Genomic DNA, 72,089 nt, shown 5'->3' on the forward strand with positions numbered 1-72,089 from the left:
CACCCATTCATCTATCATCATTTATCTATTACCTATGTATCATTTATCTATTATGTCTATACATCTAGCCATCCATCATCCATCATCATTATTTATCTATTATCTATCATTTATCTAATATCTGTCTTCCTGTCTATCTTCTTCTTCATCATCATCATCATCATCAATCTCTTATCTATTTATCATCTATCTCCATATATGTATGTATCTATGTATCTCTATATCTATCTATCATCTATTTATCACCTATCTATCTCTCCATCCTATCTATCATCTATCTGTCCATTCATCCTATCTCATCTATCATCTACCTATGTATCATCTATCATGCATCTACTGATCTATTTATCTATCCATTATCTATCTATTTATTTATCATCTATCTAAACAGTGGCTTACAGCCTAAGAATGATTCTGCCCCTGCTCCTACCAGGGGACACTGTGCAATGTTTGAGGTCAGTTTTAATTGTCACTACTGGAAAGTGTGCCAATGGCACCTGGCAGATGGAGCCCAGGGATGCTGCTCAGCACCCTACAGTGCACAGGATGGGCCCACCTCAGAGAATCCAGCCCTGAATGCCACAAACGCCTTGGTGAAAAACTCCAGTAGTAACTTCCATCTAACCTTGGGAAAGGGATCAGGTTGACAGTCACATCATTCTGAACAGTCCAGGAGGCAGGAGCTGTCTGAGTCATTTGTAAATGCACCTCTTGTTAGAACACTCATAAGACCCTTTCCCGTAGGAGGATCCTCCCTTACCCAGAGCAAGAGCACAGCACTCCACGGTTTCCCTGCTGGAGCAATGAGAAGCCAACACAGGCCCCATGGAACGAGTTGGCAGCACAAGGCTGTGCAGACATCTGGCGACTATTGGAGCCAACAAGGAGAAAGCATAGAAGCTGGGAGAGTCTCCCCTTCCTTGCACAAGAACTGAGACTTCCTTGGAGGTGCCAGCTTCATCCTGGCATTTCTCTTCTTTGGGGCTGGCATCCAGAGGATAGAAAACTGAGGTCGTACTGGCAAAGGGGGCTCCGCCGGGGCACTTCTTGGCTCCTAAGGATTTCCCCAATGCCTCAGGGGCTGGACGGATTTGAAAGTGGACCCCCTATGGAAAATGATACAGAGATTTCTCAAAGAACTAAAATTTTATCTACCGGTTGATCTAACAATTCCATTACAAGGAATTCGCCCAAAGGAAAACAAGTCATTATATCAAAAACACACCTGCACTCATATGTTTATTACAGCACCATTCACAATAGCAAAGATACGGAGTCAACCCAGGTGCTCATCGACAGGTGATTGGATACAGAAAATGTGATTTATGTGTACAATGGAATCATATTCAGCCATGCAAAAGAATGAAATTCTATCTTTTGCAGCAACATGGATGAAACTGGAGGCCATTATCTTAAGTCAAATAACTGAGAAAAAGAACGTCAATTACCACGTGTTCTCACTCATAAGTGGGAGCTAAATAATATGTCCACATGGACATAGAGAGTGGATTAATAGACACTGGAGATACAAAAGGGTGAGAGAGTGGGAGGTTGGTGGAGAATAAGAAATTACTTAATAGGTACCATGTACACTATTCAGGTGATGCTTACCCTGGAAACCCAGACTTCACCACAACTCAGTATATCTATGTAACAAAATTGCACTTTACCCCATAAATTTACACAAATAAAATAAAATAAATCAGTAAAATTGGATATGTCAACCTGTTTAAAACAAACAAATGCAGAAAAAAAACATGTTGTAATAACATATAAAAAATAAATAAAGATGCCTTCTTGATGCTTAATATGCCCTGCAGATATCTTACAAAGCCCCAGTAGTCATGAGTTAAATTCTTGCCTGTAGCCTGCTGGAGGTCAGAGATCGCCTCCACTGTTTATTTACAGCTCTGGCCCCATCTATGAAGTAGAGCTAAAAACACCACCGATACCTGTCCCCAAGGCTGAGCTGATGCAGGAACAGCCCTCAGTACAGTGCCTGGTATCCACAGACCATCGATCATCCTAGGTATTCATCTAGATCAGGAAGGCCTGACTGTAGCTTGTGTTGATTGCCATTGACAGTTTCGGCAAGAATCTGGGTTCCTTTGCTGTCTCTTTCGGATGGACACGTGAAGGCTCTTCTCCAAGTAAGTTCACTCATTCAACTCATGCACTCATACATGCATGCACTCACACCATCATCACTCATTCAACTCATACATGCATGCACTCACACAATCATCACTCATTCAACTCATACATGCATGCACTCACACAATCATCACTCATGCACTCATACATGCATGCACTCACACAATCATCACTCATTCAACTCATACATGCATGCACTCACACAATCATCACTCATGCACTCATACATGCATGCACTCACACAATCATCACTCATGCACTCATACATGCATGCACTCACACAATCATCACTCATTCAACTCATACATGCATGCACTCACACAATCATCACTCATTCAACTCATACATGCATGCACTCACACAATCATCACTCATGCACTCATACATGCATGCACTCACACAGTCATCACTCATTCAACTCATACATGCATGCACTCACACAATCATCACTCATTCAACTCATGCACTCATACATGCTTGCATTCACACATTCATTGATTCATTCACTTAATTCACTCATGCATGCATGCATGCATTCACACTTTCACTTATTCATTCATGCATCCATTAACTTGCCCATGCATTCAATTCATTCATTCACTCATACATAATACATTAATTCCTGAAGTGTATGCAGTCTTCACTCATTCACTCGTGTGTGTGCATTAACACACATGCTAGTTTGTTCAGCTCATTCCTGTACTCATACATATTTATTCACTCAGTCATTCGGCCACGTATTCACTTGTCATGTATTCTCTTCATTCACTTACACACACATTCATTCCTGTATAAATGCATGCCTTCACGTGCTCAATCAATCCTGCATGCATGAATTCACTCACTCATGCAGGCATGAACTCACTTGTTCACTCACTCATTCATGCACTCACTCATGCTTGTACGAATTCGCTTATTTACTCATTCCTACACTCACTCATGCAGGCATGAACTCACTTGTTCACTCATTCATGCACTCATGCATGCGTGAATTCACTTGTTTACTCACTCATACATGCGCTTATACATGCATGAATTCACTTCTTAAGTCATTCATGCACTCAATCATGTATGAATTCGCTTGTTCACTCATTCATGCACTCACTCATGCAGGCATGAATTCGCTTGTTTATTCACTCATGCAGTCACTCATGCATGCATAAGTTCACTTGTTCACTTATTCATGCACTCACTCATGTAGGCATGAATTCACCTTTCACCCATTCATGCACTATGCATGCATGAATTCACTTGTTCACTCAATCATTCATGCATTCAACTCATTCATTCACTCATTCATAGATTCATGCCTTCATGCATGCATGCATGCATTCACCTATATTTTCCACACAGTCACACCTCCATTCATGCATCTATCTCTAAATTCATTCATACATGCATTGGCTCATTCATGCCTTCAACTCATGCATTTATGTGTGAATGCATTCATTCCCTCCTTGGAGCAAACATTGATTCACTGTTTCATTCATTTCCTGGCCTGCTCATTCATGAGTAGTTGTTTGTTCATTCACGCCTCACATGCATTCACACATACATGCACTCACGCATACATGCACTCACCGCGTGCGTACAGCCACTCGCTCGTTATGCATTCAACAGCTGAAGCCTGAAACACTCATTTATTCTCTCTTTCGTGCACTCATTCATTCATTCATTTATGCGTGCAAGTATGCGCACGTGCATTTTTCATGCATTCGACAAGATCGCGTATAAGCCCTGCCTTCTCCCTCTGGGAGGCTTCCAGAGCGGCCTCCACTCTTGCTGCGCGCTGGCCTTGGGCCCAGGGCCTTAAGTCATCGCAAACGTTTACTTTGGAGCTGGCTGATTAAAGGTTAAATGTCCAAACCTAGAAACCGCCGACTGCCGAAGGGGCCGCGGCGGGCGAGGGGCGGGGCGCGGGCGTGGATCGCAGCCCCCGGCGGTTCACGGGTCTCTCTTCCCGGCAGCCGGGGCTGGGCACCAGGCGGCGCGCGGGCTTGCGGGCAGGGGCTGCAGGGAGGAGGAGAGGACCCGCGCCCGCCGGGGCTTGGCGGAGGCGGGGCCGGGCTTCCGGACAGAGGCCAATCGCTGCCCTCGGGGCCTCCAGCGCCGGCTCTGGGCCGAGGCAGCCAGAGCGCGGAAGAGGTGCGGGGGGCTGTAGGGGGCTGCAGGGGACCGTGGGCAGTGGAGGAGGCCTGGGCGCGGCGGGGGGCCGGGGGGCGCAGAGGCTGCCCGAACGCCTAGGAGGTCTCGAGGGTGGGTGGCGTACAGCGGGGCGGGGGCGCAACCCAGAGGCCGAGGCTGGGGGCTGGGGGAGGGGCGCCGGACTGGAGTGCAAAGGAGGGGCGAGGGGCGCAGGGGGCTGGAGGTCAGAGGTTGCCCAAGCGCGAAGGAGGGGAGGGGTGCGGGGCGCGGGAGTAGGCCAGGAGCGCTTAGGGGTGAGTGCGCCGAGCCAGGGCACCGAGTGCTGGGGAATACAGGCCGTCCAGGCGCGGCGGGGCGCGGGGAGACGGAGGCTGCCCCAGTACGGAGGACAGACGGGGCGGGGGCGTAGGGCTGGGAGGCTTGGGGAGGGGGGCGCGGGCCCAAGGCAGAGGCTGCGGGAGCGCGGGGCAAGGGAGAGGTGCAGAGCGTGGAGGGGGCTCGGGGGCGCTTGGGGAGGATGGGCGGCAGGCCGGGTCGGGGAGGAGGGGCGGCGAGAGGCGCACGGGAAGGCCGGGGGGCTGCACTGGAGTGACGGGGGAGGGGGCACCTGGCCGGGGGGCGCGGGCAGAGGCAGCCCAAGCTCGGAGGAGGTGCAGATACTGGCGTCCGGGAGCGCAGGGGTGGTCCAGGGAGTGGAGAGGGGTGACCGGGGGGCGCCAGCTGGGGTGGAGGAAGAGGATGCCCAGAACTCCAAGCAGGTGCGCGGGGCGGCGGGGCAGCTGCTGACACCGCTGAGGTCGGGTGGTGTCCCGGGGGCGTTGTCGTTGCTGGGCGCATGGGTGTTAAGACGCAGCGGGGTCGCAGGTGACTGTGGGGAGGACAGGGGGTCAAGGGGCCCCTGGCCAGAGGGCACGAGGCTGACCTGGAGCGCCAAGGAGGAAGTGCGGGGCGTGGAGGTCGCAGGGGCATCGGGGGAGGCAGGGGCCCCGTGGGGCGCAGGTGACATGGAGTGGGTAGGAGGCCGGGGGTGACACCGGCGGGGCCTGCAGCCGAGGGTGTCGAGACTGCCACGCTGTCGCCCCCAGGCCTGGAAACCCACGCGGATTCCCGGAGACGGCGCCTCTGCTCTGCGGGTTCGTGGCGAGGAAGTCCACCCACTGCTCCCGGGCGCAGGTCTGCAGGTCCGCGCCCACTGCCCGCGGCGCCACTGACCATGTCGGGTGAGTAGCTCAAGCTCCTTCAGTTCAGCCTGCCTGTTCCTACTGGCTTGGGTGAGAGATTGGTCTGCACTGGGGAGAACCCCACTTTGACCGCAGGATTGCCCCAAACCCCGAGTCTCCCCCTCACTGCCTCGCCCAGGTCTTTCTGGGGCTGGAGGGAATGGAGATACCAGCCTCAGCTGCTGGGAGGGGGTGATTTACAGCAAGTGAAGGGGGTCTTGGGATTTCACCAGTTTCCTTTTGTAAAATATAGTCCTGAAACTTTCAATGGGCTTGTTTCTTGGGAATAGCATTGAACTGCCTGAGACTGTCACTGCCTGGAAGGCGGATGGGAAGAAGTCTGTTCTCCTGAAATGGCCCTAAAGCTCTGGGAAGAGGCTGCCTTGAGTTCTTAGAACTCAGACCACGGTTTTAATTTCTGTTTCCAGTACAGATACACGGATGGCCCGGCTTGGTGGCTCAGGCCTGTAATCCCAGCACTTTGGGAAGCTGAGGCGGGAGGATTGCTTGAGGCCAGGAGTTTGAGACCATCCTGGGCAACATAGGGAGACCACATCTCTAGGAAAAAAATTTAAAAATCAGCTGGGCATTGCGGCACCTGCCTGTAGTCCCAGCTACTAGGGGAGCTGAGGTGGGAGGGTCCTGAGCCCAGGAGTTCCAGGCTGCAGTGAGCTATGATTGCACCACTGCACTCCAGCTTGGGTGACAGAGTGAGACCCTGTCTCTAAAAAACAACAACAAAATAAGAATCCAGGTTAATCCTCCTGCAGGCAGAGGGCTGGCTGGCAGGAATGGCAGGAAAGGCCTGCCCCCCGCAAGGACCGGTGAGCCCCATCTCCCTGCCCTTGGGTTTTGTGGACATCAGATAGACTGGTTGACTTAAGAGGCCTAGATATGTGAACAGAGCGTAACCTCCTCCCATAAGAAAGATGCTGGTTCTATTTTTTATGATTAAATCATTAAGACACCTCCGTCTTGTACCAGACCACACTGGATCATTCATGAGTGCATTTTATGTATTTATTTTTAAATGTATATTTTTTAAATTTTGTAGAGACAGGGTCTTGCTGTGTTGCCCAGGCTGGTCTTGAACTTCTAGGCTCAAGCAGTCCTCCTCCTTTGGCCTCTCAAAGTGCTGGGATTACAGGCACGAGCTACCACGCCTGGCCATGAGTGCAATTTAAAACACACAAACAGAACAGATGACTTTTTTATTCAGAGGAGAGATTTGGTAAATCACAGAGCTGCTTCTCTCCTGTTTTTTCCCACTCTGGACTTAGAGACGAAAATTGTCGGGGCAGGGATCTTAAGGGCTGTTTTCATGGGGTGTACTGGAAGAGTCTGTTCCAAGGAATGGCAGAAAAGATTCTCTGTTCTAGGGACGCGTTTGGAGCTCTCTAAAGTGAAAGCCACACATTTCCCCAAGCCTGCTAGGGTCTGTATAATAGCAGCATTCAAGACGGACATTCGCATACATCTTGGTCAGCCTCGTGCCAGAAGAGAAGACTCAACTCTTTGCAGAAAACAAAAACCACCTTTGAGTAGAAAAGGGCTGAGAAGGAAGCTGCTAAGGTTATTTTGAGGGGTGATCAGAAGATTCCTTGAGTGCAGGGGGCAGGCAAGGGGTAGAAGGAAACAGTTTTCACAGATTCATAAAATTCTCAGCCACTGTAATCTCCAGACTGGACTTGATTTTGTGACAATGTCTCCTTTTTGTGGGCTGTAGTGCAGTGACAGGTTTTCTTGCTGTTTTTCCACTCCATGCCGTTGCTGAAAGTGTCCGCCGCAGTGGCACGTGGAGTGGAAACTCCCTGTTTGAATGCAGTAGCATTGGATAATTGTGGATGTTCTCTGGCGCCGCACCAGGACTTGATCACCAGTTGTTTCTTCAAGGCAAGGCGATGTGGAAGCTAAGCCCTGTCAATCAACGTTTCATCTTCTGTTCTATTTCAATCTGCTGGTCTGTCTTTGCACTTTAGATGGGTTTTACAGTGTCCTGGATGGGAAGTGGCTAACCTTCAGGAGGTGCACATTTTTGTTCCAAAGCAAAAGTCTGAGTCTCGGATCCCTTGTTGCTGGAGAGAGCTCTTGTGCCAGCTGGTGTTGTCTTGTCATTGTGTGACTGTGGTCAGTATTCCCCCAACTCTAAACCAAAGAGAGAAACAGGGTGTCCAGTAGTTCCATAAAACTCTCACTCTAAATGCAGCCCTGTCTGCATTCTCTTTTGTGTTTGAGATCAAGGTAGGTGTGGGCAGGGCTGGTTCCTCCTGAGGCCTCTTTCCTGGGCTTGGTCCTCCCAGGGTCTTCCCTTTGTGTGTGTCTGTGTCCTAATCGCCTCTTTTTTTTTTTGAGATGGAATTTTGCTCTTGTCGCCCAGGCTGGAGTGCAATGGTGCAATCTCGGCTCACTGCAGCTTCTGCCTCTTGGGTTCAAGCGATTCTCCTGCCTCAGCCTCCTGAGTAGCTGGGATTACAGGTGCCCGCCCCCATGCCCGGCTCATTTTTGTATTTTTAGTACAGATGGGGTTTCTCCATGTTGGTCAGGCTGGTTTCGAACTCCTGACCTCAGGTGATCCACCTGCCTTGGCCTCCCAAAGTGTTGGGATTACAGGTGTGAGCCACCACGCTTGGCCTAATCTCCTTTCTTATAAGGACACCAATCCTATTGGATCAGAGCCCACCCTAGTGACTTAATTTTATCTTAATCTCTTCTTTAAAGACCCCATCTCCAAATACAGTCACATTCTGAGGTCCTGCAGGTTATGATATTCATATATGAATTTTGGAGGTGCACAATTCAGCCCATAATAGGATAACTCATTTATTTGAATACTACTGTGTTTTTCTGCTGGGGCTGCCATAACAAAGTCCCACAGACTGGGCGGCTTAAACAACAGACATTTACTCTCCCACAGTCCTGGAGGCTGGAAATCTGAGATCAGGGTGTGGGCAGGGCTGGTTCCTCCTGATGCCTCTCTCCTTGGCTTGTAGATGTGGTCTTTCTCTGTATCTCCACAAGGTCATCCCTCTGTGTGTGTCTGTGTCCTCATCTCCTCTTGTAATGAGGCCAGCAGTGCTACTGTATTAGGGCCCACCCTAGTGACCTCATTTTACCATAATCACCTCTTTAAAGACCCCATCTTCAAATACAGACACATTCAGAGGTTCTGTGGGTTAGGGTTTCATCCTAGGCGTTTCAGGATGGGTTATCATCCGTCTCTAACACCCATTAATCCTCATGTTTTCCCTGAGGTCCCCATGAAGAGCCATAAAGCCAGCACACGTGGTTATCAGTCAATGATCACTCTGCCATTTCTCTTAGTTGTCACTGAGATCCTCATGAAGAGATTAAAAAAAGCAGCGCACATCGTTATCAATCATTGATCACTTTGCCAGTTTGCATAGTTGTCACTCACGTCCTGATGAAGAGATAAAAAGGCCATGCACATGGTTATCAATCATTGATCACTCTGTCATTTCTTTCAGTTGTCACTGAGATCCTCATGAAGGGGTAAAAAACCAGAGCCTGTGGTTATCAGTCACTGATCGCTTTGCCATTTCTCTTAGTTGTCACTGATGCCCTCATGAAGAACTATAAAACCAGCACAGGTGGCGATCAATCACTGATCACTTTGCCATTCCTGTGTGTTGTCCTCTGCACCTTGCTTTGGGCCAATTCACTTGCATCATCCTTTTCTCTAGACAGCCAGAGGGCCCTCCCTGGCAATGGAGATGAGACCTTCTTACAGGTTTTGGAACCCTCAAATAGCTCCTCATAAGCCTCAGGATGATAGAAAAGGCTGCATATCACCTTTGTAATCCGGGCCCTCTGACCCCATCTCTTCCTGTGGGTCCTTATTCTCCAGCTGCTGTTGCTACACTGTGAGGAATGCAGGATGCAGCATGCAACCTATCATCTCCACCTCTGGCCTTGGCTCATGGACTTTTTCTGCCTCTTCCTTCTTTGCCTTATTATTTTTGGTTCAGTTTCTTATTGGAGGCAGGAGACGGTAGCTATTTTGAGGGCTTTTGTTGGTGTTGGAGTCAGAGGTGACCTCGGACATTTAATTACTCATTGAAGCCCCGGTTTACTTGTTTTTGAAGCACATGTCTGTGTTGGAAAGGGAATTAATGAGAGCGCAGAGGTATGCCCCATCTACACACTCCTGGAGGGATGGGAGCCATATTCATTCTTGTTTGTTGCTCCACTGATTTCTTGATGGATAAGTTCTTCCTGGCCATTTATCCCTGAGCTTGGATGGTGCCCTTTCAAAAACTGCTGCCAGCCATAGGACTTGCCTTGCGGTATTGAAACACCCATTTCTTAGGGCTAATGTTTCTCATGGAGCTGTGGGTGTCTGAGGACAGAGCTTGTACCTTGTCAGCTGCTGGGCCCAGCACCTAGCAGATTCTCGTGCCTGGGAATTGCCTGGGACGTGAACCCACAGTGAACGTGTAATGCACTGAGAGCACGTCATTAGGCCCACACAGACATCTTCTGCCCCTTCATCTTCTTTGTCTTCTGCCTCCAGCTTCAATCCTTCACTCTTTCTCTAAGCAGGTGCCATTGTGTGTGCAGCTTATGGCATAGCACTGTGGACTGGGATAAGCAGTGTCCCCCATAAAACTCATGTTCCCCCAGAAGCTGTGAATGGGACCTGTGAACCCAAAAGTATCTGAGACAGGTCTCAATCCATTTAGAAAGTTTATTTTGCCAAGGTTAAGGACATGCCCGTGATACAGCTTCAGGAGGTCCCGACAACATGGGCCAAAGGTGGTCGGGGTACAGCTTGCTTTTACACATTTCAGAGACATGAGACATCAGTCAATACATGTAAGATACACATTGCTTTGATCTGAAAGGGTGGGACTACTTGAAGCAAGGGGGTTGCGGGGGGTGGTGCCAGGTCATAGGTAGATTTTTAAATGTTCTGATTAGTCGAAAGAGTTATTATCAATAGAAGAGAATGTCTGGGTTATGATAAGAGGTTGTAGAGACCAAGGTTTTATCACGCAGATGAAACTTCCAGGTAGCAGGCTTCAGAGAGAATAGATTGTAAAGGTTTCTCATCAGACTTGAGGTCTGTGTGGATGTTTATGGTGGTCAGCTTTTCCTGAATTCCAAAATGGAGGAGGGTATGATGAGGCATGTCTGACCCTCTCCTCATTATGGCCTGAACTCGTTTTTCAGGTTAACTTTGGAATGCTCTTGGCCAATTAGGTAGTTGCGAGGCCTAGAATTTTAGTTTAGGTTTACAGACCTTATTGGGAAATAGGGTCTCTGCAGATGCAATTAGTTAAGCATCTCAAGATAAGATTATCCTGGAATATTTGGGTGGGCCCTAAATCCAATGGCAGGTGTCCTTCTAAGAGATAGAAGAAGAGACACAGACACAGAGGAGGCCATATGGAGATGGAGGCAGAGATTGGAGTGATGTGACCACAAGCCCAGGGACATCTGGAGCCACCAGGAGCTGGAAGAGGCAGGAAGGACCCTTCTCTAGAGTTTGGTTTTGCAATCCTGGCCTTCAGAACTGCAAGAGAGTAAATGTATGTTGTTTAAGTCTCCCAGTGTATGGTGCTTTCTCACAGCAGTCCCGGGAAACTTATTCATAGGTTTGCTAGGGGAAGGAGTCAGCGATGAGCCCACCAGTAAGCAAAGTGAGCACAGCAGGTAAGATGGCACAAGAGATGAAGGGTCCTGTGTCATGGGAGGTGAGGGACTGTGATGAGAAGGGTGGTCTTGGGGAGCAGGGTTTGCAGGAAGATCTCTGAGGGATGGGTGGTTTTTTCCATGGCCACCATGTGCTGGGAGGAGAGCGAGTTCCAGGTGAGTTAAGGGAGTGGTAGTAGCCCCATGGTAGTAGCACACATCATAGGATGTGCTTGAAGACCCAGAGGGGTGGAGCTGGATGTGGGGACTTAGTGTGGGGGATGAGATGACCAGCAGCCTGGACCCAGCTTACATTTGCAGACAATGAGAAAACCCTTGGCGTTGGGTTGGCTTTCAGGGCAGCTGATGGCTTTCACTCTATGTTGGGGGAGAAAATGTGGTTTTTAAGGACCGAGGAGACAGATAACAGGGACCAGAATCTACAGGGTGGAGCAGAGAATGCAAAGGAGGGAAGCTGTAGCTCAGGGTGATTGATGCAGAGACCCATTTTAAATGTTTTCTAGTCTGGTGCGGTGGCTGGCTCACACCTGTAATCCTAGCACTTTGGGAGGCCAGGACGGGAGGATTGCTTGAGGCCAGGAGTTTGAGACCAGCCTGGGTGACAGAGCAAGAGACCCCATCTCTACAGAAAAGTTAAAAATAAATTAGCCAGGTGTGGTGAGCATCTGTAGTCCCAGCTACTCAGGAGGCCAAGGCAGGAGGATAGCTTGAGCCCAGGAGTTCCGGGCTTCAGTGAGCTGTGATGCTGCTGCTGCACTCCAGCCCTGGTGGCAGACAGAGCAAAACCCTGTCAAAAAAAAAAAAAAAAAAAAAAAAAAAAAAGCCAGGCACAGAAGGACACCTGTAGTCCCAGCACTTTGGGAGGCTGAGGCGGGTAGATCGCCTGAGCCCAGGAGTTTGAGACCAGCTTGGGCAACATAACCTGTCTCTACCAAAAATATAAAAAATAGCTGGATGTAGTGGTGTGCACTTGTGATCCCAGCTACTCAGGAGGCTGAGGTGGGAGGATTGCTTGCTCTCAGGAAGTCGAGGCTGCAGTGAGCTGAAATCATATCACTGCACTCCAGCCTGGGCAACAGAGGGAGACCTTCTCTCAAAAACCACCACCACAACAACATAACCAAGAACCCCAACATTTTCTGTTGTCCCTCTCTGTTAAGATCTCAGGTTAGTTATGCAAGAGTAGAATGTGGGATTGGAGGCAAGGGGACTTCTCCTTACCCCAGAATTCACGTCATAAATGCTCTGCACAGACGAGGCTTCTGGGACTCTTGGGGAGACCTAGGAGGTGGGTAATAGGGATCTGAATCTACACGGTGGAGCTCATGACCCAGGTCAGATGATGCCAAGTTTCATTTTATACATTCTCTGTTCTTCCTCTCCGCTCCTTAAGAGCGCAGGTCAGTACATGGGATTGGAAACAGTGGACTCTTCCTTACTGGGGTATAGGAGTTGGCATGCTAAATATTCTGCAAAGCTTGCTCTTGCAGGACCAAGCATCTAAGTAGCAAGGTCTAACCTCAGTCATCTGTTTCTGGAGGAAAAATCCCAAAGCATGGCCTTTGGAGTGTGATTTAGCCCTCATTCTCAGATTCAGTGGTGAAGTTCAGAGGGGAGCCAATCCCTCTGAGCATCTCGAAGGTGGACAGAACAGTCAGCTCAGGAGGAAATCTCAAAACAACGCCCCTCCTTGGGAGTTCTCTTACCTTTGTCATTGTAGTTCCTAAAGGATGCACTCCTTTTCCTTTCTATTCTTTAATTCACAGGGTCCTTAAACATGGTTCCTCAGATTTCAATAATCTATACATTGGAGATCACAAAGAAATCTTAATATTGCCAATGAAAGGCTAAAAATTGTAAATGGCACTTTATTTTCAGTTTGACATTACTTTGCTGATAATTCTTTTCATAATATATATGATTTGATTTACCTTATTTTTTACTTTGCCATCTGCTTTGCAATTAAATACACACACACACACACACACACACACACACACACACACACACACACACACACATGTTTTCTTTTTAAAGACAGGGCTCTGCTCTGTAACCCAAGCTGGAGTGCAGTGGCACAATTATATCTCACTGCAGCCTCCAACTTCTGGGTCAAACAAGCCTGCCATCTCAGCTTCCCAAGTAGCTGGGACTACAGGCATGTGCAAAAAAAAAAAAAAAAGAAAAAAATTAAATTAAATGAATACAAGTCCATTCTCAGTATGAAACACATACTGAAGTAACTGCCTGAGAAATGGTACGTGGTAGATAAATGTGCAGCAGATGTGCTAATTGGCCTGGGTATAGAAATCTAGCTATTTGGTCTGGGTATACAATTTTAGGTTGAGGACCATTGCACTCAGAGTTTAGATATGGTGGTTTGTTTTAGTGTCCACTATTCATGATAAGAAGTCTCAGTCTCATCCTTAATAGGATTGACCTGTATTTTTATTTTACTTTCATTTTCTTGGCATTTTCACAATGTTCTCCTTAGCCTTGGTGTTTTTAAATTCCAGGAACATATTGTCAGGAAAAGGACTGCTGATTTTCTTTCTTTCTTTCTCTCTCTCCCCTCCTCTCCTCTCCCCTCCCCTCCCCTCCCCTCCCTTCCTCCCTCCCTCCCTTCCTCTCTCTCTTTCTTTCTTTTTTCTTTTTCTTTCTCTTTTGTTGCATACTCTCTGGGCTTTTTAAATCTAAAGACTGACTTTCTGCTGTTGAGAACATTTCCTGTTTAATTTCTTTGAAAACTTTTCTTCTCTCTGTTTTTTTTTTTCTATTCTCTTATTCTGAAACTCATGTTGGTGAACCTTCTGAATCACTCCTGTAGGCTTCTAGCTTTCTGAAATTTTCCACTTGTCCCTTTATTCTACTTTCTGAGAGATTTCCTCAATGATGTTTTCCAAACCTTCTGTTATTTCGTTTTCATTTCAGCAAATCATATTTTTAACTTCTAATAACTATTTCTTATCCTTGGAGTGATCTTTTCTATAGCATTTGATTCTTGGTTTATAGATGTATTCCTCTCCCCCTGATCTTTTGAAAGAATACTAATTGGTGCAGTCAGAATTTTTATGTCTGCCTGTCTGTTCCTTGAACTTCTATTCCATGAAATGTCTGGTATTTCTGGGGTTCTTCCCATTCCACCCCATAACTTTTCAGTTTTCTCTTTTGTGGTGAAGGTGTTTTTCAAATATCTGGTAATGGTTTATATCTACATGTATAAAAATGAGGAATGTCGATTGAGCTGTGCCCACTTGCCGACTCGTCTGAATTTGTCAAGGTTATGCTATAGGTTGGGAATTCCACTTCTGTGTGATGGTAATTATTTTTTTCTTGGGCTTTTTGTTTCCTTTAGAGTAGATCCTATCATCTGATTTTGCCCCTGGTGATGGGTATATTTGGCCTCTGAGAATTCTGCAGAATTTCAGTGACTTCTCCAGTTTCTCTTATTGGCTGACGGTTTTCTCCTGCCTCTTTGTTGGCTTGGGGTTCACACTTGCCTTCCTTAGCACACTTTTTAGTTTGTTCTCCTTTTATCTCAGAAAGAAGGAAAGAGAAACTAGGAGCTCCACATCCACCATCTTTGCTTGGAAGATTCCTGGTTTACACTTTTAATTACGTGATTGAATTGACAAAAATGGATGGACCTTGAAAACATCATGCTGATGGAAAGAAGTCGGACACAAAAGGCCATATGACGCTTGATTCCATTTACATGAAATATGCAGAACAGGCAAATCCACAGAGATAAAAAGTGATTGGTGGTTGTCACAAGCTAGGGAAGGGAGAAAGGGGAGATACTCCTTAATGAGTGCAGGGTCTCTTTTTGGGGTGATGAAATGTCCCAGGATTAGATAGAGGTGGTGGGTGTACAACATTGTGATGAATTGTGTTCTTTACAACGGCAGATTTTATGTCATGTGAAATTTACCGTGATAAATAAAAAGGAAATATGAAATTATTCCATTTTCAAAAGGCTACATAGTGTTTGATTCAATTTATAGGAAATATCCAAAATAGGAATGTAGAGACAGAAAGCGGACTCATGGTTGCCAGAATGGGGAGTGACTGCGTAATGGGTACAGGGCCTCCTTTTGGAGTGATGAGAATGTCCTCGGATTGCCTGGAGTTAGTGGTTGCACAACATTGCGCATGGACTAAATGCGAGTCACTTGTGCACTTTAAAATGGTTTGTTTTATGTTATGTTAATTTCCCGTTAATTTTTTGAGAGTTTGCATGGAAAGGTGAAGCTCTAAGCAGGTCGTATGTTTAGGTGTGGGGATACCCATTATGCTGCTTAGAAATATGTTCACACTTAGGGCTCAGCACTGGGGGTTCTACTTGGTAATTCTTTCTGCTTCCACACTCTTTCAAGATATGGGTCAGAGAAACCCTGGTGAGAACGGGGTAGGGGATTGGATCTCTGGCTCTGTTTTGGGCATTGTGTGATTTTCGAGGTCTGTGGGTGAAGCTCACACGGTACCTTTACCTTGGCCAGCTCTGGGCTTTGCAGATGCCAGTCCCGAATGCCTGCTTCCTCTCCCAACTCTGTCCTCTGCTTAGAGACAAAAGAGCCTTACAGACAGCTGAATGGGTCCATGACAGCTACGCCTGTTCTTGGGAAGTAATTTTGATCAGAGCTCAGGCCTTTGGAAATGTCTAAAGAAGTAGTAATCACCATTATTATCATTTTAAAGCTAGTAACTAAGAAAACTATAGACAGATTATAGATAATGGTGGTAGAGATAATTTATAATCTATAGACTGTAGGTAGAAAGGTAGATGATTGAAAGATTGATAGATATAAATAAGTAGATACATAGAGGACACATATATGATAGGTAGATGGTAGGTATAGATAGATGGATGGCTAATAGAAAGATGATAGGTAGAGACATGATGGAGATAGATGGATGATAGATGATAGATATATAGATGATAGATGAATATAGATGATATATGATAAATAGATGATAGAGATACATGGATTAGATAGCTAGATAATAGAGATACATGATAGTAAGATAGATAATAAATAATAGATGTGAAGAGGATTGGTAGATGATAGGTGGATAGATGGATGGATAGATAGATGATAGGTAGATGGATAGATAGATGATGGATGGATGGATAGATAGATATATGATAGATAGATAGATGAATAGATGATATAGATAGATAGATAGAAGGATGGATAGATAGATGATAAAGATAGATAGATTATAGTAAGATAGATAATAGATGTACAGAGAATTGGTAGATGATGGATGGATGGATGAATAGATGGATAGATAGATGATAGATGGATGGATGTATAGATGATAGATAAGGATAGATAGACAATGGATGGATGGATATATGACAGATCGATGGATAGATGGATGGATGGATAGATAGAGATAGATGATAGTAAGATAGATAATAAATAATAGATGTGCAGAGAATTGGTAGATCATAGATAGGTAGATGGATGGATGAATGGATGGATAGATAGATGATAGGTAGATGGATAATATAGATATTATCCAATGATAGATAGATGATGGATGGATGGATAGATAGATGATAGATAAATAGATGAATGGATGGATGGACGGATGGATGGATGGATGGATGATGGGTAGATGGATAGATATGGACTGATGAAAGGTATCTTTTGTTCTACAGAATTAAGTTGTAAAGTTTGCTGTCTGTAATTCTCACTCCCAATGGAGATGTCAGGAATTCTCGTTCTTTCTTCGTTCAAGGGTGGGGAGGAGGAGTCTACAGGAGCAGCTGTAACAGGCACATTTTGGAATTTACCCCATTGGAATGTAAAGGTCAAGGAGGCAGCCCTGTACCACACGTCTGGGACGCTTGTGTTTGTTATATTTAGTGCGAATTGTGGGTTGGCTTTGCTTGGAGTGCTGCTTCTGGGAAAGGCACTGTGGTCGCCTACATGCTGAGCATTTTAATTTTCATAGACAGTACACTGGGCTGCACACTGCATGGGACTTCTCGGCATTGCTGGCTGCCCTCCTGACTGTTGTCTTTCTCCTGGCAACAGGGGCTTGGGTGCCCAAGAATCAAGTGGTTTAAAAGTCATCACCAAAGTTCACATCAGTCTTGTGCACAGAGAATTAAAACTGCTGTAAATTATATCTGCTGTGAGAGTTCCTTCCTCTCATACTGAGGCATTAGGAAACTGAATCCATTCTATCTAATGAAACAATATACTTTTCCTTATGTTGTCTCTACCGCCTCATACATCCCTGAGTTGAACTTGAAGTCTTTGTAAGAAATGGTGTGTCCAGAATTTAAATAACATGTTTGGCTGCTTCTTTATGGAGCACGATTCTTTTCTTTCCTTTCTTTCTTTTTTCTTTTTTTCAGAGACAGGGACTCACTCTGTTGCCCAGGCTGGAGTTCAGTGGTGTGATCATGGCTCTTTGCAGCCTTGACCTCCTGTGCTCAAGCGATCCGCCTGCCTCAGCCTCTCAAGTAGCTAGGACTACGGGCATGCACCACCTTGCCTGGCTAATTTTTTTTTTTTCCAGTACAGATGAGGTCTTGCTGTGTTTCCCAGGCTGGTTTCAAACTCCTGGGCTCAAATGATCCCCCTTCTTCGACCCTAGCACTGGGATTACAGGCATGAGCCACTGCACCTAGCCCAAAGCACAGTTCTTCTGAGTGAGTTGGGTTACATCTTTGCTGTAACTCAGGTCATCAAGCCATCACTTCCACTTTTTGCCTTTTGTTTCCACCTAAGATCTAAACACTTTGGGTGAGTTTTCAAGAGTCAAACACAACATAAAATAAGGGATCGTAGCTATGAGTTTCCATGGCATTGCAGCATCAGGAAATGGGCATAGCAGTTGGGTTGACTTTGTCCCTTGTTTAAGGTTCCTTCATACTCCTCCTGTGTTTTGTTTTGTTTAGAATGAAAGGAAGCATGTATGCGAATTAGAATACTGAATATTCACTGCAAGTCGTGATTTTTTTTTTTTTTGAGACAGGGTCTCACTCTGTCACCCAGGCTGGAGTACAGTGGTGCAATCACGGCTCACTGCAGCCTCAAACTCCCAGGCTCAAGTATCCTCCCACCTCAGCCTCCCCGAGTAGCTGTAACTGCAGGCCTGCCACCACGCCCAGCTAATTTTTGTATTTTTCGTAGAGACAGAGTTTCACCATGGTGTCCAGGCTGGTCTCGAACTCCTGAGGTCAAGCAATTCACCCTCCTCAGCCTCCCAAAGTGCTGGAATGACAGGTGTGAATCATCACGTCTGGCCCAAGCCATGAATCTTGGGAGAGGAGAGGAGGTGACTATGGCCCCGTCACCCCTGCTGTCCCTCAGGAGTGTAACTCTGGTGTTTCTGTTGATTTTCACAGTGACTGATCAGGCTTTTGTCACACTGGCCACCAATGACATCTACTGCCAGGGCGCCCTGGTCCTGGGGCAGTCACTGAGGAGACACAGGCTGACGAGGAAGCTGGTGGTGTTGATCACTCCTCAGGTGTCCAGCCTGCTCAGGTAAGGCTCAGAGATGCGGCTTGTGCCCAGCTGGGTCCTATAGAAGGAGGGTCACCTCTCCCCTAAGAGGTCCTAGGAGTTATTCTGACGACTGACCGCCCTTCTTCATAGGCCTGGATGGCCGGCAGTCATGATGGGCATCTGACATTTGTAAGGAACCTTCGAATCATGTGAAAACATAGGCGTGTGATCGGCTTCACAATACTTTAAAAAACAATACTGGGTTTGGTTACAGTTCATTCTCCCAACCATGGAAACTGAAAATTCAATTCTTTTTTGTTTGTTTGTTTTTTGAGACAGGGTCTCGCTCTGTCGCCCAGGCTGGAGTGCAGTGGTACCATCTTGGCTCACCGCAACCTCTCCCTCCCGGGCTCAAGCGATCTTCCCTCCTCAGCCTTCTAAGTAGCTGGGACCACAAGTATGTGCCCCCATGCTCGGCTATTTTTATTTTTATTTTTTGTATTTTTGGTAGAGACAGGGTTTCGCCATGTTGCCTAGGCTGATCTTGAACTCCTGGACTCACTCAGTCTGGCTCCCAAAGTGCTGCGATTACAGGCATGAACCATGGCGCCCAGCCAAGGAGTCTTTTCTTATAATTTCCTTTTATAATTCCCTTTGTCTTTAATTCTCAAATAAAGCAAATACATAAATAAATGCGTCTAATGAATAAAGCATAAGGCTTCTCTTAAATGTCATACATTATGTAAGCAATAATCTTTTTCTTTCATCAACCATGGACCACTTAGAAAAATTGATATTATACGAATGGGACGAGGAGGCATTTAATATGGTAGATGTAGCAGGAATTGAATGTCATATTCTTTGACAATGAAATAATAAATCCAGACATTAATAGCTAAACTAAAAAGAGAACAAATAAAAAACCAACCAGTGTGTCCTCAGACGTTTTAAACTGGAAGTTTTAAACGAAATAACTCAATCCGGGTACAAATGAAAGCTTGAATTATGTAGTATTTCAGAAAATCACTGCAATGTGAGTGCTACCTATACAAAGCAAAGACAGCAACTACAGTGGTACAAGACAGAAAATTTAAATCAGTGAAGAAATTATCCAGTTCAAATATATATATGTATATACACACACATATGCATATATATGTGTATACGCACAAGTATGTGTATATATGTGTATACGCACACACGCGTATATGTGTGTATATGCACACGTATGTGTATATGTGTATACATACACACATGTGTATATGTACACGCATGCATATATACATGTATGTGTATATATACGTATGTGTATATACATGCATGTGTATATATTTATATGTACATGTATGTCTGTATATATACATGTATGTGATCATATTTATATACATGTATGTATATATGTTCAACTATATATTTTTATATACATGTATGTATATATTTATATATACATGTATTATATATGTTCAAATATATTTATATACACATGTGTATGTATATATATTTATATACACATGTGTATGTATATATATTTATATACACGTGTATGTATATATATTTATATACACATGTGTATGTATATATATTTATATACACATGTGTATGTATATATATTTATATACACATGTGTATGTATATATATTTATATACACATGTGTATGTATATATATTTATATACACATGTGTATGTATATATATACACATGTGTATGTACATACATTTATATATGCGTGTGTATGTACATACATTTATATACGCGTGTGTATGTACATACATTTATATATGCGTGTGTATACATACATTTATTTATGCGTGTGTATGTACATATATTTATTTATGCATGTGTATGTATATTTATGCATGTGTATGTATATATATTTATACATGTGTATGTGTATATATATGTTCAAATGTATATGTATATACATATAAAATACATATATTTGAACTGGATAATTTCACTGATTTAAATTTAAAATATATACACACACACATATATTTGAACTGGATAATTTCAAATATATATATATTTCATATATATATTTGACTTGGGTAATTTCTTCACTGATTTAAATTTAAAAAAATATATACATATATATGTATATATATATTTTTTCTTTTTTGAGACAGAGTCTCACTCTGTCGTCCAAGCTGGAGTGCAATGGCGCGATCTTGGCTCAGTGCAACCTCCATCTCCTGGGTTCCAGTGATTCTCCTGCCTCAGCCTTCCGAGTCACTGGGATTACAGGCATCCAACATCACGCCCGGCTAATTTTTGTATTTTTAGTAAAGACAAGGTTTCACCACTTTGCCCAGGATGATCTCGAACGCCTGACCTCAAGTGATCTGCCCGCCTCGGCCTCCCAAAGTGCCAAAGTGCTGGGATTACAGGTGTGACTCACCGTGCCCAGCCCCAAATATTTTTAAAATAGTAATATTAAAAAAGCAAACAGCAGTAAAAAATTCATAAAGATAAAATGACAAAACTAATAATTGGGAACAAGAAACAAATTCAAGGATTAGATTAACAAATCTTCAGGGAGGCCAAGGTGGGAGGATTGCATGAGGCCAGGAGTTTGACAAGACAGTCTGGGTGACATAGCAAGACCCTATCTCTACAAAAAATAAAAAGAGTTAGCCAGGTGTGGTGGTGCGCACCTGTAGTCCCAGCTACTCAGGAGGCTGAGATGGGAGGATTGTTTGAGCCCAGAGGTTCGAGGCTGTAGTGAGTTATGATCACACCACTGCACTCCAGACTGGGCAACAGAGTGAGCTCCTCTCTCTAAAAATAAAAATAATAAATAAAAATGAATCTTTTATTCGAGAAAACATAAATGTACAAAATTGAAATTAGAAAGAAGTCATTTGGAGGCAGTTTTAAAAGCGAATACTATATAGAACTCTTTACAGTAGTGACACTGGGAGTATTGAAGAAGTGCTTGATCCTTCTAGGGAAATCGGTGAGATGTTGGTTGTTGTCTTTAGAAGAAATAGAAACCTTTTGTTTGACAATAACTATGAGAAAAACTGAAAATGTTACCAAAGGCTTATCTTGTAGAAAGGCCCTGGTTTGGGCAATTTTAAGGGAAGTTCTGTTAAATTGCTCATGATGAATTAATTTCCCTGCTGCATAAACTGTCACAGAGCCTAGCAAAAGATGAATACGTTCACTTATTTTAAGAAACTGTTATAATCTTGACACCCAAACTTGATTTACAGGTTTGATTGTGTTTACATTTGGATTGAGAAAACCCTCAAATACAGGATGTTAATAAGGCAACTCTAGCCCTGTAGTAAAGAAATAAATAGTGCTTACCCTAAGAAAGCAAAGATAGGTTATTATTTTAAAACCTATTAATGTCATTCATCACATTAATATGTTAGAGAAAGTCAATGATAAGATCCTTTTAAAATAAAAACTAAACATATAACAAAAAGAATTCCAGGCCGGCCACGGTGGCTCATGCCTGTAATCCCAACACTTTGGGAGGCTGAAGCAGGTGGATCACTTGAGGTCAGGAGTTCGAGACCAGCCTGGCCAACATGGTGAACCCTGTCTCTACTAAAAGTACAACAACAACAACAAAAATTAGCTGGGTGTGGTGACAGGCACCTGTAATCCCAGCTACTCGGTGAGGCTGAGGCAGGAGAATCACTTGAGCCCGGGAGGTTAAGGTTGCAATGAGCCGAGATGGCACCACTGTGCTCCAGCCTGGGTGACAGAGCAGGACTCCGTCAAAATAAATAAATAAATAAAAATCCACGTAGATTATAAATATAGAGGTAAACATTTAAAACATGGAGAAATCTTAGAAGAAAGTAGATGAAAGTTTCTCAGCACTGCTGCTATCTGGGACTGGAGGATTCCATGTGGTGAGGTGTCCTGTGTACTGCAGGGTGTTGAGCAGCATCCCTGGGCTCCGCCCACCAGATGCCGGCAGGAGTTGGCAGTTGTGACAACTAAAAATATCTCCACATATTGATGAAGGTGGATGTTTTGTTCATCTGAAAGCTGGAAATGCTGTTGTAAATTAAACAAGATGGAAGAGGACACCAGAACTGCTATGTGTCAGAGATATTATGTGTTAAAGATAAAACAAACTGAGGGCCACATTTAAAATATTATAATGGAGAGGTTCTTATTGTCCATCACATACAAAGAACTCTGAAAACACTGGGGTTTGCACGGGCTCGTCTCTAGCACGCCAGAAGCAAAGATAGACAAATACAAAAATAGGTATTAAACACGAGCAACTGGCTGGGTGTGGTACCTCACGCCTGTAATCCCAGCACTTTGGGAGACTGAGGTGGGCGGATCACTTGAGGTCAGGAGTTCGAGACCAGCCTGACCAACATGGTGAAACCCCGTCTTTACTAAAAATACAAAAAACATTAACCAGGTGTGGTGGCGCCTGTAATTCCAGCTACTCGGGAGGCTGAGGCAGGAGAATCGCTTGAACCTGGGAGGCAGAGGTTGCAGTGAGCCCAGATCGCGCCACTGCACTCCAGCCTGGTGACAGAGCGAGACTCTGTCAAAAAAGAAGGGGAAAAAAAAGCCTGACTATATTAAGGTCCAAAAATGCACCAGTGAGTGGAAAGGTGCACATAGCACATCCAGCAGGTTCCCTGTTTTATTTTAAAAGCCGGCGGGGGCGAGGGGGTAGAAAAATGCTATTAAACAGTGTAATTGAGTTGCTTGTAACACAAAGGATAAATGCTTGAGGGGATGGATACTGCATTTTCCATCATGTGATTATTACTTATTCCTGCCTGTGTCAAAGTAGACTTAAGGTTTACTCAAGAGGAACTTTAAAATATTCAGAAACAACGTGGCAGAAATCGTGGGAAGTTTCAGTGTTGCAAGTTGGGTTGAGGTTTTGTGGGACCTTTTATTATATGTTTCGTAGTCATGGGGAGAATTGAGGGATGGCGCTCTGCGGTGGTCAGGGCAGTGGAAGACGAGTAGTGAGCAATGACCGTAAATGACCAGGGGTGTGGGTGGTGGGAGATCGCCCCTCCCCCAGGCTGTGTGGTACAAGCGTGCTATGGAGTGATCTTGCAGGGAAACCTGCTTTAAACTAATTGTATTCATGAAACATAATTCTGCTTCCAGGAGTTTATTTTAGGGAAATGAGCAGAGCTGAACAAAAAGATGTAAGGACATAAATGGCAGTGCCATTTGTAGTGAGGTGGAGTGCTGTTTCTCTTGCCCTCCCCCCAGCCCGGATCTTTACGCAACTGTGGTGAAGATGCCATAAATTCCATAAATAACTGGGCCAAAAGCAGAGGGAGATTTGCTGAAGGAAGGGTACTTTTTCAGAGAAATAGTTACCTTAAATACAGAGCAGTGAAATCTTACAAATAAATGTCGAGTCCAAGAGAAATGCTAAGAGATAGAAAAGGTCCGAGAGCTTCAATATGTGTCAAATAGGAGAGAAAGAAAAAGAAAGAAAGAAGTAACTCCTATTATATTTCAGCTCTGAGAAAAAGTTTAGATTGAAAGTGTTCCAGATATTGAGCAGAGTGGATGAAGAAAGCTCAAATGTAGACACCAAGTGGTAAAATTTCAGAGCAGCAAAAATGAAGAAAAATCCTAAATGCCTTTCTGTATCAATCTGGTTGTGACAATTGATGTCTCAAAATTCTGGTGCAAGATAACTTTGAAATGAAAGTTCTGTATTCAGCTTTAGTACCGTAATTTGAAAGCAAAACAAAGACTTTTCAAATTTGCAAACGTTAAAAATGTTATCCCTCAAAGACCTTTGAGGAAAAAGTTAGTTGATTGACTCCGGCAAAATGGAATGTAATCCAAGAAAGGCGAGAGTAGCCAAGCACAGTGGCTCATGCCTGTAACCACAGCATTTTGGGAGGCTGAAGTGGGAGGATCGCTTGAGTCCAGGAGTTCAAGACCAGCCTGGACAACATAGTGGGGTCTCATCTCTACTAAAAAATTTTTAAAAATTGCTGAGTGCAGTGGCACATGCCTGTAGTCCCAGTTACTCAGGAGGCTGAGGCGGGAGGATCACTGGAGCCTAGGAGATTGAAGCCGCAGTAAGCTATGATTACACCACTGCACTCCAGCCTGGGTGACAGAGCAAGACCCTGTCTCAAAATAATAATAATAATGATAATGATAATGATAATGATAATAATAAATAGAAGAGAGCACACAGGAAGCAGTGCTGAATAAATAAATGTATAAAACAGAGTTAAGTCTGAATGTGTTAGTGCACAGTTGTGAAAATAATCTGGAATTAACATTTCACATGGGAGGTAATTGAAAGAGAGAATGAGCATATGTTCATGTTTTTGTTTCGTCTGGGAAGAAGACATAGGTAGTGATTATCTTTATATTTGATAGAAAATATAAGCTTAAATACGTGTGCTGACAGGTGAAAGGTGGTTACCACCAGAAAACTAGAAAAGATGTGTACAAGTTTCAGAGCCTTAATGGGAAATGCGTGGATTGAAGAAAACCTGATTCATGCAATCAGAGGTGGATGGGAAAGAATTACACTGATGTCAGGCCTCTGAGCCCAAGCTAAGCCGTCATATCCCCTGTGACCTGCATGTACACATCCAGATGGCCAGTTCCTGCCTTAACTGATGACATTCCACCACAAAAGAAGTGAAAATGGCCTGTTCCTGCCTTAACTAATGACATTATCTTGTGAAATTCCTTCTCCTGGCTCATCCTGGCTCAAAAGCTCCCCTACTGAGCACCTTGTGACCCCCACTCCTGCCCGCCAGAGAACAACCCCCCTTTGACTGCAATTTTCCTTGACCTACCCAAATCTTATAAAACGGCCCCACCCCTATCTCCCTTCGCTGACTCTCTTTTCGGACTCAGCCCCCGCCTGCACCCAGGTGAAATAAACAGCCTTGTTGCTCACACAAAGCCTGTTTGGTGGTCTCTTCACACGGACGCGAGTGAAAACTGAAGAAATAGAAAATCTGATATATGTAAAAAAGGGAAAATAATATAAAATGAAACTGCAGGACTCAATCCAAATATAACCGTGATCATAATAAACATGAATAGATTAAAATTCCTTTAAAAAAGATAGGCTTTCTGAATGGGAAAATAAACATAAAATCCAGACATACAGTAGTGTAGGAGGCAGCTTAATTAAAAACAAACAAAATGTTGAAAATAAATGGATGCATGTGATATGATTCTGTTCCACTATCCAATCTAAGTAATGGTCAATTGTTTTATAGATTGTTTTTCAGTTGTTTGTTGTTGTTGTTGTTGTTGTTGTTGTTTTGAGACAGAGCCTCGCTCTGTCGCCCAGGCTGGAGTGCAGTGGCACGATCTCAGCTCATTGCAACCTCTGCCTCCCAGGTTCAAGCAATTCTCATGCCTCAGCCTCCAGAGTAGCTGGGATTAGTTTCCCGCCACCGCACCCGGCTAGTTTTTGTATTTTTAGTAGAGACGGGGTTTCACCTTGTTGGCCAGGCTGGTCTCGAACTCCTGATGTCAGGTGATCCACCTGCCTAGGCCTCCCAAAGTGCTGGAATTACAGGCATGAGCCCCTGTGCCCAGCCTTCAGTTTGGTTTTGTCTAGTGTTTTCTCATGATTAGACTGAGGTTATGCATTTTTGGCAAAAAAATCATCAGAATTGATGTAAGTTTTCAGTGTGTCATGTTATGGAGTGCATGATGTCTGTATGTCCTGACCTGGTGATGTTAAATTTCATCACCTGGATTAAGTGGTGTCTGTTGGAATTCTCCACTGTGAAATTATTATGTTTTTCTTTTAGTAATGGAAAATATCTTGGCATAGACATTATACAAACAGCCTGTTTCTTCTCTAAAAATCAGTGAGTCTTGTCTGCAATAGTTGTTACTATAGTGTTTGCCTAATCGTGGTTTTCTACTTCCCTCATTCCTTCTATTTCAATTACTTGGAATTATCTTCTAAATTAAACCTGCCCTTTCTTTCTCACATATTTGTTTATTCAATAGTTATATTAGGTCAGGCGTGGTGGCTCATGCCTGTAATCCCAGCACTTTGTGAGACTGAGGCAGGCAGATTGCTTGAGCCCAGAAGTTCGAGACAAGCTTCATAAACATTGTGAAACCCCATTTCTACCAAAAAATACAAAAAATTAGCCAGGCATGGTGGCATGCACTTGTAGTCCCAGTTACTTGGGAGGCTGAGGCAGGCGGACCACTTGAGCCCAGGAGTTTGAGGCTGCAATGCGCTATGATTGCTAGAGCCTGGGTGACAGAGTGACACCCTGTATCAAAAAGAAAACTTATATTAGTGTAGGCTCATGAATATTTATTTCATATTTTGGGCTTGTTGTTTTTTGTTATTGATTACATTATTTCAGCTTTGGCAATTGGGTGCTTCCCCTAGCTGGCCCCCTGTATTCTTTCAATATGCCCCCATCCTTTTCTAGCACTTGCTTAATTTTTCTGTCATCCCGATATGTTCCAGACTATGATGAAGTGGGATTTAAGCAAAAATAAATAAATAAATGGAACAGAGCAAATTTCACTTTGATAAAATGGACAGTCTTTCAAGCTTCGAGTCTCAAACTTGTATGCAACTAACAATGTAAGCTTTGAATACAGAAAGTAAAAATTGATAGAGATTGTTATGGACATCTGTTAGTTTCTACCAGCTCAGCATTTACATTTCTCTGCCTCTGCAGCTTACAGAGGGAAACTGTCTTCCTAAGAGATGGCCCAAGTGCATGCATCTTAAGACAGTTCTGTTCAATTTGTCACATTTTTCAAGTATGCATGCATTTCTTTTTCATAGTATTAATATTTATTACTATATATGAATACTAGATTGAAAGCCCAAGCATTCAGTTTACACACAGAAATTATGCAATTATATATCGCTTCACAAAGGCAGTGAACACATTACATTCTACAAAATCTACTTCACAGAAATTTAAAAATTCTAAATATCAAAAGGTACAGCTGAAGAAACAGGTATAAATTTGGCAGCCAGTAATTTTGACAGGGAAGTTGCAGCTTGCATGACTTTATTTTTTTGTTTGTTTTTTGAGACAGAGTCCCACTCTGTCGCCCAGGCTGGAGGGCAGTGGTGCCATCTCGGCTCACTGCAACCTCTGCCTCCTGGGTTCAAGCGATTCTCCTGCCTCAGCCTCTTGAGTAGCAGCAATTACAGGTGCCCACCACCACGCCTGGCTAATTTAAGCTTTTTGTTTGTTTGTTTTTGTTTTTTGTTTGTTTGTTTTGAGATAGAGTCTCGCTCTGTCGCCCAGGTTGGAGTGCAGTGGTGCGATCTCAGGTCAGTGCAATCTCCGCCTCCCGGGTTCAAGCGATTCTCCTGCTCCGGCCTCCTGAGTAGCTGGGACTACAGGTGCCACCACACCTGGCTAATTTTTGTATTTTTAGTGGAGAAGGGGTTTCACCATGCTGGCCAGGCTGATCTTGAACTCCTGACCTCAAGTGATCTGGCTGCCTCGGCCTCCCAAAGTGCTGGGATTGCAGGCATAAGCCACCACGCCAGGCCTTGCATGACTTTAAATATATGAATATGAAAATACTGAACTTAGAGTAGTCATTGTGCTTTGTGTTGATTGAAAAATATAACAATGGGTATCAAAGAAGCATGTTCAAAGATACCTAATTCACTTCAAAATGTCACACAAATTGTGGTGGTTTCTATGCACCTCTAAAGCCTCAGTCATTTAGCTCAGGTACATTACTAAAGTAATATATTAATTCTCCCGGTACAGTGGGGTTTCACACCATTGGCATTTGCATTCAAGCATGCAGAGGCTTTTGGGCACAAGTGGACGGTGTGCACAGCTCTAAGCCATCCGTGGAAATGTGCTCTGAACATGGAGACCGCAGTGAGGGCTGTGGGGATTCTCTTTGCATTCCACGTTTGTGAGCAGCAAAACAGCACCCTCTTGAAGGAGGAGGTGGTTCTATGCTGAATATTCACCCGCTGTCCCGCTATTTGGCACATGTCTGTTCCAGGGTCATCCTCTCGAAGGTGTTCGACGAAGTCATTGAAGTGAATCTAATCAATAGTGCAGACTACATCCACCTGGCCTTTCTGAAGAGACCTGAGCTCGGGCTCACCCTCACCAAGCTTCACTGTTGGACTCTCACTCGCTACAGCAAGTGTGTCTTCCTGGATGCAGACACTCTGGTGAGTGAAGACTCTCTGCATGATAGGAAGCCCTCCAAGACCACATCTCTATCCTTAAGCAGGCTGTCAACTTTTTTGTGTGTGTGTGACACAGTCGCTCTGTCACCCAAGCTGGAGTGCAATGGCACGATCTCGGCTCACTGCAACCTCCACCTCCTGAGTTCAAGTGATTCTCCCACCTCAGCCTCCCGAGTGGCTGCGATTACAGGCACCCGCCTTCATGCCCAGTTAATTTTTGTATTTCTGTACAGACTGGGTTTCGCCATGCTGGCCGGGCTGTCACCTCTTACTGGTAGATTCCTGTGAGGTCATGTGCATTTCTATTTCTAACACAGATGTTCAGTCTATTATAATCAGACATAACATACCCCCGAGCACTGTGCTAGACCCTGTTGAAGAGAACGGGGGATTGGAAGACATGTTCCTACCCCAAGAATGAATTATAACCACAGTATTTTACACACACAAAATAGAATCATGAGGGAAAAAACTTGTGGCTGGGCACAGTGGCTCATGCCTGTAATCTCAGCACTTTGGGAGGTTGAGATGGGTGGATCACTTGAGGCCAGGAGTTCGAGACCAGCCTGGCCAACATGATGAAACCGTTTTTACTAAAAATGCAAAAATTAGCCAGGCATGGTAACAGGTGCCTGTAATCCCAGCTACTCACGAGGCTGAGGTGGGGGGATCGCTTGAACCCGGGAGGCGGAGGCCGCAGTGAGCCGAGACTGAACCACTGCACTCCAGCCTGGGCGACAGAGCAAGACTCTGTCTCAAAAACAGAAGCATTGGTAAAAGAAGCATTGCGGCGGGTTCTGCGTGTTTTGCTTCACCAGGTGCTGTCCAATGTCGATGAGCTATTCGACAGGGGAGAGTTTTCTGCGGCCCCGGATCCTGGATGGCCGGATTGCTTCAATAGCGGGGTGTTTGTCTTCCAGCCTTCTCTCCACACGCATAAACTCCTGCTGCAGCACGCCATGGAACACGGCAGCTTTGATGGTAAGTCAGGGCAGCCTGGACGCTTAAGGAAGAGAACGGGACTGCTGCCTGGACCCGCATCGCAGCCTCACCCCGTTTCCCCGTATCTGGGAACGGCCACTTGAAGACCAAGGTGGGAATTGAAGAATATGGCCAGTCAGGGGTGTAGGAAGAGATCAGGATGCTCATAAGGAAATATGCAGTTGAGAGAACCATTGGAAATATCCTTGCTGAGTAGAAAGAATGGTTCGACAATCCAGTCATATAAGATAGGTGAGCAAATCGTTCTCTAAAGGGCTGGATAGTAACATTTTCAGAGTTGCACGCCTTGTGGTCTCTGTTGCACACACTCAACTCTGCAGATGTAACACGAAGTCAGCCGTTGACCATACAGTCACACCTCGCTCAGCGACAGGGATGCGGTCTGGGAAATGTGTTGTTAAGTGATTTTGTCATTGTATGAACGTCCCAGAGTGTATCTACACACACCTGGATGATGTAGCCTACTGTATACCTAGGCTGGAGGGTACAGCCTATTCCTTCTAGGCTACAAACCCATATAGCATGGGACTGCACTGAATGTTGTAGGCAACTGTAACATAATGGGAGGTATCTGTGTTCTAAACATATCTAAACATCACAAAGGTCCAGTGAAAATACAGTATAAAATCTTATGGGACCACCGTCATATGTATGGTCTGTCTTTGACTGAAGCACTTTTATGTGTTGCATGACTGTACTTGGCATTGAACATGGGCTGGCCGTGGTGGCTCATGCCTGTAATCCCAGCACTTTGGGAGGCCAGGGCGGACAGATTGCTTGAGGTGTGGAGTTCAAGACCGGGGTGGGCAGATGGCTTGATACCAGGAGTTCAAGACCAGCCTAGGCAACGTGGCAAGACCCCATCTCTACAAAAAATACAAAAATAAGCTGGATGTGATGCTGGCACCTGTAGTCCCCAAGCCCTGGGAGGCTGAGTTGGGAGCAGCAGCTGAGCTCAGGAGCTCAAGCCTACAGTGAGCTATGATTGCACCACTGCACTCCAGTCAGGGTGACAAAGTGAGACCCTGTCTCAGAGAAAAAGAAAAGAGCATGGCTGTGTTCCAATAAAACTTTATTTATAAAAACATGCACAGTGTGTAGTTGCTTGACCCCTGGTAGAATATAGGGAGAATTAAAAGGAGGCAACCTGAAGCCGAGTATTTGTTGAAATGGGCGTCAGTAGAGAGGAAATGTGCTGGAATTTTTGTAAAGTAAAAGAAAATACTGGAGCAGTGAAGAATTGCCTCTAGGTAAAGGGGAAGTTAATGAAACTGGCAAAAATGATGGGAAAAGCATTGTCACTACCAGGGAGAATTCATTAGGGGACCAGTGGAGTGCTTTGGACTCCATATGCAATTTTAGCATTCATTCTGGGGACTCCTGGTGGAGAATTTTGGAGGGAATATGCACTTATTTTTATCAATGGCTTGGGTTATCAGTCTTTTCTGAGAACCAAGAGAATGTGTGCAGCTGGCAGACAGAAGAAATGGAATTAGTAACCCTGAAGGCAAGTGTTTATGTTGAGAGCTTCAGGCACATCTCGCGTTCTTGGAGTGAACCAAGCCATACTTTGCTAACCTGCTTTTGTGTTTGCTCATTATATAGGGGCAGACCAAGGCTTACTGAATAGTTTCTTCAGGAACTGGTCAACCACAGACATCCACAAGCACCTGCCATTCATCTATAACTTGAGTAGTAACACGATGTACACTTACAGCCCTGCCTTCAAGCAGTAAGTTCTCCACCCTGGCGAATCCTGCCAGATCTGCCACTACCGATCCACCTTCCCTCCTGGAAGACATACCAGCTGTCGGCATATTTAAAAACTCTATCTATCTATCAATCTATCTATCTATCTATCAATCTATCTGTCTATCTATCTATCTATCTATCATCTATTTATCTATCTATCTATCATCTATCTATCTATCTATCATCTCTATCTAGGTAGATCTAAATATCTATTTATCTGTATAGATAGATACCTATGTCTATGTGTCTATGTATCTAGATCTCTATGTCTATCTATATAGATATATATCTGTCTATATAGTTATCTATCTATATAGGCCTAGACATCTGTTTATCTATCTGTCTATCTATCTATCTATCTATCTATCTATCTATCTATCTATCCATATCTATCTATTTAGATCTGGATATCTATCTGTATACATAGATCTATATATCTATATGTATATATGTATCTATATCTAGATATAGATATCTATATACATTGATCTATCTAATCTCTATATCTATGTAGATATTCATCTATCTATCTAGACCTAGATATCTCTCTATCTATCTAGACCTAGATATCTCTCTATCTATCTGTCTAATCTATCATCTATCATATGTATCTATTCAGATAGATCTGGATATCTATCTATAAACATCTATCTATCTATCTATCTAGATCTACATCACTATATAGATACCTATATCTATCTATCTAGAACTAGATATCTATGTATCTAGATATACATCTAGATTTAGATCTTCATCCATATAGATATCTATCTATATCTATCTATCTAGATCCAGATATCTATCTATATACATAGATCTATATATCTATATCTGTATATCTATCTAGATCTATCTAGATATCTATGTATATACATGGATCTATATATCTCTCTATGTATCTAGATCTAGATCTCTCTCTATATAGATCTATCTATCTAGATCTAGATCTCTATATAGGCATCTACCCATCTATGTAGATCTAGACATCTATCTATATATTAATACATAGATCTATCTATCTATATACGTCTTTATATATGTATATACACACACAGAAACACACACACACATCTCGTTTCCTGCTTGCTTGTTGCTGTGAATGATAGCTAGCCAAGGCTCTACGACAATGATCCCCAAAGTGTGGCCCAAGGAACCCTGACCCCACAACTCTTTCAAGTGTCTTCAAAGTCATAACTACTTTAAAAAAAGAATTTGAAGATGTGATTTTTTTTCCCTTTTTGCTGCCATTTTCTCATGTGTCTATGCTGAGAGTTTACAGACACTACATGGCATGTGATAAGGTAATAATACCCTGAACACAGATGGAGCTAGGAGGAACCAGCTGTCACCTCTTGGGAAAATGGATGGCACTCTTCTCACAATGATTTTTTTTAATATAGAAATTTTTTTAATGAAAAATTATGAAATTTATGTTACTGCATAATGGTTTGATTTTTTTTAAAGGGATTGATAAATACGCTTTCTAATTTCTCAGTTTTAATATCGATTATTGTAAATATGGAGAGAGAGAATCCACAGGGACATGGCCGGGCACATTGGCTCACGCCTGTCATTCCAGCCCTTTGGGAGGCCGAGGCGGGCGGATCACTTGAGCTCAGGAGTTTGAGACCAGCCTGAGCAACAGGACGAAACCCTGTCTCTACGAAAAAATAAAACAAAACATTAGCCGAATGTGGTGTTGCACACCGCTAGTCTCAGCTACTCGGGAGGCTGCGGAGGGAGGCTCACTTGAACCTGGGAAGTGGAGTTTGCAGTGAGCCGAGATCATGCCACTGCACTCCAGCCTGGGTGACAGAGCAAGCCTCAGCTCAGGAGAAAAAAAAAAAGAAAGAATCCACATGGACAAAGCTCTTTGGGTTCCTAAAAGGGTCAAGGGTGAGGGGACCAGAAGCTGTGAAATTCACTGCTCCAGAAGATATGGCTATAAATGAAAATAGAGAATCTGAGAATCACCTTGGGAATGAATAATTCTAGAGTCTGCATTCTCTACAGAGGACACGGTGTCCCTAAGGAAGAGAAATTGATTCTTGGGAGTGAAATCTTGTTATTTTTTACTGTATAATCACAGATGTAATGTACAGAACATAGATATGTCATGTGACTTTTGTGTTCATATTTCATGAGGAGGTGATCCACGAAAAAAAAGTTTAAAAAGGCTCCTGGAGGATGGTGATGATGAACAACAAAAAAGTTGGCAAGGGGAAAATTTAGAATCCTGTAAAAGAGAAAAAAAGCCAATTGCTTTGCCGCTTGCATTAGCCACTGTAAAAGCTATTTTTTTTTGCCCCTGTCGTTTTAAGGATATGATGATTTGGGCTGCTGTACTTCACGTTTTTACAAAACTGATTTATTTTTCCCGTTTTGGGAAAAAATGTCAATGGATTACGATTATGTTTTTTGATATATAGAAAATAAAATAACTGCAAAAACTGTGATTTAAAAAATATATCTTTATGCAAAATAACTGCAAATGAAACTACTACTACTATGCTGATAGCATTGGAGTAGTATTATTGATGATATATTAATTACTATCTTGATAGTAGTGGTATGCTAGTATTGCTCATATATTGATTACTGCATTGATAGTACTAGTATATTATTATTGATTATATATTGATTACTATAGTGATAGTATTTTGTTATTATTGATCACATATTGATTACTGAATTGATAGTAGCAGTATGTTACTATTGGTTATATATTGATTACTATGCTAGTAGTAGTATATTGTTGACTATATATTGATTACTACATTGATAGTGGTAGATTATTGATTATTGAGTACTATGTTGATAATAGTAGCATAGTATTGATTACATAACGATTACTACATTGATAGTAATATATTGTTATTGATCATATATTGATTACATGCATTGATAGTAGTAGTGTATTATTATTGATTATATATTGATGACTATGTTGATAGTAGAAATCTTATTATGGGTCATATATTGATTACTGCATTGGAAGTAGTAGTGTATTATTATTGATTATATATTGGTTACTATGCTGATAGTAGTAGTATCATCAGTAATAATAATCAATAATGGAAACCCATTGGGACAAGTCCTTCAGAGGCTGTCTTTGAGGAGCCCCATGGTAGGTGGATGCTTTCTGGGTGTCTTTTATCACATCTGAGTGGAAATCAGAATCCCTTCTGTTTCCTTCTCAGATTCGGTTCCAGTGCAAAGGTCGTCCACTTTTTGGGGTCCATGAAACCTTGGAACTACAAGTACAATCCACAGAGTGGCTCGGTGTTGGAGCAAGGCTCAGCGTCCAGCAGCCAGCACCAGGCGGCATTCCTTCATCTCTGGTGGGCGGTCTACCAGAACAATGTGTTGCCCCTTTATAAAAGCGTCCAAGCGGGGGAAGCACGCGCGTCTCCTGGTCACACAGTAAGTGGGGGATTCCCTTAAAACCCGTAGCTGAGGACGAGGAGAACATCCTTGTCACCAAGGTCTGGCGTGGTTTTTTTCTGAAATGCCCCTTTTTTGTCTAAATACTGTATTTCATGGAAAAGAATACTGAGAAGCAAGCACCTTTTAAAAAAATTTTTATGTTTTAGCTCAAAATAGAGAATGCCTAATGACTGGAGATCCTGTTTTGATGTATAGGCCTGGTGCAGAAATAGGTTATTGAAATTAGCCATCCTCATCAGAGTAGGAGACACTCATGGACAAGTGGTTCACAATGACTGATTACGACGTCATTCGGGTCAACATTTTCCACTTGAAACCATCATTTGAGATAGCAGTTGGAGGAAGTGTCTGAAGAGGATTTTGTAAAGTTTTGATTGACACCAATTTGATTGCAAAGAATATAATGACAGCCCCTAGGTGTGCTAAATGGTGGAGTATCTGCAGTGTGCTGAATGTGGGCTGCATCTGCCTTGCAGAAGACCTCTTGCAATTAGGACTCAGGAAACTTCTTATCCCTAATGGCTTTTTTCACTAAAGTAAAAAAACTTTGAGCTTTTTTTTTTTTTTTTTTTTTTTAACTAGAGCATTTGTACTAGAGTACCAGAGTATTTTTTAACTAGAGTAAAGAAAACTAGAGTTTTGTTTGTTTGTTTGTTTTTTGAGATAGAGTCTCACTCTGTTACCCAGGCTGGAGTGCAGTGACGTGATCTTGGCTCACTGCAACCTCCGCCTTCTGGGTTCAAGCAATTCTCCTGCCTCAGCCTCCCAAGGAGCTGGGATTACAGGTGCCTACCACCACGCCCAGCTAATTTTTGTGCTTTTAGTGGAGACGGGGTTTTGCCATGTTGGCCAGGCTGGTCTTGAAGCTCTGACCTCAAGTGATCCACCCGCCTCAGCCTCCCAAAGTGTTGGGATTACAGGCGTGAGCCACCAAGCCCGGCCTTTTTTTTTTTTTAACTAGAGCATTTGCTAGTACAACAGAGTCTGCTATCAGCACATGCATTGCCTGGGAAATTGAAAAGAATCCCTATTTTAATTTTTAGTATGGTTTTTTATTTGGGTGGATCTAGGCTGCTTTTTAAGGACTGCTGAAAATTTCTCTCACCGAGTGACACTAGCAATGGACGTTTATTTGTATTCACTTCACAAACATTGACTTGTCACATATTTCCTGCTGGGCGTTTTGCTAAGTACTGGATTACTAAGTACTGGATTACTAAGTACCGGATTACTAAGTACTGGATTACTAAGTACTGGATTACTAAGTACCAGATTACTAAGTACTGGATTACTAAGTACTGGATTGCATAGGAGGGAATTTTAAGGCTTAGTGTCAAACGGTCCTGAGAAAGAAAACATTTAGGACAATTATTTAATGATTGGCAGATGGGAGCTGGGAGCCCTGGCTACACAGGGCCCCACCCGCCCCCCAGGACAGCAGGTGAATTGAGGAGACATAGGGAAGACTCACTCCATGTGTCTGTTTTTGTGCAGCTTTGCCTCAGTGATGTGGGGGGGCCGTGTGCGGATTCAGCATCTGGTGTTGGAGAGCCATGTGACAATTCAACACCCAGTGCCGGCGTGCCGTGTGCAAATTCACCACTGGGTTCTAACCAGCCTGCTCAGGGCCTTCCGGAGCCAACCCAGATAGTGGATGAGACCCTGTCCCTACCTGAAGGACGCCGTTCAGAAGATGTAAGTACCTGCATTCCTCACAGGTGTGATGGAGAGTCAGACGCTGGCTCGCAGTGAGAGAGCAGAGAGAGCCGGCTTCCCTGGCTCTCTGGGGAGGGGAGATGGAGGGGAAGGGCTGGTCTTTGGCTTGCTGTGGCATTCAAGGCTCTGCATTTATTTGCATTACGGCACACCGAATCAAGCTCACCTGCAGAAAGATGTCTATGCCCCAATCCCTAGGACCTGTGAATGTCACCTTGTGTGGCAAAAGGGCGTTTGCAGTTGTGATTAAATGAGGGACCCTGAGCTGGGGAGGTATGGTCTTGGATTATGGGAGTGGGCTCTTAGTCATCACAAACCTCCCTTCAAAGAAGAAGGTGGAAGTGTGAAGGTCAGAGAAGGAGTGTGAAGCTGGAAGCAGAGGCCAGAGAGAGAGGGGATTGGAAGATGCTGGGCTGCTGGCTTTGAAGATGGAAGAGGAGGCCACGAGCCAGGGAATATGGTGGCCTCCAGAAGCCAGAGAAGGCAGGAAATGGATTCTCCCCCAGGTCCCCAAGAAGGAACCAGCCCTGCCGACACCTTGATTTTAATCCACTGGACTTCTGGCCCCCAGAACTGTCAGATGGTCAGTCTGCCTTGGTGTAAACCACCCAGTTTGTGGCCGTTTCTTATATAGCAGCCTCAAAAAACTGATGCCACATGGAGACAGATGCTCAGTCTCATGCAGTTTACAGATTCTGGGGGAGCCAGAGCTCTTTCAGGTTCAAAAAGGGAGGCTTCCATCAGTGCCCCTTCAACCCAACTGCCTGGCCGTGCATCCTGAGAGGTTTCAGCCGAACCCCTGACTTGAACAGTGGTTCAAGTGAAGATGAATTCCTGCCGGGGTTCAATGTTCAAATGAATGTTGACCTGTACAGTGGTGTCTACTGAGGCCGAGTCTGCAGCACTTTGTCCCCATCGAAGAAAAATGAAAATACACCTTACTTGCAAAACAAATAATGGAGGCCGTCATTTCTCCAGCTCCAATTTCTAGGTGAATACTTTGGAATAATATCTTGTGTTTAAAGATTTCCTGGGGCCAGGCACGGTGACTCAACACCTGTAATCCTAACACTTTGGAAGGCTGAGGTGGGAGGATTGCTTGAGCCCACGAGTACGAGACCAGCCAGCAACACACTGAGACCTCATCTCTACAAAAAAAAAGTCAAAAAATTAGCCAGGCATGGATGTGTGCACCTGTAGTCCCAGCTACTTGGGAGGCTGAGGCAGGAGGAATGCTTGAGCCTTGGAGGTCAAGGCTGTAGTGAGCTATAATCTCACCACTACACTCCCACCTGGGTGACAGAGCGAGACACTGTCTCAAAGAAAAAGAAAAAGAAATCTTTTTTTTTTTTTTTGAGGCGGAGTCTGTCTCCCAGGCTGGAATGCAGTAGCCCAATCTTGGCTCACTGCAAGCTCTGCCTCCCGGGTTCATGCCATTCTCCTGCCTCAGCCTCCCGATTAGCTGGGACTACAGGTGCCCACCACCACGCCCGGCTAATTTTTTGTATTTTTAGTAGAGACAGGGTTTCACCGTGTCAGCCAGGATGGTCTTGAACTCCTGACCTTGTGATCCGCCTGCTTCGGCCTCCCAAAGTGCTGGGATTACAGGCGTGAGCCACCGCGCCCGGCAAGATTTCTTGTTTTAAATCTTTACCACTCATCCTAACAAGTTTCTCAACAGAATTATTTTGAGATCATACTTAGGGAAGGATCTGGGGACTGGGCTGAAGGAAAGTGATTCTTTTCTGTATATTTCAGATAGCTCTGGGAGAGCCGTTTCTTGTTGCTTATAAAGAAGTGACCTTTAGATTTTGCACACATTGCTCTGGAAGACACCACACGCTTCACTGTACTATGGCGTATATTATGCTCGGCAACTTTATGCATGAAGAATGTTGGAGTGGTGATTTCACATTGACCCAAACACATTGAAAAGGTGTTTAGGTTCAGATGGTGAAGACTGAGGAGGTGTAAAATGCGCTTTTCTGGTTTTTCATTCCTCATGGTGTGCCCCGAGCATGCCATAGCCTGGGTCTGGCCCCAGGACGTGCCTCATGCGAGTAAAGTCAAGGGCCTCTGCTTGTTCCTGCTGGAATGTGAAGAATTCCATCAGTGGAGCTCTTACATGATGTGCAAAACGGCTGCAGTTGTGCTGAGCCATGCTCGTTTCAGGATGTCTAAGGAAAAATCGCATTTACATTAAATGTTTAGTAGGCAACCAAGTTTAGACTGTAAACCAAAGAGTATCCAAGAATGCTGTGGCATTCAAGGCTCATGCTTTTATGTGCATTACAGCACCTTAAGGCCAGTAAAGGGGAACTCCGATCCCCTGTTGATGTGTATTGAAACTAATTGAATGCTCAAACTCCTAGCCTAAAAAAGAAATATTATCGAATGCTTCGAAAAAATTAATTTAGGAAGTGTATTTTGCCAAGGTTAAGGACATACCCGTGACACAGCCTCAGGAGGTCCTGACGACATGTGCCCACGGTGGTCGGGGCACAGCTTGCTTTTATACATTTTAGAGAGGCATGAGGTATCAATATGTGTAAGAAGTACATTGGTTCAGTCCGGCAAGGCGGGAGAACTCAAAGTGGGGCAGGGGCTTCCAGGTCATAAGTAGATAGAGGCAAATGGTTGCATTTTTTTTTTTTTTAGTTTCTGATTGGCCTTTCCAAAGGAGGCAATCAGATATGCATTTATCTCAGTGAGCAGAGGGGGGACTGACTAGAATGGGAGGCAGAGGCCCTAAGCAGCTCAGCTCCCAGCTGGACTTTTCCCTGCTTACTGATATTGGGGTTCCAAGATTGACTTTCTTCACAAGACTCTATTGAGTCCTCAGAAAACGGTTTTCAAACCATCTTTCTGATTTCCGGTTGTGTAATTTTAATCTTATTCCGTCACTGAATCTTGTACCTTAGTGGTTTTGCAAACTACGGCCTGAGGTTTCTCTGAATAAGGATCATTTTAAAGGATTGTGTTTTTGCAGATGATCTTAAAAGCATTCTTCTTTTTTCTTTCTTTTTTTTTTTTTTTTTTTTGAGACGGAGTCTCACTCGATCGCCCAGGCTGAAGTGCAATGGCGCGATCTCAGCAGCTCACTGCAACCCCCACCGCCCGAGTCCAAGCAATTCTCCTGCCTCGGCCTCCTGAGTAGGTGGACAGGCATGAGCCACCACACCCAGCTAATTTTTGTATTTTTAGTAAAGACCGGGTTTCACCATTCTTGAACTCCTGGCTTCAAGTGATCCACCTGCCTCAGCCTCCCAAAGTTCTGGGATTACAAGTGTGAGCCACCATGCCTGGCTATTAAAAGCATTCTTCACAGTTTATTCTGAACCGCAGTGAGCACTCCCTCATTCGTAAGGGCAGCCACCCTCTTTCAGAAGCAAGTGTGTATTCTCCACCCTTCAGCCCCTGGAGGGATTTCCACGGATTGTCACAGCCCCTGAAAACATGCTTCCCAGGGCAAACAGTGGTTTTCCAGAGACTCCAAAAGGGAAAACAGTCAGGACGCTCCAGTTCCAGCTCCAGCCCAAGTTGTAGCCACACCAATCTCTGCAAAAACAGAACCATTTCCAGAGTGAGAGCACTTAGCACTCTGGTTTCTCTAAAACAGCTCCCATCATGTTCAATTCATATTAATCTCGATGGAATGGTTGCCGTGGATTTTTCTTGACATAAGTCACTTCTACTTTTGCTTTGGATTCATAATTGTCGATGAGGTGGCAACTTAAACAATAGATATGTAGCTTCGTGTTTGTCCGTCCGTGAGCCACCTTTCAATCAGAGCCAGTCAAGCCAAACCTAGGAGAGACTTTCCCGTGGAGGGATTGGGGCTTCTGAGGAAAGCTCATGGAGAGAATCGTGATGACAGAATTGAGGATCATCCTGCCTTGATGCCCAAGGAGATGAGCAAGGACACAAAAGCACGTTCATGTCACCCCAGTTAGGTGGTGTCTATTATCAAAAAGACAAAAAATATCCAATGCTGGTGAAGATGTGGAGAAAGGGGAACTCTTCTCCACTGTTGATGGGGATTAAAAATAAGCACAGCCAGGTTGGAGAAGACTATGAAGGTTCCTCAAAAAACTACAAATAGAACTACCACATGATCCAGCCATCACACCACTGGGCATTTATCCGAAGGAAAGGAAATTAGTATATTGAAGGGACACCCGCCCCCCGTCCATGTTTTTGCAGTTTATTCACAACAGGCAAGATACAGACTCAACCTAAGTGTTTGCCAAAGGATGAATGGGTTAAAAAAATGCCATGTATAGATATACCATGGAATACTATTCAACCATAAAAAAGAAGGAAATTCATCATTTGCAGCAACGTGGATGGAAATACAGGACATTATGGTAGGTGAAATAAGCCAGAAACAGAAAGTTAAACACCACATGTTCTCACTCATCTGTGGAAGCTAAAGAAATTTAATCTCACAGAAGTAAAAAGTAAGGCCAGGCACAGTGGCTCACTCCTGTAATCCCTGTACTTTGGGAGGCTGAGGCAGGATGATTGCTTGAGATCAGGAGTTTGAGACCAGCCTGAGCAACATAGCAAAACCCTGTCTGTGCAAAAAAATACAAAAATTAGCTGGGTGTGCGGTACCTGCCGGTGGTCCCAGCTACTCGCAAGGCTGAGGTGGGAGGATCCCTTGAACCTGGGAGGTCGAGGCTGCGGTGAGCCGAGATCACGCTGCTGCACTCCAGCCTGGGCAGCAGAACAAGACCCTGTACTGAGACAGGGTACATATTTGACATGATGGATATGCTAATTACCCTGACCGGATCACTGAATATTGTAGGTATTGAACCATCCCTGTGTACCCCATGAATATGTACAATTATTATGTGTCAATTTTTAAAAAGTAAATTTTTTTTTTTTAAAAAAAGTATGTTCAACAGCCAGCAGCCACGAGAAGATCATCAGCTGGTTTCATCCACAGCAAGAGATTGCAGTGCCCTTTGGATATTTTTGGCATGGCTCCAAATCCCCACCCCATCCTCAAGGGGCAATATTGCAGAAAGGAGGAGGGTGGGAAAAAAATCTCAAGAATTGGAGAATCGCCGGTTTCCAGGGCCCAGAACAAGACCCAGGAGGAGATGAAGATCACCCTTGCAGGTAGAAGCTGTCCCTGCCTGGGTAGTGCTGGGGACAGTAGGTGGCCCTTCTGCTGTCTGTTTGAGCATGAGCTCAAGGCCAAGGGTAAGATGAGGGGAAATGACCCCCAGCTGGGCTGAGCGTACTTTGTTTAGGGTATTTAAGCAGTTCTCAAAAGTGATTGCAGAACCTGTATCTCCCATCTCAGGGACTCTGCCCAGCCTCACCCCTCCCTCCACCCCACTGTCATGCCCACGCTTAGGCTTCAAAAACATCGATGGAAGATGATAGTGCAGTGCCCAACTGCAGGCCCTTACATGAATAAACTGCACATCACAGAGGGGGCGGCAAGGGGGATGAAAACAGACAGATCCAGCTCAGATGGAATTTGATCTGAAGGAAAGTGATGAAGTGAAGAAGGGATCTGTCAGCCCTGCAAGCGGCCCCAGGCACAGCGTGAAGGGGAGGCAGGGAGAGGTCATGCTGGCCTCAGACTTGGACGCTGAAATGTTTAGTTACAGCAGGAGGGAGGACGCCTGCATAGGTCCTAGGGAAAGGAGGGGACACCCAGGCATTGGAGACCCACTGTGGAGACGACTGCGAGACCTGCTTAAATATTTAGCAGAAAGGAAGAGAAATTCAAATAGAGAGATTCAGGAATGGGAGAAAGGGATGGAGGTGAAATCAAAGCTGTTTAAATACAGATGCTCTTCCATTTACAATTGGTTTACATCCCAACAAACCCATCGTAAACTGAAATATCTTAAGTCAAAAATGCATTTAGACCAGGTGCAGTGGCTCACGTCTGTAATCCCAACACTTTGGGAGGCCAAGTGTTGGCAGATCACTTGAGCTCAGGAGTTCAAGACCAGCCTGGCCAACACGGTGACACCCTGTCTCTACTAAAAATACAAAAGTTAGCCAGGCTTGGTGGCGTGCGCCTGTAATCCCAGCTACTCGGGAGGCCGAAGCAGGAAAATGGCTTGAACCTGGGAGGCGGAGGTTGCAGTGAGCTGAGATCACACCACTGCACTCCAGCCTGGGTGACAGAGCAAAACTCAGTCTCAAAAAGAAAAAGAAATATAAGCATAACCTTAAATAACTGGGGAGCGTTATGTTGGCTGACTGCAACGCAGATACGAAAAACCCTGACAGAATAAAAAGAATTCTAACCAAAAAGGTATTTTGGGCCGGGCACGGTGGCTCACACCTGTAATCCTAGCATGTTGGTAGGCTGAGGCAGGCAGTTCACTTGAGCTCAGGAGTTTGAGACCAGCCTGGCCAACACGGTGAAACCCTGTCTCTGCTAAAAATACAAAAATTAGCCGGAAATCGCTTGAATCCGGGAGGTGGAGGTTGCAGTGAGCTGAGATCGTGCCAGTGCATTCCAGCCTGGGCAATAGAGTGAGACTCCGTCTCAAAAAAAAAAGAAGGTATTTTGGAGTTCCTGTGTCCACATAATTTCATCCTTCGATCTCACCCCCTATTCTCCCCACCTCTCCATCCTAATGTAGGTGAATAGTGGGTTGGGGAAATTGACCTAAAAAAATTTGTTATGGTCTATATATTTTCTGATGAGGGTATTTTTCTAAAAGCAAAAAAGCAGTGAAGTCTTCAGGCTTTTAAAAGGAAGGGATTCGGGGGCAGGGGGAGGGAGAGCATCAGGACAAATAGCTACTGCATGCGGGGCTTAAAAGCTAGGTGACGGGTTGATAGGTGCAGCAAACCACCATGGCACACGTATACCCGTGTAACAAACCTGCACATCCTGCACATGTATCCCAGAATTTAAAGTAAAAACAAAACAAAACAAAACTCTTTTTAACGAAAGGTATTTTGATTGATTGGAGATTATTATATTACGGTCACATTTTCCAAGATAATATTTGATAACACTGAACAAGGAGTTGAAAATTTGAGCTGTTTTGTATACTAGTTATGTGACTTTGGATAAATCAATAAATATTTCTGAACATCTTGAAAAAAAAAAAGAGAGGGATGCTGTCCATACGGTATCTGATATATAGCTCACCCTCCGCATCTATGGGTTCCATAAGTGTGGATTCAACCAACCTTGGATCGAAAATATTGGGGAAACAAAATTGCATCTGCACTGAACATGCACAGACTTTTTTCACTTGTTATTATTCCCTAAACAATACGACATAGCAAGTATCAACATAGCATGTGCATCGTAATAGGTATGGTAATTAACCTAGAGATGATTTAAAGTCTGTGGGAGGATGTGCATTGCTTATATGCAAACACAATTTTATCTTGTATCAGAGACTTGAGCATACGTGGATTTTGGTATAACCAGGAGGTCCTGGAGCCAATCCTCCATGGATATCAGGAGAAATTCCATTTCATTAATTCATACTCCCGGTGGTCTTTGAAATGAGTCGTGCAACATCACTGTCACCTGCTGTCCATTTACTGAGTTACTCTGGGGTTTTTATTTAGGGGAGCTGAAACACAGATTTTTAAAAAAAGTTTATTTTCATAAATCGCAATAATGTCATAAAAGCTGAGTGTGCGTCTGGGGCTCTTTAGTCCAGTGGCTACTTTGGTATATATAATGATGGCAAGGTTGACGTGTTTTGGTTTTGTTGTTGTTGTTTTTGAGACAGGGTCTTGCTCTGTTGCCCAGGCTGGAGTGCAGTGGCACAATCTTGGCTCACTGCAGCCTTGACCTCCTGGACTCAAGTGATCCTCCCACCTCCTCCCAGGTAGCTGGGACTACAGGAGGTGCCACCACACCTGGCTGATATTTTGTATTTTTTGTAGAGATGGGTTTCACCATGTTTCCCAGGCTAGTCTTGAATTCCTGGGCTCTAGCAATCTGCTCATCTTGGCCTCCCAAAGTGTTGAAATTACAGGCATGAGCCACCGTGCCTGCCCCAGATCTGTGTTTTTTAAAGTAAAGCTGAATATTAATTTTTTCCACATACATTAATGTATTAAGGAAAAAGTTGCAATTAGTATCTTCTCCAGTGTTTTGTCTTCTAGTATTTGGGGTAGGGAAATGTAGTTAATTAAAAGATTACAGATGTCCTTCAGTTTTTTTTTTTTAAGCTATCAAGTTTTTTTACTCTTTGTAGTGCATCTTATTTTATTTATAATACACCTTTTTGTTGAAGTATGTCTTACTTTTTTATTTATTTATTTATTTATTTTTTTGAGACAGAGACTTGCTCTGTCGTCCAGGCTAGAGTGCACTGGTGCGATCTCGGCTCACTGAAGCCTCCGCTTCCTGGGTTCAAGCGATTTTCCTGCCTCAGCCTCCCAACTAGCTGGGACTACAGGCACCCACCACTACACCTGGCTAATTTTTTGTATTTATAGTAGAGCCGGGTTTTCAGCATGTTGGCCAGGCTGGTCTCGAACTCCTGACCTCAGGTGATCCACCTGCCTCAGCCTCCCAAAGTGCTGGCATTACAGGCATGAGCCACCACGCCTGGCCTCTACTAACATTAGTAGAACCGTTGACTGTGTCCCATATATCTATGACACAGTTATCTGCATTTTCTGTCAATCTTTCTCCCCATACTTCAGTCTACTGGCCTATTTTCTAGTTAACTGATCTCTTTGGCTATGTCTAATCTGTTGTTAAACCCACATTCTAGCTTCAGTTATTATGTTTTTAGTTCAAATTAACATCAGATTTTTAGTTCAAATTAACATCAATGTAGTTTCAATATTACCTTGAAAATTTTTATCTTTTTCCCCATTTTATTTAAAGTATTTCTCACATTGAATTATAGTCCATGTCTGATAAATTACATATCTGGGTTTCAGATGGGTTTGGTTTTGTTGTTTAATTTTGCTTGCTCTTGATTTTCACTCATTTGGTCTTTTCTTGTTGTATGATAGTTAATTTTTTAATTGACAGCCAGACATGGTAAATGAAAAAAAATTGCAAAGACAATTTGTAGCTCTGAATCATATTATCATAACCCAAAGAGGATTTTTTTTTTTTTTAATTCATGTGATTTGATGTGATTTGTCCATACCCTGAGGTAGTTTGCCCAGACCCTATCTGGGGCTGAGCTGGAGGGAAATTGGGCTTCAGTGTTTGCGATGACCAGTCTATTTCTGGTTCTCCTCTCAGTGAGGTCACAAAAGAAAGCTTGTGGTGTGTACCAGGGTCCCTCATTGGTCCTGGTTATTAATATTTATGGACCCCTCAGCCTCCTAGCACTGCTGGCAACTCTACTCAGTTTCTCAGCTTCCCAGCCTCTTATTTGCCCTGAGTGGAAGTAAGGTACCAAATGTGACATTTACCTCTTCTGTTTGTCTCTGGTATCTTCACTCTTAATTTTGTGCTGCCTTAGTAGCTCTCTGATGTACTTAAAAAAAAAAAATTCTAGGCCAGGTGTGGAGGCTCACACCTGTAATGCCAGCACTTTGTGAGGCCAAGGCAGGCAGATCACCTGAGGTCAGGAGTTCGAGACCAGCCTGGCCAACATGGTGAGACCCCCATCTCTACTAAAAATACAAAAACTAGCTAGGCGTCGTGGCACGTGCCTGTAATCCCAGCTACTCGGGAGGCTGAGACAGGAGAATCACTTGAACCTGGGAGGGAGATGTTGCAGTGAGCCGAGATGGTGCCACTGCACTCCAGCCTGGACAACAGAACGAGACTCCGTCTCAAATAAATAAATAAATAAATAAATAAAATTCTATATACATTATTTGTGCAGCCTTTTTAGGTATTTTTGGCAGAAGACTTAGTGTGAAACAACAGCTTCACCATTTGCTGAAAGTGGAAAAAATCTCATTTCAGTTCCTGAGCTGATACATATATATTTGTATTTTTAGCATTTACCAGCTCCAGCAGTAATAACTTTCACAAATTTATAGCCCATAATGCAAAGGAGTGCTTCCTTTTTTGCTGTAAATGTTATCTCCTTGGATTGTGTACTGGAACATTCTGTGTCTGCTGTCTATCTGTTCCCCGCCTCGTCTGCCTTTACGACGTCCTCTCTCAGCTTTCATCTTCCCACACAGAGCATTTTGTTTTAAGCATCTCTGCATATCTCAGCCTCTCTCCAATGACCTGAGAATTCTTCTCTGGCCTGCCTCCAGTTTCAGAGTCCCTTCTTTCAAGGTGACCCCATCTTCAGTCAGGCTTTTAGGGGATACATCAGTAGAATAGTTATTACCTAAGGATAAAAAGAAATGCAGTTTGTAAAAGTCACATTTTATATTCATGCATTCACAAGCTTGCCAAAAATGTTCTTAAGAGCGGACTTTGAGATTGCTGCATTCTCATCTTAAAATTTCTCTCTGCATGATATGCAAGGGGGAAGTTTCTACTTTTTACTAGTAAAAATAATGGCCGTATTTATTCATAAAAGTTGGTTTATGTTTCGGCTGTTAATATTACTTGTTAAGTAAGCCTGTGGGTCTTGATTAGAAACATTAGCAAGGGCTGACTGAACTTCTCTTCCTCGTTTAAATTTGTAAGATTAACACATCTGCAGAAGGCAAGCTGAAAACTTGCATCATTATTTCATCCTTTGTAATTAAACATATAACCCCGAGTTAAATCCCTTCCAAGGAAGGATTATACTTCATGATCGGCCCCGTGGAACTTATTTATGTGTTTATCGTTGGGAGAAATTAGATGACAGAAATAGATTGACATTTTCCCTAATCCAATTCCAGGAATGGTTTTTTGAGCACTTATTCTTTGCCTGTCTGGCCGCTTCATTTATCCATCACAATAAGTGTCTGTGCGACATCTCACTGAAAGCCCCATGACTCAGAGAGTCATTTCTCCAGGTCCTTTTCCTTGATGTGTCAGTATTCAAATCCAGGACATCCCTCTACCAGCCCTGGTTGAAGAAGGAAATTATTCATTTTTATGGGATTCATATGGTTTATGATAATGCAGTTATTGCATTCGTCATTTTTTCCTAAGACTCATTTTGGTGTTTTGCAGGCCCTGGAAAATCATGTACATTGCATACAGCCCAAGGGCAAGGCTTGGCAGACACAGAGGCGCATACCCAAATCCCGCTCTCTCACTTGCTAGCTCTCGTATGTTGGGCAGTATCTCTGTCTGCAGATTAAACTTTGCAGCAGTAAGAGGGAAGGCTCAACCTGTCTGCCTCATAGGGCTGTCGGGATTAAAAGGAATCATGGCTGAGAAGTTTATGAGTGTCATTCAGCAGCCAGCCACGAGCATCTACTAAAAAAGGAGTCCTGTTATCATGGTTGTCTGATGTCTTTGACAACTTATAATTTTGTGTTACACCATAATTCTTAGAACTTAATTTTATGTTTGGATTTTACATACATAGCTGAGATCTGAAAGAAGAAGCCCATATTTTATTTAATGTTAATTTTTAAAACTTTCTCTCCAGCTGTATTGAGGTACCACTGACAAATAAAAATTGGTATGTATTTAAGGAGTACAATTTGATGCTTTGCTGTATGTATACATTGTGAAACAATCATTGTATCAAGGTAATTAACATTTTCATCACCTCGCATAAATGCTGTTTTCTCCTCCTCCTCCTCCTCCTCTTCCTCCTCTTTCTCCTCCTCCTCCTCCTGCTGCTGTTCTTGGTAATGAGAACACATAAGATCTACTCTCATAGCAAATTTTAAGTACACAATCCTATATTGTTAACTGTGGTCACCATGCTGTATGTTAGATCCCCAGAACTTATTTATCTTGTGTAACTAAAACTTCATATTCATTCCTTCACCAACATGTCTTCATTCTAAGCACCCCGCCCCCAGCCCCTGGCAACTACTGTTCCACTCTATTCTTCTGTGAGTTATTTAAAGTGCACTTTCGGAGGCTGGGCATGGTGACTCACCTGTAATTCCAGTACTTTGGGAGGCTGAGGCAGGCAGATCACTTGAGGTCAGGAGTTCAAGACCAGCCTGGCCAAGATGGTGAAACCCCATCTCTACGAAAAATACACAAAAAAAATTAGCTGGGTTTGGTGATGCATGCCTGTAATCCCAGCTACTCAAGAGGCTGAGATAGGAGAATCACTTGAACCCAGGAGGCAGAGGGTTCAGTGAGCCGAGATCATGCCACTGCACTCCAGCTTGGGTGACTCTGTCTCAAAAATAAAATAAATAAATAAATAAATAAATAAAATAAATTGCACTTTTGTGATTATGAGTTAGAATAGTCAAATTAAAAAAAAGGTTCATGATTACAGTGTTCTCTTTTACATCTTAAAGTTTCAGTAAATCTCACTAATAATGACTTTTGGGGGTGTTCAGTTTTTATAGATACCTTTTTTCTATTTCTTTCTGTGCTCCTGTTCCTCTGCCTTAGGGCATTGCACATGCTGATCTGCTTTCACGTGCATTTTTCAGCATGTTCTTCTTCTTACTTCATTTCCTGTCATTCTACATCATTGGCTTCTACTCATCCTTCAAGCTTCATTTTAGATATTACTTCCCTAGGAGTGTCTCCCCCTTTAGACCAGGTGAGGTCTCTTGATAACATTTTCTTTCCTAGAATTGATAACCATTTTCTTTCCTAGAATTTCTCATGGCTTGCCATTTTGTATTTGTTATTTGTTGATTTTCTGTCTTCTTTGAAAGTAAGCTTCATGAAGGTGCAGATCATATCTGTGTAGGCCACTGTTTAATCTTCACTACCTACCTCTCCATAAACACCTGTGAAATGCATACATTCATGCCTCGATTAGGAGAATGAACTGGACATTCTCCTAAAAGGGAATGCTAGGATCAGAAATTTGGGAGCTGAGTATCCGAGTGACTGATCTCCACCCCAGCTGACATCACTCAAAATCTCTGGGATCATGGCCTGCGGGTCTGCATTTGAAGGATTACAATTCTCTTAAGTTGGCCTGGTGCAGGCAAGAGGGGCTCATGCTGAGGCTCAACCCCATCCACCCCCAAGAATTCCACAGTGTGTTTTCAGTGAGGATGTCAGTGTTCTCTTATCTCTGTTGCTCACACTCATTAAGCTAACTGCTTTGTGACCTGACCTGATGGGGGCCCCAGTGTTTGGACACAGGTTTGCTTCTTGACCCTGTATTTGTCAAGGTAGGCTAGCTGCTATAACAAACAGCCCCCAAATAAGTAAAAGTTTATTTCTCATTTGTATCACAGCCAGCTGGGGTGGCCAAGGTATCCTCTACCCCATGCAGCCTTTCAGGGATCCAGGATGCTCCTATTGTGCACCACCTTCTAGGGCAGCTCAAGTGAGACTCCTTGGGAGGATTAGGCGCTGTTGCTGATGGCAGCCACTGTACGTAATGCATTAAGTAATCTCCTCCCCATCTAGCATGGTGTTAGATATGGACCATCCTTGGGAGAGTTGAGAAAAGAGTCACCTGATTTGTTCTCTGTTTGGTTTTATTTTCTTATGGAGGCCCAGTTCAGAGAGGGTGGAGGGATCTTGTTTTTCACCTGGCTGGTGGTAGAAGAGAGGATAGGAATATCTTATTCCTCTCGTTGCCCAGCCCAGAGGTGACTCACATCACCTCCTCACATTCACTCAATCTGCTTGTGGGAATCACTTCCATGGTCCTGTCCAGGTGCAAGGAGGTCACAAAATGCACTTAGACATTAGCCCGAGAAGAAGAAGAAACAAAGACAGGTATTGGTGAGCATATCACCCTGCCCCAGTCCTATCCCATATCAAGTTGTATTTGCACCATAGAGGCAGAAAAAAATAGAGTGGGTATTTTCAATTAAGTTGCATTTATTTGCACGAAGGTTTGACTTAACTTGCCTTTGCTCTTTCTTTATAACAGATGATAGCTTGTCCTGAAATTGAGACTCCTGCCGTGATAACGTGTGACCCACTGTCCCAGCCTTCCCCTCAGCCTGCAGACTTCACAGAGACTGAAACCACCTTGGTATTCCTCATCTATATGACCTACACATGGCCAGCTCTCTTATTGCTTGTTATTTTCTCACAGTGTCTATCCCCATTACATACCAGTGGGGGCGCCATATGCTTTTAAAAATTCCTCCCATTTTTTTTTTTTTTTTGAGTGGTTTCTCCCACCTGGAATAAGTTGTGTTATAATTAGTCTATTTCTCTATTATCCAGGTGGATAAGGAATCTGGCTGTCTGTTCGAACTTATTGTGGGGTTTTCTTTTTCGTCATTTTGTTATTCTCTTCCACTTTGCTTAAAAAAATTAATAAGAAAAAGATACAGCGTCTATGTAGCATCTATGTCTCCATTAATTTTTTTAAACTTTTGATAGGACTTGCACCATGTCTAAAATCAATATTCCATGACTATGGGTTTTATTTTAATTCTTTTTTTCTCTAAATTTACCCTTATGAATCTGGGCTTTTATTGCCACATATCATCAGAAAACTGGCTTTATGGACACCCCCCTTCTTTTAAACTCTCAAACAGACTATCTTAGTAAAATGCTTCTGTAGGCATTTGGTATAAACAAGTCAAATCTCTCTCTGAAAATTTAACTTTCATGAATTGCATAAGAACTTGTAGCATCTCCTCTTGTCTGAGACTTGGTGGATGGCTCAGAAAAAGTGAGGGGAGAGAAGCTGAGCTATTTTTAGTATTCCCAGAAAAGAAGATCGAGTACAGTCCATCAGTTTTTTAAAAAAAGTTAATTATAGTGCCGGACGCGGTGGCTCTCGCCTGTAATCCCAGCACTTTGGGAGGCCGAGGCGGGCGAATCATGAGGTCAGGAGATCGAGACCATCCTGGCTAACACGGTGAAACCCCGTCTCTACTGAAAATACAAAAAATTAGCTGGGCGTGGTGGTGGGCGCCTGTAGTCCCAGCTACTCCGGAGGCTGAGGCAGGAGAATGGCGTGAACCCGGGAGGTGGAGCTTGCAGTGAGCCGAGATCGCGCCACTGCACTCCAGCCTGGGCAACAGAGTGAGACTCCGTCTCAAAAAAAATGTTATAATAAAGATGAGGTCTTGCTATTTTGCCGAGGCTGGTCTCGAACTCCTGGGCTCAGGCAATCCTCCTGCCTTGGCCTCCTAAAATGCTGGGATTACAGGCATGAGCCACCGCGCCTGGCCTCAACCCAATAATTTGATTTTATTTTACCCCAGGATAAAGAGTTCTCCACCATTTAGGTTAGGGCTACAGTTCCCTGCAGCCCACCGCAAACTAATGATGGAATGGTTATGTTTTAGCAGCCAGCAAATAAAGTCGAAAGTGTCTCATCCGAGGAAACCTTCGAACCAAGCCAGGAACTCCCTGCTGAGGCTGTCAGGGACCCCAGTCTGCAGGATGCACTGGAGGTGGTATCCAAATTCTTCCCCTTGCCCAAGGCTCCCGGTGGGGGCCATCCACCGTCACTGAGGTCAACTGCATGCACACAACAGCTGTTAATTTTTCAGCCTCATTTAACAAAAAATAAGAATCGGCTTCCCTCTTCCCCTGCCTCTGATTCTTCTGTCTTCTCTCTGGCATTTGCCTGGGGTGATCGGCCGACTCTCTTTTGCCATCTTCAAGTCTGATCATCACGCTTTTTCTCTCTTGAAAAGCTGTTCTGCAGAAGCGATCAGGAGGGAAGTTGAGGGACTATGGAAATTAATGCATAGCAATCCATTTTCTGAAATGAAGAGATTAAAAGCTGAAAATTGGAGGGAGTGGGGCATACTAATGTTTGAATCCAAATGGGGCATGCAAATAATTTCTTCTTTCAGGATGAAATGAGAGATGCATGCTTTCTGTTCCTTCCTCTTAGAGATGTTTTCATCTTCAACTACATTCTCTCCATTGATGCATTTAATGAAAGCAATTGCTAACGTTTTCTCTTGCTCTTTAAGCATGATCTAATAATGCCATTTGGTCTTTAGTAATAATCAATACAGCTCTAGAGCTAGGTTTAGGTCTAGACTGAAAGTTGGTATTGAACGCATGTTTAGAGTGTGACCTACTGTGTCACAAATGTTTCCGTTGGCTAAATGCCTTCCCTGGACAGTCACCCTTGGAGAAAATGTGAACTTGTTTTTCTCATTCTTACTTGGTTAATGTTCAAATGCAGCATTTTGAACTTAATTTCTAGAGCTGTTGGTTGAGGTCCAGGTTTCTTATAAACATGTGAATGTATCCCTTCAGCATGTTCCATCCTTGTGTTCATCATTTGAGGCTCTATGAATTGAATCTGTAGTTATTAGTGAGTGACAGGGCATCAGTGTGAGGTTGGGTAGACCTACGTTGGACAGCTCAGCCATGCGGTAGGTTTGGGATCCTGGATGAGTTCATTACTTTTTCTTTTTAAAAATTATTATTATTATTATTATTATTTAGAGACAGGGTCTTGCTGTGTAGCCCAGGCTGGAGTGCAGTGGCATGATCATAGCTAAGCAGTCTTCCTGCCTCAGCCTTCCAAGGAAATGGAACTACAGGCATGGGCCACTGCAACCAGCTAATTTTTTATTTTTATTTTTTGTGGAGTTGGGGTTTCACTGTGCTGTCCGGGCTGGTCTCGAACACCTGGCCTCAAGTGATCCTCCTTTTTTGGCCTCTCGAAATGCTGGGATTACAGGCATGAGCCACCGCGCCCAGCCTGAGTTCATTACTTTGCTTCAGGGTTCATGAGGTGGAGACTGGGTTGCCCACCTCACAGAATTGGAAGGAGGGGTATTAAAAAGGAGAGTGGTATAGGGAAAGCCCTAGTTAGTGCTTGGCTCATAAAGATGAGGAAGATTTTGGTCATTGATTTGCTAAACTGGGGCACTTTGACCTTCTCCTGTGTGTCCACACTGTCCTCTAGGGGAACTTTATTTAGTATCTTGTATAATACCCTAATTCATAACATTGGAGCAGCTTGTTGTTTTCTTGGATACTCATCTCTTGTTAGCAGAAATGTCACAATCACTGTGCTGTTTTGTCTTGAAAACTAGTATGGGGTTGGGTGCTGTAGGTCCTGTTAATTCCAGAAACATTTCATTCTCAGGAACTGAATGGATCTAAATGCAAGTGCTCTTAGAGGGGAGAAATGCTGCAGTATCCTGAAGTGGACTTTTTAATTTATTTGTTAACTCTTGCTATCACCTTAATCAATAGGATGGCTGTCTTTAAATAAAATATAATATATGGGAATGAGTGTAGAAGGCAGAATCTTATATGTAAAAACCTTCTAAAAACACTGCGGCAAGTAATTAGAGAAGAAAGTAGTATATGCCTATGGTGTAAAAACTCAAATTTATCTTTCTATATATCTATCTCTATACATATCATGTATCTATCTACCTCTTATCTATTTTCTTTTTTTTTTTTTTTTTTGATGGAGTCTCACTCTGTCACCCAGTCTGGAGTGCAGTGGCGTGATCTCGGCTCACTGCAACCTCCGCCTCCCGGGTTCAAGTGATTCTCCTGACTCAGCCTCCCAGGTAGCTGGGACTACAGTCACCCACGACCAAGCCCGGCTAATTTTTGTATTTTTAGTAGAGATGGGGTTTCACCATGTTGGCCGGGCTGGTCTCGAACTCCCGACCTCAAGTGATCCACCTGCCTCGGCCTCCCAAAGTGGGATTACAGGCATAAACCACCACACCCGGCTATCTATCTATTTTATATCATCTATCTCATCTATATATCCATTCATCCTCACATCTAGATAATAGATACATAGATATAGAAGAGATAAAACATAGGTAGTAGATAGAGATGATAGATAAATGAATGATAGAGTGATAGATGATAGATAGATAGGTAGATAGGTAGAGAGATATTTTAGATAAATAGGTAAATGATAGAGTGATAGAACGGATAGATGGATGGATGGATGGATAAATGGATAGATAGATTGATAGAAAGTAGATAGGTAGGTAGAGATCATAGATAAATAGGTAGATAGATGATGGAGTGATAGATGACAGATGATTTATTGATAAATATGGATGGATGGATGGATGAGTGGATAGATAGAACATAGGTAGATAGATGAGATAGATGATAGATAATAGATGGTAGATGAGATAGATGATAAATAGATAGAAGATAGATAGATAGATAGAAAGATGTGTGTGTGTGTATCTATTATTGTTACCATCTTTAAATTTTTAAGAGTCTTTTTCTAGTTCTTGGTAAGAAGTGTTTAAAGCAAATGTATTCTTTTTGTTGACTCATCTGAATGCCAAACAAAAGTGTGTGTGTGTGTGTGTTGTTACACACTTGCATTTTCATCTGTTTTTTCATATGACCCTTAAGAAGGCAGGAACTCTGCCATTGAAAAAACTATCTGAATTATTATTTAAATTCCTTTGCCAAGCAGTCCAAATTCTTATAGGCTTTACTTACATGAGGTGAGTTGTTTTTTCATTTAACATAGTTTGGTTATTCACTGTCATACAAAACAGAAGTTTTGGTGGGTGAGAGTATTAAATTAGTGTGTGTGTGTGTGTGTGTGTGTGCACATGCGCATGTGTGCATGTGTGTGTTTAAAATGGTTTAGTGGCTAGAAATGAAAACAATTCTTCAGAAAAAGACAACATACACAATTACATTTTATAAAATTTCAAAACACTTAAGCAAAAAAAATTATCTTCTAAGCATATTATACTAAATCTAGTGTATATTTAGCTCAAAAGAAAAGTGCTGCTGGGTGTGGAGGCTCACACCTGCAATCCCAGCTCACCGGGAGGCCAAGGCAAGAGGATTGCTTGAGCCCGGGAATTCAAGACCACACTGGGCAACATAATGAGACCCCATCTGTGCAAAAAATACAAAAATTAGCTGGGCATGGTGATGTGCACTGTAGTCCCAGCTACTGAGGAGGCAGAGGTGGGAGGATCTCTTGAGCCCAGGAGGTCAAGGCTGCAGTGAGCTGTGACTGCACCACTGCACTCCAGCCTGGACGACAGAGACCCTGTCTCATTAAAAACAAAGTGCTAGTGATTCGCAATCTCTTTTTGAGAACTGAGATGCATCTTTCTGCGGGACCCTACACTGGATGGGTTTTAGCAGTCTTTCCCTCGATAATGGACAGCTGCAAAAACCATCTCCCACTGACTGTCTTCCCTAGGTCGACCTGGCCGTCTCTGTTTCCCAGATCTCCATCGAAGAGAAGGTGAAGGAATTGAGCCCCGAGGAAGAGAGGAGGAAGTGGGAGGAAGGCCGTATCGACTACATGGGGAAGGACGCGTTTGCTCGCATCCAGGAGAAGCTGGACCGGTTCCTGCAGTAATCCGGCAGCTGGTGGGCGTTGTGTGTAGTTAGACAATGTCCTGTTGGGTGGTCCTGTTGCGTGGAGATTTCCTCTGGTCCTTTCAAAGGGAAACGCTGTTGAACCTTGTGCCTCTATTTATGCTTAATCCATTTGAGCGCCTCACACAAAAAACGTAGAGTATAGAAATCCACCTTAAAGCCCCTCGCCCCAACTTCTCCACCAATGCCTTCTGGGCTTTCTTCAGAGGTCACTTCTACCCTTGAACCTGTCGGCAAAAGCGAGCAGTAATAACATTCTAGTAGGCCGTTGATGGTGGTCTCCGCTCTTGCCCGAAGGACCTCTGAAGTACGCTGGAGCTGTGTCGTACAGGTGCTGTGAGACCTACCCTATTTAGAATTAAACCTCACTGCAAATTTCCTCCCATCACTAAGCTAACAACACTAATATACGTATTTAGCACCTCTGAGGCTTTGCCATGGAGACCCATTCCTGTAGGGCTAAGGAAACATTTAGACGTGGTGACTGACTTTCATTTGGACTTGGCGAAGCGTATCTGAGAAACCCCTCGGCTGTGGTCTCTCTGCTTTAAATCCTAACAGGACTTCCTAGAGCGTTGACAGAAATTCTACTTGTGGACGTTGGGAAGAAAGATTGTAGGTGGCTTGGGGAATGTGGGTGGCTTAGAGGATCTAAACCGATTCACTTCCTGGTTGAGAAGCATCAAGGGCTTGCCCCTAAACGATTTAGAGCAACAGTTTGCTCAGGATAACAGGATCTAGAGATGCTGTCTGCTTGACAACAAAAGTCAGGGTGCAGTCGGTCCACCCTTGACTGCTCTTGGCTTGGTCTCTACCCTCACTACCTCAGTTCTCAATAACTTAGTGAATCACTGCCCTCCTCAAAGCCATTTCCACTCAGCTCTTTCCAGAGAATTCTCAGTTTTATGAGACGGGAAACTTTATTTCACGAGAAAGCCTCATTGTCAGAAGTATCTTCATTCAATGGGCACAATATGCTGTGTATCTCACCAGGTAGCTGTCAGGGGCCACCGAGAGTGTCGTTAAAAATGGGCATCGTTGTAATAAAGGAGGAAAGTGCGACTTTTGAAATGTTTGGAAGGTTTATTTCTCATGCACATTCCAGGGCAAAGCAGACAGTAAATTAGAGTTGGGATAGGAAGGCCGTGGGAGAACTCGATCCTAGCCTGTGTCAGCTGGATGTGTGTACGTGGAGAGGCGTGGCCACTTTTTAGGTCACCTGAAGCAGTTTAGCCTTTGGATAGAGGAACCTGCCTGAATTTATGGCATTAGTGGTGGCATTTTTTTGTGTACAAGATGTGGGTGATGGAGGGGCTGTTTCTTTTTCCGTGTGGGTGGTTAATAATCGTCAGTCTCAGAGGGCGATGCTCGTAGGATATTTCAGGGCTTAATTTAAAATAGCCATATGGATACAGTCTCAGGTGAGTCAGGGTTGGATGGTCATCGGCTTTCAGAGGGAGACCACGGGAATGTTCAGGGAAAAAATGTCAGCTTCTCTGAGGACCAGAATTCATGTTCACGGGCAGTGATGAGTTGGCTTATGGAGTGAGTCCAGTCTGGAATTCCGCCGTGCATTCTAGCCTCTATCATCTCATTTGGACAAATGCTGGCACGTTTAAATTAAAATGTTAAAAAACAGCCATGTGGTCTCCTTCCAGTGTGTGTTTGCCTATTTCCTGCGATATCAGGCTTATATTTTATATTAAACCAAGGGTAGGGCCTTTCTATTTTATTTTCGGCCTTTTCTATTGTATTTTGTTTTTAAAATAGTAAGCATCGGGCTGGGCGTGGTGGCTCACTCCTGTAATGCCAGCACTTTGGGAGACTGAAACAGGTGGATCACGTGAGGCCAGGAGTTCAAGACCGGCCTGGGCAACATGGTGAGACCCCGTCTCTACTAAAAACACAAAAATATTAGTCGGGCATGGTGGCACACGTCTGCAATCCTAGCTACTGGGGAGGCTGAGGCACAAGAATTGCTTGAGCTGGGGAGGCAGACGTTGCAGAGAGCTGAGATCACACCACCATACTCCAGCCAGGGCGACAGAGTGAGGATCTCTCTCAAAAAAATAAATAAATAAAATATAATAATAATAATAAGCATTATTTGAGCTGGAATTGCAAGGTAAAATTTTAAAAGTAAACAATAAACATACTTTATTTTATTTTTGATTTAAAATGTTTTTTAACTGTCATGTAATAATTGTACATATTTATGGGGCATGTAGTAAAGTTGCAGTACACGTCATGTCTACTGATCAGGTCACGGGAATTAGCATATCCATCATCTCCAACCTGTACCATTTTTTGTGTTGGGAACATTCAGTATTCTCCTTCTATATATATATATTTGAAACTATATAATATATGATTTTGAGCTGTAGTCATCCTATAGTGCTATATACCAGCGGTCCCCAACCTTTTTGGCACCAGGGACCAGTTTCGTGGAAGACAATTTTTCCAGAAACCAGGCTGGGGGGATGGTTTTGGGATGATTCAGGTGCATGACACTTATTGTGCACTTTATTTCTGTTATGATTACATTGTAACATGCAATGAAATAATTATACAACTCAGCATCATGTAGAATCAGTGGGAGCCCTGAGCTTGTTTTCCTGCAACTGGACAGTCCCATGCAGGGGTGATAGGAGACAGATCATCAGGCATTCGATTCTCATAAGGAGCACGCAACCTAGATCCCTCACATGCACAGTTCACGGTAAGGTTTGCACTGCTATGGGAATCTAACGTGGCCGCCGATCTGCAGGAGGCAGAGCTCGGGTGGTAATGGGAGCGATGGGGAGCAGCTATCAATACAGATGAAGGTTTGCTCACTCGCCCGCTACTCACCTCCTGCTGTGCGGCCCCGTTCCTAATAGGCCATGGACCAGCACTGGTCTGCAGCCCAGGGGTTGGGGACCTCTGCTATAGAACACTAGAACTAGCTTAAAAAAAAAACCCCAAAACCTGGATCTCATAGAAGTAAGAACTTGAACAGAGGATACCAGAGGTCAGGAAGGGTAGGGAGAAGGGGTGATGGGGAGAGATTTGTTAAAGGGTACAAAATTACAGCTAGATAGGAGGAGTCAGTTCCAACAATAAATTATCAGATGGATTTTTCAGAATTGCTGGTCACAGTAAAATGCATGGAACTGTTTACTTCTAACCCTTTGCGATCTTGCAGGATCTCTTTAGGAAAGGTACCCATTTTCTGAACTTTGCTTTGTCAATTTCATTCATTCATTCATTTGTCATATGCTTATTGAGTGCTCTCTTTATACCCAGCTCTGTGACATGGGACAAATCAATACACCGTAAGTTTGGGAATATACACTTTTTTCCACGAGAAATCCTCATTGTCAGAAGTATCTTCATTCAATGGGCACAATATGCTGTGTATCTCACTGGGTGGCTGTCAGGGGCCACCGAGAGTGTCGTTAAAAATGGGCATGTTGATTGACGTCTGATGTCTCACTAGAATATATAAAACCAAACTGTGCTCTGGCCACCTTGGGCACATGTCGCCAGGACCTCCTGAGGCCGTGTCGCGGGTGTGTGTCCTCAACCTTGGCAAAAGAAACTTTCTAAACTAACTGAGACCTGTCTCAGATTTTCAGGGTTCACAGGTACAGTGCTGAGTTCGTGGGTGGGGGGTTCATGCATACCCCGTACCTCACTACCATAGAACATACCCTAGTGACAAACTGGCACGTGTACCCCTTAGACCTAACATAAAAGTTGAAATTATTTAAAAATAAATAAATAAATATTATGAGATTATCATCTTGTGGCAAGTGGAAATGATGCGGGAAGGAAAGGATTTCTAGATCTGTTGAATTGGCAGGGTGGATTGATGCCTGTAGATCCACAGGAATAAGTTATAGTATATTTGTTCCTCAAAGCCACTTGGTCAAATCTTGCCGAAACCTTTGGCTGATACTTGGAAGCACGAAACAGGTCCTAGTGTTAAAGCGTTTTGGGGTGGAACTGTAGTTTGAAGCAGAAAGGGGTTTCTTTCTGACCACCACCCTTGAATTAGGAAAAGCAGAGCAATTCTTTCTGGTTTCATAGGCCTCTGCTCTTTAGTGTACAGTACCATTTTAAAAATTATTTATTTATGTATCTTTGGCCGATTACAGTGACTCACACCTGTACCTGGTACTTTGGGAGGCCAAGGCGGGCAGATCGCCTGAGGTCAGGAGTTCAAGACCAGCCTGGCCAACATGGTGAAACCCTGTCTCTACCAAGAATACAAAAATTAGTCAGGCATGGTTGTGCATGCCTATAATCCCAGCTACTCAGGAGGCTGAGGCAGGAGAATCACTTGAACCCAGGAGGTGGAGGTTGCAGTGAGCTGAGATCACACCACTGCACTCCAGCCTAGACAACAGAGTGAGACTCTGTCTCAAAAAAAAAAAAGAAAGAAAAATAAAATAATTAATCTATTTTAATTATTTTATTATTTTTTATTTTTATTTTTTTGACACGGAGTCTCACTCTTGTCCAAGTTGGAGTGCAGTGGCCTGATCACCGCTTCCTGCAGCCTCCACCTCCAGGGCTCACGTGATCCTCCCGCCTCAGCTTCCTGAGTAGCTGGGATTACAGGCATGTGCCACCACACCCAGCTAATTTTTTTAAACTTTGTAGAGGCAGGGTCTCATAGGAGTCTCACTATGTGGCCCAGGCTGGTCTCCAACTCCTGGCCTCAAGCAATCCTCCTGCTTTGGCCTCCCAAAGTACTGAGGATTACAGGCATGAACCACTGTGCCTGGCCCCCATTTTTTTAATAGATCAAATGAGTTGCATAGGTTTACAAACTTGATGTCTTCTATCCCTGCTTTATCCATCATCCTAAGAAACAAAATGAAGTTTTTATTGGCACAGACAATATCTGTTGGAAGCACATTCGTGCAAATCCAGCTATACCTAGTATGTGACATATACCGTGCAAGAATATACTTTACACGGGATTGTAGCATGCCTTGAGGATGCTTGTCTGGATTCCATTGCATAGTTGCTAAATGCTGATGCTCTGTGAGTCTGTCATTATTACAGCATTCATGGCCCAACACTCAGCTGCACAAAAGAGCTTTTCTGTTCCTCTTTCCCTCCCTAGCACACTCCTCTTGACTATCACTACTATGTTTTGATTGTTCAACATGTAAAACAGTCCAATTTATTATTTTTTTAATGTTTAAACAGTTCCTTTTTTTTTTTTTTAAACGACAGAGGGTCTTACTCTGTTGCCCAGGCTGGAGTGCAGTGGCATGATCATATAGCTCACTGCTGTCTCAACCTCCTGGGTTCAAGTGATCCTCCCATCTCAGCCTCCCAGGTGGCTGGGACTACAGGCAAGAGCCACCATGTCTGGCTCAAATTGTACCAGATTTACCAGTGGGACTCTCCTCTCTTTAGATGGATTCTTAAGTCTATGAACTGATCCCATTAGTCTTTTTTTATTTTTATTTATTTTTGTTTGAGACAGAGTCTCGCTCTGTCACCCAGGCTGGAGTGCAGTGGCACGATCTCAGCTCACTGCAACCTCCACCTCCCAGGTTCAAGTGATTCTCCTGCCTCAGCCTCCCGAGTAGCTGGGATTATAGGCACGTGCCACCACGCCTGGCTAATTTTTGTATTTTTAGTAGAGACGGGGTTTCACCATGTTGGTCAGGCTGGTCTCCAACTCCTGGCCTCAAGTGATCTGCCTGCCTTGGCCTCCCAGAGTGCTGGGATTCCAGGTGTGAGCCACCACACCTGGCCCCATTAGTCTTTGATCACTTCCTTGCTTCCTGGCAAAATGAGATTCTCCAGAACCATCATAGATTTTCTCCCCTCACACCTGGGGCCAGGCATTTCTCCAAGGTCTTATTTTTAAGAACAAGCCAATTTTTATGTTCTAAATTGACTTCACACCTCCTCAGGGAAACACAGCCAGTAGTTTAAAAACATCTTTGTAACAAATGAACGCTAAGCCCCACATTTTCTCTCCTTATCTATAAAAGAGGGATTACAATACCACATGCTCATCGGAATTTTCTAAGGATAAAACGAGTCAATGAACGTAAAGCTCTTAGCACAGTCTGTGGGAACAATTAAGCATGAAAGCATGAGCTGCTGCTCTCATTGTCAACATCTGATTGAAATCTTGTTTTTGAGACAGGGTCTTACTGTGTTGCTTAGGCTGGAGTGCAGCGGCACCGTCAGGGCTCACAGCAGTCTTGACCTCCCAGGCTCAAGTCATCCTCTTGCCTCAGCCCCCCTAGTACCTGGGATGACAGACTTGCACGACCATGCGCAGGTCATTTTTTTTTTTTTTTTTTTTTCAGTAGAGACAGATTTCGCCATGTTGCCCAGGCTGGTCTCGAACTCCTGGACTCAAGCGATCTGCCCACCTCTACCTCCCAAAGTGCTGGGATTCCAGGTGTGAGCCATCGTCCCTGGCCTTATTGAGATCTGTAGAGACACTGCCAATAACTTGGGTTTAAAAAATTATATTGCTTGAGCCCGGGAGGTGGAGGCTGCAGTGAGCCAAGATCATGCCACTGCACTCCAGCTTGGGTGATACAGCGAGACTATGTCTCAAAAAAAGAAGAAGAAAAAAAAATTACCATTAAGATAAAAAATGTTTATGACTGTGTATGATAATGTTTACAAATTTAGCCAGCCTACGCAACATAGCAAGACCCTGTCTCTACAACAACAACAAAAATAATTAGCCGGGTGTGGTGGTATGTGCCTGTAGTCCCAGCTACTCGGGTGGCTGAGGTGGGAGGATCACTTGTGCCCAGGAGTTTGAGAACACCCTGGGCAACATAGCAAGACCCCAGCTCTATAAAAATACATAAATATAGCCAGGCATGGTGGTGCATGCCTGTAGTCCCAGCTACCTGGGAGGCTGAGGTGGGAGGATCGCTTGAGCCCGGGAAGTTAAGGCTGCAGCAAGCCGTGATCGCACCACGTACTGTCCAGCCTGAGCAACAGAGCAAGACCCTGTCTCAAAAAAAAAAAACAACTTAGAAATATTAGTAAACATGGTAGACGCCTGTTCATTAATTCTGCTTGAACAGGTGGTCAAGGAAAAGAAATGACTTGAATAGAGCTAAGGGCTTTTATTCAGCAGATCCTCACCAGACAGCCCCTGTGCACAGATAATTGATTCACTGTGGCACAGCAGGATCTGAGTTTTGTAAGATGAGAAGAGAGGGGACATGTTTTTGAGGACTGGCCCAAATTTCACTTTTCTGGCCAGGTGCAGTGGTTCTCGCTGGTAATCCCAGCACTTTGAAAGCCCGAGGCGGGTGGATCACTCAGGTCAGGAGTTCGAGACCAACCTGACAACATGGCAAAACCCCATCTCTACTAAAAATATGAAACCTAGCCAGGCATGGTGGTGTGCTCCTGTAATCCCAGCTATTTAGGAGGCTGAGGCAGGAGAATCGCTTGAACCTTGGAGGCGGAGGTTGCAGTAAGCCGAGATCGTGCCACCGCACTCCAGCCTGCGCAACAGAGCAAGACTCTGTTTCAAAAAAAAAAAACAAAAAATGAAAAACAAATTACACTTTTCTTCATCTTCAGCTGTTGCAAAACCTGGCATCGTGTCCATTGGAGACTGTTGTTGCTGTGGTTTAAATACCTCTTTCATGGTATTATGGGAGCAATCCCTTTTCAGCAACTCTCAGGACAGTTTATTTTGCAAGGCTTTGCAATATGTCAAGGTTCAGGGGAAAGTGGGGGTAACAAAAAGGGAGGAGAAGAGAAAACGGAAGAGAAAAATATAGGACAAGGAGGCAAGAGTTGAAGCGACATAAACTGGAGTCTCTATGTTTTATTGTAGTGCAAACACAAAACATTAAATTTATTATCTTAACCATTTTCAAGAGTACAGTTCAGGCCAGCTGCGGTGGCTCATGCCTGTAATCTCAGCACTTTGGGAGGCCACGGTGAGTGGATCTCTTGAGCTCAGGAGTTGGAGATGAGCCTGTGCAACCTGATGAAACCTCGTCTCTACAAAAAAACCCAAAATTTAAAAAAGGAGGGGAGTAGAGTTAAGAGTTCAGTAAAGTCTAATCACATTGCTGTGCATGGGTCTCCAAAACTTTTTCATCTTGCAAAACTGAAACTCTGTGCCTGATAGCAGTGGGGAGATCCAAGTTACCCTGAGTTACCAGTGGCGAATCTGTAGGGGTCTGCAGCAATTTCAATACTTGCCTCCTCGGAAGAAAGAATTTGACGGAGGGCGTAAGGCAGAAAAAGAGACCAAGGCAAGTTTCAAAGCAGGAGTGGAAGTTTATTTTAAAAAGCCTTAGAACAGGAGGAAAGGAAGGTACTCCTGGAAGAGATGCAAGTGCATGCCTGAAGGTCAAAGAGAGCGAGAGCGAGGGAGTTTAACCTTGATCCTGGGAGTTTACGTGCTGGCCTCTTTCTTACCCATGATTCTTCCCTTGGGGTGGGCTGCCCACATAAGCAGTGTCCTCCTTACCCTTGGAAAGTGAGCATGTGCAGTGTATTTAGGGATTGTACAAATGCCCATCTGAGGCTTTCTTCCTTTTCTGGTGGAGGCTCCTGGAGGGTCATACTTCATACTTCACCGTTTCATCTCTTTTCACTGGCATTTGCAATCAATTAACACTTTAATGTTAATAGCTGTGTTACTGGAAAGGAGTCCAGGTCCAGACCCCAAGAGAGGGTTCTTGGAGCTCGTGCAGGAAGGAATTCTGTGTGAGTTCATAGAGTAAAGTGAAAGCAAGTTTATTAAGAAAGAAAAGTAATATACGAATGGCTCTTCCATAGACAGAGCAGCCCCGAGGGCTCCTGGTTTCCCATTTTTATGGTTATTTCTTGATGATATGCTAAACAAGGGGTGGATTATTCATTCTTTCCCTTTTTAGACCATATAGGGAGACTTCCTGACGTTCCCATGGCATTTGTAAACTGTCACAGCGCTGGTGGGAGTGTAGCAGTGAAGACCACCAGAGGTCACTCTTGTCACCATCTTGGTTTGGGTGGGATCTGGCCGGTTTCTGTACTGCAACCTGTTTTATCACCGAGGGCTTTGTGCCGACCTCCTGTCTCATCCTGTGACTATGAATGCCTCACACACCTCCTGGGAATGCAGCCCAGCAGGTCTCAGCCTCATGTTACCCAGCCCCTATTCAAGATGGAGTGGCTCTGCTTCCAGTGCCTCTGATAGTGTCACAGGCCATGCTTACTCACATTTGGCTCAGAACAAATCTCTTCAAATATTTTAGAGTTTTACTCTTTATCAGCATCATCTTGTCCAATTCCAATGAGGAGCTCTTGAAAGCTAAAACCAAGAAGACTTCCCCATGGGAGAAGCACCCCCAAATCTTGTTCTCACCAATCAGGCGCATTCGCGGTTCTTCCTTTCCTCCCTGTCCTCCCCTTCTCCTCCCGCACCACTTGCTGTTTCCCTTCTCCCACGAATGCTCTCCAGGGCCTGCTGCACTTCTCACAGTGCCCTAACTCTTGGCTCTGCAGGAAAATGACTTTACAGGAATTTCTCCTTGTAAAGATTTTATAACCCAATGGATGGACCGTGATGGGACAAAACCCAGGGGTGAAAAATTAAAATGGCAATGTTACTGGAAACGGGTCCCTATCTAGATTCCAAGAGAGGGTTCTTGTGTTGTACCTGAGCGAGTTAGAAAAACGCCACACTTTGAGACGAATTAAGAGTCCTTTATTAGCCGGCGACCGAGAGACGGCTAACACTCAAAATTCTCTCGGCCCCAAGGAAGGGGCTTGATTAACTTTTATATCTTGGTTTAGGAAGTGGGGCGGGGGGGTCTAGTGAAAACAATTTTACAGAAATAAAGTAGGCAAAAAGTTAAAAGGATAAATGGTTACAGGAACGTAAACAGTTCCAGGTGCAGGGGCTTTAAGACTATTGCAAGGTGATAGATGCGGGGCTTTGGGCGTTACTAATCAGACGAATTCCCGGGAACTGTGGATATAGCTCGCCACGGTATCTTATCAGTTAATTGCATTCTTGGATGTGCTGGGAGTCAGCTTGCACGAGTTCAGTCCTTGAGGAAGGGGCTGCCAGTGAAACAGCCAAGATGGAGTCTGTCTGGCTCTCTTAGCTAAGGGAGAGTCCATTCAGGTGGAAACAAGGCTAGGTGAGTAAAGGAAAAGGGAGTTAGTAAAAACCAGGTTGGGCATTACATTCCCCACTTGTGTTTTTGGGGAATCGAATCGTTGATTCCTCAGTTATAACAAGGGGGTTATATTGAGTCTTAAGATACATAAGTTTGACAGAAGCTATGCATTGTTCTATAAAATTAAGAAACCAATTTAATATATCAGGCCCCAAAATTAAACTTAATAGTAGGATGAGGAGAGGTCCAGCTAACCCAGTGATTAAAGTAGTTAGCCAGGGGTTCTAGTTGAACATGTTTTGATACCAGGGGATGTTATTTTCTCGCTCCTGCTGGTGCCTATCTAGATTTTCTTGAACTTTTGGAGTGTATCTTTTATGACTAAGAATGGTGGAGGAACAGTTAAATCAACTTTATCAGGGGGTTTCTGGAACATAGGGTCATCTAGAGCAGTTAAAGACCCGATTGGCTTGGGTGGGCTCCATGAGACCAGGATTTTTTTTTTTTTTTTTTGGATGGTGAACATAGTCCCAACATCAAATCCTGGGATATAAAATCTTAATCTCCATGACATGCCATAATATTATTGAGTTGAATTAGGGTCATGGACAGTTATAGTAAGAGGATTACAGTTTTTTCTAGCACATAATTTAGGACGAGAAGCACGAGTTATGGAATGAAGATCTGGTTGATCCCCCAGAGTAGGTGGCTAAAGTTACACATGTCCAATCAGGGCAGAAAAACTGATAAGTATCTTGACAGCTAGCATCAGGGTGATTTCCAGGACAGAGGTAAAAGTCAACATTTTGGAGTCCTTTTTCTGCACCTTTGGAGTTTCCACACCCAGTTTGGCTCCCAGAGTGTCCAAATCCTGCTGCAAGGTCGACACTTTCTGCTCCTATGACCGGTAAGTCGTGTTGTTCTTCATGGGTGCGAGCTGGCTCTGGGAACAGTGCACATAAATTGACTGCAAAGGTGACTTCCTTGGAGGTACCGGCCCTCCAAGTGGTGTTGGCGAATACACGTCCTGTTGTGAAAGAGGTGAGGAGGAAGGAGTAGGAAGGCACAGAGGACATAATAGGTGAAAACAAACAAGAGAAGTAAATAAAAAGAATTAATCTAACAGCTTTACCCGACTTAGGCGCAGTTTTAAGGGGCCTAACCCAGGCTTGGGGACCCATGTTTTTATCTGGGCTTTGTTGGCCTTTTTGATGCGGGAGTGATGAATCCAAGCAGGAATTCCGTCCACCTTCAGAGCTGTTGGCGTCGTGAGGATGACGGTGTGAGGTCCCTTTCAAGCAGGAGTGAGTCCTTTTCTCTGGAATTTTTTTAACAAACACCAGATCACCTGGCTGGAACAAATGGCAGGGCCCCGTCTGGTCAGGAACTGGGTTGGGATGGCCTTCTCGAACAAGTGGCAGAATGATGTCTTGTACCTGTTGGAGAGACTGTAGGTACTGTAATACATTTGCTTGCGATATTTCTGCCAAATGGACATCTCTTAGCTTAGGCAAGATAGGCGGTGCCCGTCCATACATGATTTCAAAAGGTGAGAACCCAGCCCGATAAGGGGTGCACCTTACTCTAAGTAGGGCTAAAGGAAGGAGACTTACCCAATTTTCACTGGTTTCTAAAACTAATTTTGTAAGAGTGTTTTTTTAGGGTGCGGTTCATGCGTTCTGCCTGCCCAGAGCTCTGGGGTCGACAGGCACAATGGAGCTTCCACTGAATGTTTAACGTCTTACTGACCGACTGAGCTATGGACGAGGTGAAGGCAGGTCCATTATGAGACCCTACAGCAGCAGGCAGCCCGTATCGAGGGATGATTTCATTGAGTAAGAACTTAACTACCGTATTGGCAGTTTCATTTTTGGTAGCAAATGCTTCAGTTCATCCGGAGAAGGTGTCTACTAGTACTAGAAGGTATTTGTACCCAGCCCGGTGCGGTTTTACTTCTGTAAAGTCAATTTCCCACTTTTCTTTTGGCGAGTTTTTTTTGGAGATGGTGGTCTGGGCTGGGTTTAGGACCTTGGTTGGCATTTACCTGGGCGCATGTTGTGCACCAGAGAGCTGCTTGATCTGTTAGGCTTTGAAGACGGGGGATTCTTCTTTGTTTCTGATAGCCTTTCCTGCTGAGGTGAGTAGCCTGCGCTCCTGGTAGATGGCTCCATATACATGCACAGTAGCAAAGGCATACCTGCTGTCAGTGTAAACGTTAATATGTTTATTCTTACCCCATTGGAGAGCTTGGGTGAGGGTGATCAATTCAGCTTTCTGTGCTGCGGTGTTCGCTGGTAAAGCCTGAGCCCACAACACATCTGTCTCTGTAATAACACCTGCACCGGCCTTTCGTACTCCCTGCTCGAGGAAACTGCTGCCGTCTGTGAACACGGTGGCATCTGCCTTTTCCAGGGGCACATGCTGAAGATCTGGCCGCCAGTTTCGGTAGTTTTCAACAGTTTCTGACAGTCATGGGCAGGAATATTGGAATGTGGATCTGGGAGTAGGGTGGCAGGATTTAAACACCTCGTGGGAGAGAAAGTCAAACGAGGCTGATCCAACAGTAAACTCTGATATTGTAAGATGCGAGCATTTGACATCCATTTACCAGAAGCACTTCTTAGTAAAGTCTCTACAGCATGAGGAGCCATAAGGGTTAAATTCTGGCCCAGAGTTAACTTATTAGTCTCTTGGACTAGGCTTGCTGTAGCCGCTATGGCTCGCAGGCACCTTGGCCATCCAGAGGCCACAGGATTCAGCCTCTTAGATAAATAAGCCACTGGGCGTCTCCAAGGTCCTAAAGTCTGAGTAAGCTCCCCCCTTAGCAACTCCCTGGCTCTCATGGACAAACAGGTGAAACGGCTTTGAGATATTTGGGAGGGCTAAAGCAGGGGCTTCAGTGAAAGCCTTTTTCAGATTTTGAAAAGCCTGGTCTTCGGTGTCTGTCCAAATCAGTGGGCCGCTACCTCTTGTAGCACTGTACAAGGGCTTTGTAATTTCCGCAAATCCCAATATCCAGAGGCGACAGTATCTCACGGCCCCGTCAATCATCAGGCTCCTCCATTGTGGGCAGGGTGAGGACATTTTTCTTTTCTGATTTTTCTTGTGGCAGTAGTGGGCATTCCTTTTTCCAGTGCCCAGTCTGCTTGCAGTAAGCACATTGGTCTTTTTCTACAGGGGCCTGTTCACCTTCTTTACCTTTCTGGCGGGAACCCGAGGTTCCTTGGCCATTTTTCTGGAATGGGGGCCTTTCCTTTTTGCCCTCTTGGATAGCCGTCACCAAGATTTCTGCTTGTCTTTTATATGCTTTATCAGTGGCTTTTTCAGCTGCCTGTGTTGCTTGTTTCTGTTTTTCCTCTTTCCCGGAGATTTTTCAGGAAACCTGAACAAGAGAAAAATGAGAGATGGAAAAAGAGAGAGAGAGACTGGTCTGCCAGAAACCAAGGCTCAGCTCCCCAGTGTCCTGGGTCTTGAGCTGAGTCAAGGGAGGGTCCTTGTCAGGACCACTTTCCACCCAAACCAAGACACAAAGGCGCCTCCCAGAAAACCAAGGCTCAACCCACTAGGGTCCTAGAGTAACGGGCTGAGTCAAAAGAGGGACACCCTCGTCGGGGCCGCTTCCCTCTTACCAGAAACGAAGTCAAATCTGACCTACCTGACCCCGGGGTCAGAAGCTGAGGACTCGGATGTTGAGTTTTAGGGCACTCACACAGTAGTCGATCCGCTCTCCTCCGGAAGACGGTCACCCTTCGGGAACCTGAAAATTCTTTTTTTCAGGTGGCACCCCCCTCCCACCAGCCAGCTGTCCTTCCGGGGGAGCCTGGAGTGAGACCGGCTCTCGCCCAGTGGCGTTAAAATTCTCGCTGGGGCCTCCAAATGTTGTACCCGAGCAAGTTAGAAAAACGCCACACTTTGAGACGAATTAAGAGTCCTTTATTAGCCGGCGACCGAGAGACGGCCAACGCTCAAAATTCTCTCGGCCCCGAGGAAGGGGCTTGATTAACTTTTATACCTTGGTTTAGGAATGGGGGGGCGTCTAGTGAAAACAATTTTACAGAAGTGGGCAAAAAGTTAAAAAGATAAATGGTTACAGGAAAGTAAACAGTTCCAGGTGCAGGGGCTTTAAGACTATTACAAGGTGATAGACGCGGGGCTTTGGGCGTTACTAATCAGACGAATTCCCGGGAACTGTGGATATACCTCGCCACAGTATCTTATCGGTTAATTGCATTCTTGGATGTGCTGGGAGTCAGCTTGCACGAGTTCAGTCCTTGAGGAAGGGGCTGCCAGTGAAAGAGCCAAGATGGAGTCTGGCTGGCTCTCTTAGCTAAGGGAGAGTCCATTCAGGTGGAAACAAGGCTAGGTGAGTAAAGGAAAAGGGAGAGTCTAAAAAGAGGGTTAGTAAAAACCAGGTTGGGCATTACACTTGGATCTTGCAGCAAGAAAGAATTTGGGGTGAATCCATAGAGTAAAGTGAAAGCAAGTTTATCAAGAAAGTAGAGGAATAAAAGCATGGCCACTCCATAGACAGAGCAGCAGCATGGGCTGTTGGTTGCCTTTTTTAATGGTTATTTCTTGATTAGATGCTAAACAGGGGTTGGATTATTCTTGAGTTTTCTGGGAAAGGGGTGCGCAATTCCCAGAACTGAGGGTTCCTCCCCTTTTAGACCATATAGGGTAATCTCCTGACATTGCCATGACATTTGTAAACTGTCATGGCACTGGTGGGAGTGTCTCTTAGTATTCTGTGCTTTATAATTAGCATATAATGAGCTGTGAGGACAGCCAGAGGTCACATTTGTCACCTCTTGGTTTTGGTGGGTTCTGGCCAGGTTCTTTCATGCAAGCTGTTTTATCAGTAAGGTCTTTATGTCCTGTATCTTGAGCTGACCTCCTATCTCATCCTGTGACTTAGAACGCCACACCTCCTGGGAATGCAGCTCAGCAGGTCTCAGCCTCATTTTACCCAGGCCCTATTCAAGATGGAGTGGCTCTCATTCGAAAGCCTCTGACAGCAAGATTGAAATAGCTTCAGTAGGGCTCATCCAGCTCATGGGCTATTCTGAACCTCTCTTTTCTTCCTTCATTACTGTCTTCTACCCCAGTTCGGGTCATGTGACTTGGTGACTTGGCCTCTGTCCAAGAACACTGAGATACCTTATTTGTCATTTTGTACACTGGTCAGTGATCTTGCATTCAAATGGATTTCTTCTCTCAGAGGGGAGTCCATTGGGGAAGTGAAGGGTCAAAGGCCAGCCAGAATTCATAGGATAGAGTCAGCAGAGAGCCTAGAAAGCAGGAATCTTGTTGGTGGCTGGCAGAGAGGCCAGTACAGGCATTCTGCCTTTTAGGAGGTTGCGTAGAGCCTTGTAGAAGACAATGGCAGCTGTTTGGGCATTCTTTGGCAGTGTTGTGGATTTGGCTGTTGCTATGGTCTCAATGCTTGCCTTGAACATTGTGTGCCTTGAACATTCATGTGTTGAAACTTAATCCCCAAGACAATAGTATTAGGAGATGGTGCTTTTAGGAAACAATTAGGGGTCTAGACTCATCAATGGGATAAGTGTCCTTATAAAAGGGACCCCAGGCCAGGCACAGCAGGTGGCTCACACCTGTAATCCCAGCACTTTGGGAGGCCAAGGCAGCTGGATCACCTGAGGTCAGGAGTTCAAGACCAGCCTGGCCAACATATAGTGAAACCACATCTCTACAAAAAATACAAAAACAGGCATGGTAGCACACACCTGTAATCCCAGCTAATTGGGAGGCTGAGGCAGGAGAATCGCTTGAATCCAGGAGGCGGAGGTTGCAGTGAACTGAGATTGTGCCACTGCACTCCAGCTTAGGTGACAGACAGAGCAAGACTCTGCCTCAAAATATAAAATTAAATTAAATTAAAAATTAAAATAATAAAATAAAATTTAAAAGGTGAGCCATTGTGATGGATGGAAATCATG

At 44.1% G+C, this 72,089-nt stretch overlaps 1 protein-coding gene across 10 annotated transcripts; it reads left to right on the plus strand.

Annotated features, from left to right (window-relative positions):
- Window positions 1-4,114: 4,114 nt before the first annotated feature.
- Window positions 4,115-57,652, plus strand: GYG2 (glycogenin 2). 10 transcript variants are annotated; one of them, XM_019019469.4, is made up of 11 exons: window positions 4,140-4,299; window positions 5,385-5,519; window positions 18,562-18,703; window positions 28,635-28,809; window positions 29,646-29,808; window positions 31,435-31,561; window positions 34,782-35,004; window positions 36,523-36,723; window positions 50,613-50,717; window positions 51,994-52,098; window positions 55,833-57,652. In XM_019019469.4, the coding sequence occupies exons 2-11, from the start codon at window positions 5,513-5,515 to the stop codon at window positions 55,992-55,994; spliced, it is 1,410 nt and encodes a 469-aa protein (XP_018875014.3). In that variant the 5' UTR covers window positions 4,140-4,299; window positions 5,385-5,512; the 3' UTR covers window positions 55,995-57,652. The 10 variants fall into 10 exon arrangements, with proteins under 10 accessions (XP_055232332.1, XP_018875014.3, XP_004063781.3 ...); XM_004063733.5 differs by having other exon boundaries at window positions 4,162-4,299; window positions 51,991-52,098; XM_063703269.1 differs by lacking the exon at window positions 4,140-4,299 and adding an exon at window positions 4,302-4,410.
- The last annotated feature ends 14,437 nt before the right edge of the window (window positions 57,653-72,089 follow it).

Source organism: Gorilla gorilla, chromosome X (assembly GCF_029281585.2).
Source record: "Gorilla gorilla gorilla isolate KB3781 chromosome X, NHGRI_mGorGor1-v2.1_pri, whole genome shotgun sequence".
NCBI lineage: Eukaryota > Metazoa > Chordata > Mammalia > Primates > Hominidae > Gorilla > Gorilla gorilla.

What these genes read in the sequence shown, in the direction of transcription:
- GYG2 (XM_004063733.5), top strand. An exon ending in GGAACACGGCAGCTTTGATG is followed by an intron (nt 29,809 to 31,434) that starts GTAAGTCAGGGC and finishes CTCATTATATAG; the next exon opens with GGGCAGACCAAGGCTTACTG. An exon ending in TACAGCCCTGCCTTCAAGCA is followed by an intron (nt 31,562 to 34,781) that starts GTAAGTTCTCCA and finishes TTTCCTTCTCAG; the next exon opens with ATTCGGTTCCAGTGCAAAGG.